This window comes from Python bivittatus, unplaced genomic scaffold (assembly GCF_059951505.1).
Source record: "Python bivittatus isolate LINGU-HERP-01145 unplaced genomic scaffold, Pbiv_v1 ctg000470_np1212, whole genome shotgun sequence".
In the NCBI taxonomy this organism is placed as follows: Eukaryota; Metazoa; Chordata; class Lepidosauria; order Squamata; family Pythonidae; genus Python; species Python bivittatus.
The window spans coordinates 2,473,312-2,544,778 of NW_028277065.1; the positions used below are offsets into that span (position 1 = coordinate 2,473,312).

A 71,467-nucleotide genomic window follows, 5' to 3' on the forward strand; every position below is an offset into this window, starting at 1 on the left:
CAGTTTGCAGGACATCTGTGATCATTTAAAGATCGTAAATTGCTCTTGGTATTTTTCTTGTTCTTATAGAAGGCCATTCAACATTTTTAAATTATGCATTTCTTTTGTAATAGCAGCTTAAGCTGCAGTCTTTGTGGGAATAATCATGGTGTTCAGCTGCTTGCAACTTTCTTCTCTTTATGTAATGCAGAATACTTAGTAAACATGTAGTAGTAGGATTATATTCTGCTTATACCTTGAATACTCAGGCATTTGTGACATCATGATTGACTGCTTCAATTTGTGGAATGCGTGACTATTTTGAAAAGTTTCCAAAACCTCTGGTTGGGGTAGTATGAGGCAGTACACAATACCAAGTTCACCATATGGACTTTTTGAAAGATCTGGACATCTGAAGACTGCTTGTCTCCAATTGTTTCTGCCTGCCCAGTGCATTCTGACAGAGTGGGTGAATTCTAGGTCCCCTCTATTAAACGTTGTCACCTTGTGGGACCGAGGAAGCATGCCTTCTTGAATGCAGCCCCAATCCTCTGGAAGAGCACACCCAACCACACCCCATAGCTAAGGGCAGCACTCTCTTTCCTAGGGGTCCAGAAAGCTCTTAAAACCTGGATTTGGTCCCAGGCCTGCGGTTCATGTATGAATGTATGATTCCCTTTTTGGGGCTCCTGTTTTCTTTGAAATCTGTTTTTTATAATAACATTTTCATCTGGGTTGTCTGCGTGGTGTGATGTTTTATCTGTGTAATGATATGTGGGAATAACCTTGGGAGAAAGGAGGAAGAGCAGCAGCCTGGTAAATGGTCTGATAGGCGAAATCTGAGGCTGAAGTAGCTGATGGAGAAAGTGTGTCACAAGTGATCCTCCGTAGTTCTGGGGAGAGTAAAAGTAAGAGTTGGAGAGCTACTTTTAAACTTGCAAGATTCTGTTACTATAACCTTACAATAAATGTAGTATTGGTTCTCATGGTAGGTGGTTCTGGTCTGGACTAACTCAAAGGGCTGACAATATGGTTTTATGGATTTGTTTGGTTTGGTATGCCACCCAGAGTCCATTGGAGCTGGGCAGCTTATATATTCAAATAAAGAAATGAATGACTCTGGACTGATGTTAAAACATTGATGTTAATACAGTATGTTTAAAGGTGGCTGTTTATATTGTGAACATCCTTTTATTTAATCATCCACAAGAGAGGTTCTTCTAAAGATTATTCTATCTTTTGAAGTTCATTGGGCACTCATCATCATTTGGTATTCATTATGGTATCTATTTCATACTATAGGAACTTCTTTTCACCTCCAGTATCTTTGCCTTAAAAGGACGTGGTGGCGCAGCATCTTAATGACGGTGAAAGCTGCTGGCCAGAAATGGGCGACACTTCAGTGTTTCAAGCCGAGCTCCACGCAGCAGAGTTATCTCCTGTCTCATCCCCAGCTTCTGCCAACCCAGCAGCTCGAAAGCATCCATGAGTAGATAAAGGGGTCCTGTCACCCCGGTGGGAGGAAAAATGCTGGCGGCGCCTTGCATGGGAGACGGGACCAGTTGCCGATAACGCGGAAGCCGAGAAAGGAGGGAAGAAATGCAAACCTATCCTCCTGCGTTCGCCAGCTGGGCTCCGCTCTAGCAAGGAGGCAATTGCAAACCACTTCCGAAACACTTTGCCATGAAAACTGCAGGGACTCATCCAGGCAGTCGCCGCAGAATCAGCCATTTTTTATTTTCAGGATAAAAAAAAAAAACTTTGCCTTTGCCTTTAGAAGATCACTTAAGTCATACATCTTTAGCTAGAACTTAAAGGAGAACACTTTCTCCATTTGTAATTAACCTTCCTTCCTTCCTTCCTTCCTTCCTTCCTTCCTTCCTTCCTTCCTTCCTTCCTTCCTTCCTTCCTTCCTTCCTTCCTTCCTTCCTTCCTTCCTTCCTTCCTTCCCACAAACACACAGTTTCTTTTACCTTGAAAACCAGATTAAGTGTGCTTTTTCAATAGGAAGATAGAATGTGAATTGAGTAAATAAATGCATTCCATTCAAAGAAATAATTTATTTGTGCATACACTGAAGAATCTCTGATCATCTGGCAAGAGCAACAATGTATAATGAATGCCACATAAATACAATACAGTGATTAATAGGATGAAGGGACAAAATACAGTAACAACGACACAAAACGTGATACATTTAGACTTTTTTGCAAACACAGTAAATATCTGAGCCTAATGCAATGTTGAGATATACTGTAACACACATTATGGGGACACCAGGTCAGTATCTTGCATTCAGCTGCCATGACTCAAATTACATCTTCTGGTTTGCATTTGTATAATCAGCACAATTCTGAGTAGGACCAAAAAACAACAACAACAAAAACCCAGCACCCTAAGCAGATATGTTTATACATGTGTTGGATTCAGTGTGAGTCAGGACCCTGGCCTGAGTGACATCATTTGTCGTTGGGAGTAAGATGATCCAGAGTGCCCATGTTTTAAATGATGGAGACTTATTAACAAATGAAAGAAATACAACATAAAAGGAGGAGGAGGAGGAAGAGGAAAGTTTACATCTAAAATGAATGTCTCATACAGGTAGTCCTCACTTAACAACCACAACTGGAACCAGCAACTCTGTTGCTAAGCAACATTCTTGTTAAGCAGAACATCATGTGACCAAGCTGGACTTATGACATCAGTTCTGCTGCAGTTGTTAAGTGAATCACCTATGGTTATTAAGTATGATTTCATGTGACTGCAACTTGCAACTTACTGCCAGCTCCTACATGAACTTTGCTTGTCAGAAGCTGGCTGAGAATCTCACAAATGGCAATCACATGACCACAGGACACTGCAACCATTGTAAATATGCGCCAGTTGCAAAGCGTCCAAAATGCCATCATGTGTCTGTGGAGACACGGGAATAGTTGTAAGTTTGAGAACTGATTTGTAAAACTACTTGTTCACCACTGTTGTAAGTTCAGTCACTAAACACAGCAGTCATTAACTGAGGACTACTGTATATATTTTTTCTAATTTGGAACAATTGACCAAAGGCAGGAGATGAAATTTTTTGAACTGACATGTAGTGAAATTTGGAGCTTTATTCTTTTTTGTTCTTTTACCTAATTCTTTTTTGTTCTGGATAGCTGTCTTGTCCTTCTTAAGTTTTTTGTTTTATTTGCTTTTCCTGTAGTGGCACTGCCTGCAAATGCAAAGCTTCAGGTTGGTTACTGTACGAAAGTTACATGTGTATAAAATTTGGAGTCCTGAAGAGGCCTTTCCAGCTTTTAAAACTGCAGTGTCTGTGCAGCTGAACATGTGTAGCCTGAAGGAGAGTAAATAATTAACCAGTGCAGATTAGTCATCTAAGATAGGGTAAGGAGATATTTATTTCTCTGGACTTTTATCCCTAGTACCAATTTAGTTCATGCTCAAAGTGACTACAGTTTTCATTTCCAAAAGCTGAATGTTTAAAAAATTATTTTATTTATTTTCGCAATAATCACTGGCTTATGTTTTACTGGGGCATTACAGTGAACGACTTCAGCCTTCCTACTTTCAATCTTAAAGTTACAAATTGAATTCCTTGCACTAACACTGCTTTTTTTTTTTTAAGAAAGCAACTTTTTTTTTTAATATGTACATTTATATTTTGGCCCCAAATTGATTTTCAGATTTAGTTTGCGGTATTGATAAATGGTTCATGCGCTCCGTCTGAACGGGATGTTTAAAAATGTGTAAGAGGTACAGAGTTGTAGAAATTAGCTCTGCTTCTAATAGCCCCCTATTTGCTAGTGCCTATACTGAATGGAAAAATCCAAAGAGAAAGTCTATGCGTATCTCGCTTAAATTTAGGGAAAAAAACAAATTTTGGACCAGCTGGGAACTCTGCAAAGTTCTCTAATTCATTAAACTCGGTGCAGAGAATTATCTGTGGGTACAGGGACTCTTAAACCCAATTAAATGTCTCCTTTATACATAGTAAATTTATGTGTTGAACACTGTAAAACTACAAAATAAAATAATAAACACAGCATTATAACTACGAAATAAAATAGTGAATATAGAATTACTGTATGAAATTCATTATAACAAGATGAGATGAAAGCCACAACCTTTAGCTTAAAAAGATGGGCATAATATAAAGTTGGAGGATAGGCCCATCAGAGTTTTTCAGATTCACCAGTTAACTTCAACATTCAGAGGCCATATACTATTGAAAGAACAGTTCAGGACAATATTGAATTTATGCTTCACTTATGGAACCCCTTGAAACCACTGAGTGGTCTCAATGTGCTAATGATGCTGTTTGAATGGCCTTTGGTTTGAACAAGCAGATCAGATAGTCCATTGCATTATTTTAGTTAGACCTGAGAATTTGTAACTGGAAAAAAAAATGTATACTTTACTCACCTGCCTCCATTTCTGTTCTCCTTCATCTGATGTCCTTCTTCAGTTTATATTTTGATTCTAAAAGTCTTTTAGGTGGCAAACTCTTATTCTTTGTAAAGTATTATTTGCATAAATGGCAGTAATTAAATTATGATCCATATCATAACTATCATCAGTAGTTTATCAGTATGACTGCTCCAATGAATTGCTGGACCTTTTCACAATGTGGACCAGGAAGAATAAAATATTATAGACTAGTCTTAATGGACAAAGAAGGAACGATAAGAGAAAATTTGGAGGAATGGGAAGGAACGTAGGAACATCCAGAACTGTCACCTTGGGAAAAATGTGGTTTCTTGGTAAGGTTCTTTGGTTTTTGTTAGTCACAGTAGTACAATTTATATGAGGTGCAAGCAAGGTCTCTTTGGATTCTTCAACAAACGACAGTTAACAGTCATCATTTTGCAACCGTTCAGTGACGTTGAACATCTGACATTAAGTTTTAGAAACTTAATAAATGCATTCGATATACATACATGAATAAAGAAGACCATTTTGCAGCTGTGGGGGTGGGGGGTGGGGGGTAGGGGAAACTCTAGAGGCACACGTTAGGTTTTAAGATTCCACAGCACACTCTTCAAGTTTATTTGATTTATGTGTAGTTAGAATTAAGACTTGCTTTCAAAGTGTATTTGGTTTATTCAAACAGCTAGATAGATAGTTCCTCTCACAGTCTATTATGTAGGCTTGCTTGTACCAATATCTACAAGGAGTTAATTTCTCAATTCCTATGATTTTCTTTGGACCATTATTAAAATTATGATACATGGCTGCATCATAACTCATATCATTGTTACTATTCTTGTTCTTATTTTAATATAAGACACACTCTCCAGAACTGACCACCACATGACATACATACTGCAACTGTTCTCACAAATGTTCAAATGTACGCTTGTTCCTGCCAAATATTTTTCAATCAATCTTCCCTCTCCACCCACCAAACTGTAATTTAAGAGATTTATAGATATCAGTGTTGAACTCTTGGGAACATTCTACTTCCTCCAATAAAGTCCTTGAGAGCTTCTTTTACTTCTTTGTTTCTTAGTGAATATATGACTGGATTAATAACTGGGGTTACCACTGAATAAAGGAGAGAAATGTATTTGTCTCTGTTCAAAGATAAGACTGAAGTGGGCCTGATATATGTGTAGATGACTGAGGAAAAGTAAAAACTAACCACAATAAGATGGGAGGAACATGTGGAGAATGCTTTCTTCTTCCCTTCGGAGGAACGGATCCTGAAGATGGCCCTTATAATAAATCCGTATGATGTTAGAATCAGTCCACAACTGAAAACAGCAAAATATATATCTGACACAGAAATCATAGTTACATTCAAGCTGGTGTCTGAGCATGAGAGCTTTAAAAGTGGAGGCAGATCACAGAAGAAATGATTGATAATATTGGATTCACAGAAGGATAGTTTTAGGACAAGTCCGGAGTTAACTGAAGAATTGATCAGTCCTGAAGCCCATGCTCCAACAGCTATAGCAGCACACATTTCCTTTCTCATGATAACAGTATACTGCAGAGGGTAACAGATAGCAATGTAACGGTCAAAAGCCATGCTTGTCAGCAGCAGAAGTTCTGTTGCCAGGAAAAATAAAAAAAAAAAGACCTGCGTGATGCAGCCATAAAATGAGATGGCCTTTTTAAATGACAAAAGAGTCTGCAGCAATTTGGGAGTTGTGGTTGAGATGGAGAGCACATTCACCAAGGACAGATTGACAAGGAGGAAATACATTGGAGTGTGAAGTTTCTTAGAAGTACATATGATAAAAATAAGAAGTAAGTTACCCACTAGAGCTATAACATAGCTAAATATGAAGGACCAGAATAGAAGTGTCTGTATTTCAGGAGAACTTGTTAAGCCTAACAACACGAATTCCCTGATAGATGAATGGTTCTTTCTCTCAAAGTCTCTGATGTTGAAACCCTACACAAACAAATTGTATTTCGTGAATCACTTATCATGTTACCCGTCCAGGCTCTCTCCACCCTCCTCCACTACAATAAATAAATAAAAAGTGGTTGCCAATGAACTTTGAACTTTTCTTAGACATTGGGAAACAATGAGACATTACACAATATTCTCATAAATGTAAAAGTGAACCTAAGAACTGTGGTCCCTCCCAGTTTCAGCCACATTTCCATCATTACAAGAAGAAGAACTGGGTAAGGATAAAGGGAAGGAAACATTACTATTTGAGCTATGGATTAAATCTGTCTCCAAACTGATTTTATCTGACTTCAAGCTTGCCAAGAACCAGTAACAAGAAAGGTAGAAACTTTGCTCAATATTCGACCCATAAGAAAAAAAAAATATTTTTAAAGATTTTAAAAGAGAACAGGAGCCTTTGTTTTCCTAAGCTATATTTTCTATTGGAGAAAGTTCTTTTGTCAGGAAAGGACAGTCCCTTTGAATCGAAGCCAGAAATGTATCAAATAATAACAGGATATTCCCCATATTCTCTCTCTCTCTTACATTGTAACAAAAAGCAAATTCCTCTACTCTATTATCTGTTACACTTAATTCTGAATAGACTAACCCTAACCCTAACCCTAACCCTTACTGGGTTTGTACAATATTTAAAAGAGGTACTTCAATCTCCTACACTATGGGGCAAACTGTTGCTTTCAACCTGCTGATTACTTCTAAATACAAAGGGAAGTGTCTGTAATGATTTTTTTCATTATTCATTTCAAAGGCCACCCCTGTAGCTTTAACCAGCACTGCCACCAGAAGGACTGGAAGAGAAGTGTTCATCAAACCATCTTCAACTTTTTCCAAGTGCTGACTGAGCCTGCACAGTTACACCAAATTCCATGAAAAGGCAAATCAGTCTTCATACTCACCCAAGTGCTTAGATTAATCAGCTGGATACAAATGCTAAATGTAGCTTGATAACATGATCATGAGGATGAGGATGTGGATGATAGGACTACAGTTAGTTATAAAGCTAAGTATTACCAACAGATCACACTGACTACAACTGTATAATTTAAGTAGACTAATTCTAGACCGAAGCTTAGACTCAGATGACATATTTCTATCCACCAATATGGTAACCCTCATTAAGACCTCAAAACTATTTGATGGTTCAGGTAAATATAGGAAGAAAATGATTATATGGCATACTTGCCTTCATAGCTGTTATTTTGGAAATTTCTGATTTTTCCCCTCTTGAACTTTGGAATTATTCTTCGGTTCTATATGTGACAAGGATCACTTCCTATTCCTTTCTACCATCATAATGGTCGCTGACAATTAGTTTGCTCCAGTTATAAACATGCCTTGGGAACCAAGCCAGGGCTATTGGGAGATTTCTTGGTATGAAATGAAGGGACAATTAAGAAAGATACCTTTGGGGCATTGTCATTATTACTCCAAGCTTGCTTTCGAAATATTCCTGGCAGAAGCTAGATTTTTGGAATAAAATCCAAATCAATCAATCAATCAATCAATCAGTCATGACAAGAGGGAACAGAAAAGAAAATCTACCTCATTTTTGTATACAACGACACTGTTCACTCTATTTCTCATCCTGGTTATGACCATGTTTACACACTGCTTCATACTTTGCCTTATGGTCTTTGAACATCAGACCTCACTCTTTCTGAGGATCTCAGTCCAGCCATAACTTTCTCAGTTCGATTATTTAGTTCCTCTTTTTTTTTCTTTTAAGAGCAAGATTACAGTGTAGTCATTTTCTGATTGCTCAGGCCTAATTTACATCATGACTTGATGATCATGACAGAACATGATTTCAAAATTCAGCACAAAACCTCAGAATGCTGTTGGGTACAAGTCTGACCACTACACTTTCCTGGAAAACTGGGGATTGCATAGAGAGATTGGTGATATTCTCATGAGATGTAGTTATGCATCTAATATTCCAATTATAGGAATGTTAGTTTTTAGAATTCAATCAGTTTGCAGGACATCTGTGATCATTTAAACAACTCAAATTTGTCTTGGTATTTTTCTTGTTCTTATACAAAGCCATGCAACTTTTTCAAATTATGCATTTCTTTTGTAATAGCAGCTTATACTGCAATCATTGTGGGAACATTCATGGTGTTCAGGTGGTTGTATCTTTCTTCCCTTTATGTAATGCAGAATACTTAGTAAACATGTAAAAGTAGGATTATATTCTGCTTATAACATGAATACTCAGGCATTTGTGACATCATGATTGACTGCTACAATTTGTGGAATGTGTCACTATTTTGAAAAGTTTTCAAAACCTCTAGTTGTGGTAGTATGAGGCAGTACAGAATACCAAGTTCACCGTATGGACTTTTTGAAAGATCTGGGCATCTGAAGACTGCTTGTCTCCAATTATTTCTGCCTGCCCAGTGCATTTTGACATAGTCATTCTAGGAACCCTCTATTAAACCTTGTCACCTTATAGGACCACAGAATCATGTCTTCTCGATTGCAGCCTCTATGCATTATATACAGTAACTGTTCCCACAAATGTTCAAATGTATGTTTGTTCCTGCCAAATATTTTTCAATCAATCTTCCCTCCCCACCCATGAAACTGTAATTTAAGAGATTTTAGATATTAATGTTGAACTCTTGGAAATCTTCTACTTCCTCCAATAAAGTCCTTGAGAGCTTCCTTTACTTCTTTGTTTCTTAGTGAATATATGACTGGATTAACAACTGGGGTTACCACTGAATAAAGGAGAGAAATGTATTTGTCTCTGTTCAAAGAATAGACTGAAGTGGGCCTGATATATGTGTAGATGACTGAGGAAAAGTAAAAACTAACCACAATAAGATGGGAGGAACATGTGGAGAATGCTTTCTTCTTCCCTTCAGTGGAACGGATCCTGAAGATGGTCCTTATAATAAATCCATATGACGTTAGAGTCAGTCCACAACTGAAAACAGCAAAAATTATATCTGCCACAGAAGCCATAGTTTCATTCAAGCTGGTGTCTGAGCATGAGAGCTTTAAAAGTGGAGGCAGATCACAGAAGAAATGATTGATAATATTGGATTCACAGAAGGATAGTTGTAGGACAAGTCCAGAGTTAACTGAAGAATTGATCAGTCCTGAAGCCCATGCTCCAGCAGCTATAGCAGCACACATTTCCTTTCTCATGATAAGAGTATACTGCAGAGGGTAACAGATAGCAACATAGCGGTCAAAAGCCATGCTTGTCAGCAGCAGAAGTTCTGTCACTAGGAATAATATGAAAAAGTAGACCTGCGTGATGCAGCCATAAAATGAGATGGTGCTTTTGTATGACAAAAGAGTCTGCAGCAATTTGGGAGTTGTGGTTGAGATGGAGAGCACATTCACCAAGGACAGATTGACAAGGAGGAAATACATTGGAGTGTGAAGTTTCTTCGAAGTACATATGATAAAAATAAGAAGGAAGTTACCCACTAGAGCTATAACGTAGCTAAATATGAAGGACCAGAATAGAAGTGTCTGTATTTCAGGAGAACTTGTTAAGCCTAACAACACGAATTCCCTGATAGATGAATGGTTCTTTCTCTCAAAGTCTCTGATGTTGAAACCCTACACAAACAAATTGTATTTCGTGAATCAGTTATCATGATCCCTGTCCAGGCTCTCTCCACCCTCCTCCACTACAATTAATAAATAAAAAGAGGTTGCCAATGAACTTTGAACTTTTCGTAGACATTGGGAAACAATGAGACAGTACAAATATTCTCATAATTGTAAAAGTGGACCAAAGAACTGTGGCATCTCCCAGTTTCAACCACCTTTTCATCCTTAGAAGAAGAAGAATTGGGTAAGGATAAAGGGAAGGAAACATTACTATTTGATCTGTGGATTAAATCTGTCTCCAAACTGATTTTATCTGACTTCAAGCTTGCCAAGAAACAGTAACATGAAAGGTAGAAACTTTGCTGAATATTTGACTAATAATAATAATAATAATAATTTTTTAAGATTTGAAAAGAGAGAACTGGGGACCTTTGACATTTCTTTTCCTAAGTAGAACTTTCTATTGCAAAAAGTTATTTTGTCAGGAAAGGGAAGTTCCTTTGAATCAAAGCCAGAAATGTATAAAATAATAAAAGAATACTTTCCTTCCTTCTCTCTGTCTCTCTCTCTTACACTGAATAAAAAGCAAATTCCTCCACCCTCTTATTCATTAAACTTAATTCTGAGTAGGCTGTCACAAAACCACTTGGCAAGTCTTTCTGGGTCTCTATGACGTTTCAAAGGGGTACTTCAGTCTCCTACACTATGGAGCAAAGTGTTGCTTTCAACGTGCTGCGGACTTCTAAATCTAAAGAGAAGTGTCTGCAATGCTTTTCTTTTTCTTTTTTTCTTTTGCTTCATTTCAGAAGCCACTCCTGTAGCTTTAACCAGCACTCCGAGCAGAAAGACTGGAAGAGAAGAGTTCATCAAACCATCTTCCACTTATTCCAAGTGCTGACTGAGCCTGCACAGTTACACCAAATTCCATGAAAAAGCCAAATCAGTCTTCATACCCACCCAATACTTGGAGTTATCGGCTGGATGCAGATGCTAAATGCAGCTTGATAACATGATTGTGAGGGTGAGGATGATAGGACTACAGTTAGTTATAAAGCTAAGTATTACCAACAAATCACACTGACTACAATTGTATACTTTAAGTAGACTAATTCTAGACCAAATCTTGGACTCAGATGACATATTGCTATCCACCGATATGGTAACCCTCATTAAGACCGCAAAACTATTTGATGGTTCAGGTAAATATAGGAAGAAAATGATTATATGAAATACTTGCCTTCATAGCTATTATTCTGGAAATTTCTGATCTTTCCCCCTTCTTTGAACTTTGGAATTATGCTTTGGTTTCGCATCTGGCAGGGATCAGTTCCCATTTCTTTCTACTATCACAGTGGGCGCTGAGAACTGGTTTGCTCCAATTATAAACATGCCTTGGGAACCAAGCCAGGACTATTGGGAGATTTCTTGGTATGAAGTAATGGGACAATTAAGAAAGATACCTTTGGGGCATTGTCATTATTACTCCAAGCTTGCTTTCAAAATATACCTGGCAGAAGCTAGATTTTTGGAATAAAATCAAAATCAAAATCAATCAATCAATCAATCAATCAATCAATCAATCAGTAATGACAAGAGGGAACAGAAAAGAAAATCTACCTCATTCTAGTATACAAAACATTGTTCACTCTACTTCTCATCCTGGTTTACATCATCTTGACACACTGCTTCATACTTTGGCTTATGGTCTTTGAACATCAGACCTCACTCTTTCTGAGGATCTCAGTCCAGCCATAACTTTCTCAGTTCGATTATTTAGTTCCTCTTTTTTTTTTAAAAAAAGCAAGATTACAGTGTAGTCATTTTCTGATTGCTCAGGCCTAATTTACATCATGACTTGATGATCATGACAGAACTTGATTCATAATTCAGCCATAAAATCTCAGAATGCTGCTGGGTACAAATCTGGCCATTGCACTTTCCTGGAAAACTGGGGTTTGCATAGAGAGATTGGTGATATTCTGATGAGATGTAGTTATGCATCTAATATTCCAAATATAGGAATGTTAGATTTTAGAATTCAATCAGTTTGCAGGACATCTGTGATCATTTAAACAACTCAAATTTGTCTTGGTATTTTCCTTCTGCATGTAAGCCCATGCAGAACTTTTTAAATTACATATTTCTTTTCTAATAGCAGTTTATCCTGTAGTCTTTGTGGGAATATTCATGGTGTTCAGCCACTTGTATTTTTCTTCTCTTTATGTAATGCAGAATACTTAGTAGTTATGTAATAGTAGTATTCCCCTTCATGGATCACTGCCTTGTCGTGGCGAAGGGGCTTGCGTAACTCAGTGAAGCCATGAGCTATACCGTGCAGGGCCACCCAAGACGGACAGGTCATGACAGAGAGTTCTGACAAAATGTGGTCCACTGGAGAAGGAAATGGCAACCCACTCCAGTATCCTTGCCAAGAAAACCCCATGGACAATGTTAAAAGGCTAAAAGATATGACGCCGGAAGATGAGCCCCTCAGGTCGGAAGGTGTCCAATATGCTACTGGGGAAGAGCGGAGGGCAATTCCGAGTAGCTCCAGAAAGAGTGAAGCGGCTGGGCCAAAGCCGAAAGGACGTTCAGCTGTGGATGTATCTGGAACTGAAAAGAAGGTCCGATGCTGTAAAGAACAATATTGTATAGATACCTGGAATGTAAGATCTATGAACCAAGGCAAGCTGGATGTGGTCAAACATGAAATGACAAGATTGAATGTCAACATCTTGGGAATCAGCGAATTGAAATGGATGGGAATGGGTGAATTTAATTCAGGTGACCATTATATCTACTACTGTGGGCAAGAAACCCTTAGAAGAAATGGAGTTGCACTCATAGTCAATAAGAGAGTAGGAAAGGCAGTAATGGGGTACAACCTCAAAAACGACAGAATGATCTCAGTGCGTATCCAAGGCAAACCATTCAAGATCACATTAATCCAAGTCTATGCCCCAACCATTGATGCCGAAGAAGCTGAAGTTGACCGGTTCTATGAAGACCTACAACACCTTCTAGAACTAGCACCAAAAAAAGATGTCCTTTTCATCATAGGGGATTGCAATGTTAAAGTAGGAAGTCAAGGAGTAATCGGAATAACAGGCAAGGTTGGCCTTGGAGTACAAAATGAAGCAGGGCAAAGGCTAATAGAGTTCTGTCAAGAGAAGAAGCTAGTTATAGCAAACACTCTTTTCCAACAACACAAGAGACGACTCTACACATGGACATCACCAGATGGTCAATACTGAAACCAGATTGATTACATACTTTGCAGCCAAAGATGGAGAAGCTCTATACAGACAGCAAAAACAAGACCAGGAGCTGACTGTGGCTCAGATCATGAGCTTCTTACTGCAAAATTTAGGCTTAAATTGAAGAATGTAGGGAAAACCACTAGACCACTCAGGTATGACTTAGATCATATTCCTTGTGAGAACACAGTGAAGGTGATGAATAGATTTAGAGGATTAGATTTGGTAGACAGAGTGCCTGAAGAACTATGGACGGAGGTCTGTAACATTGTACAGGAGGCAGCAACTAAAACCATCCCAAGGAAAAAGAAATGCAAGAAAGCAAAATGGCTGTCTGATGAGGCTTTACAAATAGCTGTGGAAAGAAGGAATGCGAAAAGCAAGGGTGAAAGGGAAAGAAATAAGCAACTGAATGCAGATTTCCAGAGAATAGCAAGGAGAGATAAGAAGGCCTTCTTAAATGAACAATGCAAAGAAATTGAGGAAAACAATAGAATGGGGAAGACTAGAGATCTCTTCAAAAAATTGGAGATATGAAAGGAACGTTTAGTGCAAAGCTGGGCATGATAAAGGACAAAAAAGGCAGGGATCTAACAGAAGCAGAAGAGATTAAGAAGAGGTGGCAAGAATACACAGAAGAACTATACAAGAAAGATCTTAATGTCCCTGATGTCCATGCTGGTGTGGTCACTGACCTTGACCCAGACATCCTTGAGAGTGAAGTCAAGTGGGCCTTAGGAAGCATTGCTAACAACAAAGCTAGTGGAGATGACAGTATTCCAGCTGAGTTATTTAAAATACTAAAAGACGATGGTGTTAAAGTGCTGCACTCAATATGCCAGCAAGTTTGGAAAATGCAACAGTGGCCACGGGATTGGAAAAGGTCAGTTTACGTTCCAATTCCAAAGAAGGGCAATGCCAAAGAATGCTCAAACTATCGCACAATTGCACTCATTTCACATGCTAGCAAGGTTATGCTCAAAATCCTACAAGCTAGGCTCCAGCAGTACGTGAACCAAGAACTACTGGATGTACAAGCTGGGTTTCGAAGAGGCAGAGGAACTAGAGATCAAATTGCCAACGTTCGCTGGATCATGGAGAAAGCACGAGAGTTCCAGAAAAACATCTACTTCTGCTTCATTGACTATGCAAAAGCCTTTGATTGTGTGGATCACAACAAACTGTGGCAAATTCTTAAAGAGATGGGGGTACCAGACCATCTTACCTGTCTCCCGAGAAATCTGTATGCGGGCCAAGACGCAACAGTTAGAACTGGTCATGGAACAACCGATTGGTTCAAAATAAGGAAAGGAGTATGACAAGGATGTATACTGTCACCCTGCTTATTTAACTTATATGCAGAATACATCATGAGAAATGCCAGGCTGGAAGAATCACAAGCCGGAATTAAGATTGCAGGGAGAAACATCAATAACCTCAGATATGCAGATGATACCACCCTAATGGCAGAAAGTGAAGAAGAACTAAAGAGCTTCTTGATGAGGAGAGTGCGAAAGCTGGCTTGAAACTCAACATTAAAAAAACTAAGATCATGGCATCTGGACCCATCAATTCCTGGCAAATAGAAGAGGTAGAAATGGAAGCAGTAATAGACTTCCTTTATTTGGGCTCCAAGATCACCGCAGATGGAGACTGCAGCCATGAAATCAAAAGACGCTTGCTCCTTGGGAGGAAAGCTATGACAAACCTAGATAGTATATTAAAAAGCAGAGACGTCACCTTGCCGACAAAGTTCCGCATAGTCAAAGCTATGGTTTTTCCAGTAGTAATGTATGGCTGTGAGAGCTGGACCATAAAGAAGGCTGAGCGCCGAAGAATTGATGCCTTTGAACTGTGGTGCTGGAGAAGACTCTTGAGAGTCCCCTGGACTGCTAGGAGGTCAAACCAGTCAATCTTAAAGGAAATCAACCCTGATTGCTCATTGGAAAGATTGATAATGAAGCTTAAGTTCAGATACTTTGGTCACCAATGTGAAGAGAGGACTCTTTGGAAAAGACCCTGATGCTGGGAAAGATTGATGGCAGAAGGAGAAGAGGACGGCAGAGGATGAGATGGTTAGAGAGTGTCACTGAAGCAATGAGCATGAAACTGAGCAAACTCAGGGAGGCAGTGAAGGACAGGAAGGCCTGGCGCAATATGGTTCATGGGGTCACGAAGAGTTAGACACGTCTTAATGACTGAACAACAACAACAATAGTAGGATTATATTCTGCTTATACCTTGAATAATCAGGCATTTGTTGCATCATGATTGACTGATACAATTTGTGGAATGCATGACTAATTTGAAAAGTTTTCAAAACCTCTAGTTGGGGTAGTATGAGGCAGTACACAATACCAAGATCACCTTATGGACTTTTTGAAAGATCTGGACATCTGAAGACTGCTTGTCTCCAATTGTTTCCGCCTGCCCAGTGCATTCTGACAGAGTGGGTGCATTCTAAGGTTCTCTCTATTAAACCTTCTCAACTTGTGGAAACAAGGAAGCATGTCTTCTTGATTGCAGCCCCAATCCTCTGGAAGAGCACACCCCACCCCACCCCCAGAGATAAGGGCTGCACTCTCTTTCCTAGGTTTCCAAAAAACTCTTAAAACCTGGATTTGCTAGCAGGCCTGCGCTCGATGTATGAATGTATTATTCTATTTCTGGGTCTCCTGTTTTCTTTGAAATCTGTTCTTTATAATAACATTTTTACCTGGACTATCTGTGTGGTTTGATGTTTTATCTGTGTAATAATATGTGGGAATGACCTTGGGAAAAGGAGAAAGAGCAGCAGCCTGGTAAATGGTCTGACAAGTGAAATGTGAGGCTGAAGTAGGGGATGGAGAAAGTGTGTCACAAGTGATCCTCCGTAGTTCTGGGGAGAGTAAAAGTAAGAGTTGAAGAGCTACTTTTAAATTTGCAAAATTCTGTTACTATAACCTTACAATAAATGTAGTATTGGTTCTCATGGTTGGTGCTTCTGGTCTGGACTAACTCAAAGGGCTGACAATATGTTTTTATGGATTTGTTTGGTTTGGTATGTCACCCAGAGTCCCTTGGATCTGGGCAGCTAATAAATTCAAATAAAGAAATGAATGAATCTGCATTGGTATTAACACACTGATGTTAATACAGTATGTTTAAGAGGTGGCTGATTGCATTGTGAACTTCCTTTTATATAACCATGCAGAGGAGAGATTCTTCTAAAGATTGTCTTTGCCTTGGCATTTAGAACATCACTTAAGACATACCTCTTTAGCCTGGCCTTGAATGAGGACACTTTCTACATTTGTAATTTATCTTCCTTCCTTCCTTCCTTCCTTCCTTCCTTCCTTCCTTCCTTCCTTCCTTCCTTCCTTCCTTCCTTCCTTCCTTCCCTCCCTCCCTCCTTCCCTCCCTCCCTCCCTCCCTCCCTTCCACAAAGTTTGTTTTACCTTGAAAACCAGATTAAGTTTGCTTTTTCAATAGGAAGATAGAATGTGAATTGAGTAAATAAATACATTCCATTCAAAGAAATAGATGTATTTGTTCATACACTGAAGAATCTCTCATCATCTGGCAACAACAACCATGTATAATGAATACCACAGAAATACAATATAGGGTTTCAAAGGATGAAGGGACAAAATACAGTAACAGCACAAAATATGATACATTTAGACTTATTTTGTATACATAGTAAATATCTGAACCTAAGGCAATGTTGAGATATGCTGTAACACACAATATGGGGACACCATGTAAGTATCTTTTATCCTGCTGCCGTGACCCAAATGACATCTTCTGGTTAGCCTTTGCATAATCAGCACAATTCTCATTAGGACCAAACAAAAAACAAAAAACAAAAACAAAATCAAAACAAAAAACAAAACCCGCCACCCTAGCCAGGTATGTTTATACATGTGTTGGTCTCAATGTGAGTCAGGACCTTGTCCTGAGTGGTATCATTCATAATTTAGACCAGGTTTATTCAGAGTGCCCATGTTTTAAATGCTGAAGTGTTATACACAAGTGAAGAAAGATAGATATAGATATAGATATAGATATAGATAGATATAGATATAGATATAGATATAGATATAGATATAGATATAGATATAGATATAGATATAGATATAGATATAGATATAGATATAGATATAGATATAGATATAGATATACAAACATTCATATACATACACATACATACACACACACAGAAACACAGATACAGTAGGTGTGTGTGTGTGTGTATGGATTTTTTATCTGCTCATGTGCTCACAGACTTCTGTACATTTAAATGTAATACAAAGCAAAATGTTAAGCATCCATTTTTTTCCCCATACATCATGTGTTCTGGCAGATACCTTAAATTCACATACAGACAATGAAAAAAAAATACCTGCACAGTATAGGAATCGTATTATTTTGTATAGTGAAAGTACAAATTGTACAGGGTTTTTTGTTCTCTTCTTTCTTTTTTCCAGACTGATGCTTTAGAAGAAAGCTCTGTTCTGAAGTCTACAGAACAGCCTGACTCTCCCTATGAGTGCGCTCATTCCATCTATAAAATCTTTGTTTCTCAATGAATATATCACTGGATTAAGAACAGGAGTTACCACTGAATAAAGGAGAGCAATTTTCTTATCTTGGTCTGGAGAGTAGACTGAAGTGGGTCTGATATAAGTGTAGATGACTGAGGAGTAGAAAATACTGACCACAATAAAATGTGAGGAACAGGTGGAGAATGCTTTCTTCTTCCCTTCAGTGGAACGGATTCTGCAGATAGCTCTTATGATTAAAAAATATGATGTTAGAGTCAACCCACAACAAACAATCCCAAATGTCACATCTGAGACAAATGCCATAGACTCATTTAGACTTGTATCTGAGCATGAGAGGTGCATTAATGGAGGTGCATCACAGAAGAAGTGATTGATAACATTGGAGTTACAAAAGGAGAGTTTCAACATAAGACAAGCATGAACTGCAGAATTCATCATTCCAGCAATCCATACAATACTTGCTATGCCAAAACAGACTTCCTTCCTCATGATCATGGTGTACTGCAAAGGGTGACAGATAGCAGCATAGCGATCAAAAGCCATAAAGGAAAGAAGCAGAAGTTCTGTGCCCAAAGCCCATATAAACAGATAGAGTTGTGCAATGCAACCATAAAATGAGATTGTCTTTCTTCCAGTCCAAAGACTCTGGAGCAATTTAGGTGTGGTAACTGAAATAGAGAATACATTCACTAAGGACAAATTGACAGTGAAGAAGTACATGGGAGAGTGGAGTTTCCTGAAAGTGCATATGGTAAGGATGAGAAGGATGTTGGCACATAGCGCCGTGGTGTAGATGATCATGAATACCCAGAAAAGAAGTGTCTGTATTCCAGTGATTGTAGATAGCCCAGTCAGGATAAACTCCATTATAGCAGTCTGGTTCTTTATATCAATATTGTTTATGCTGGTATCCTAGAAAGACACATATTTATTATCTTTACTATCAAACTAGTTGTTTAACTTAATAATAATTCTAAGTTATTTCTTTAAAAAAGGCTGGGGAATTGAAATGCATATTGTTTAAAGGCAACAGAAAGTTCTGATATGGTAAATCCTGCCATTCTGCCTTCAAACTCAGAGGAAACTACCTTCTTTTCTATCATTATCAGATCCATCTTACTTTTAAGAAAAACAAAGTCTTTCGATATTTAATGAAACTCAACATTTTGGGAGATCGGTATTCCTTGTCTTGGAGCTTTTTACAGAGCCCAAACCACTTGTAAATATGTGTTTTGGGCAAAACGTTTTGATATAGAATAGAATGTAAATATTTCTAAAATAACAGAGATTTAGCTACTACAGTGCTTCACAATATAAACTTTTTAGAATTTGTATTATAGAAAGTAGCTTCAATTCTAATAGATAAAAAGGGAATACATGAACCTTTTAGTAACTATTTCAACAGTAAAACTTTAGGCAATACATGAAACCTGACTATTCAGGAATCCCCCAGAACGCACCAGCTCCAGAGAGCAGAACCAGTGGTCATGGATAGTGTGAGTAATACTCCAAAAAGTATGGAGAGATACAGGTTTTCTATCCATTCAGAAGAGAAAGAAGAGGGTATTTGAAATATTATAGTGGAAATATATCTCCATAACAACAATTTCTAATACAGTAGCTACACTTTATGGTTTTGGTAATACCAAGGAAGATGAATGGATGTGAACTTCACTAAACGTTTTCCTGTACTATATGAAATTGTAAATTAGAAGCATCAATTTGTGTCCAATATTTTAGAAATGTGGAATAAATGACTAGTGAATCACATATGCATTCAAATACATTTGATCTGTACAAATATAATTTTATCTGTTCCATCACTGAAAATATATTTGCATATTAATGTTAATGTCCATCCTCCGCACCCCCAGCTGCAATTTATCTTGTCCACAAAGAAGATATGTATAGTTTCATGGAACTGGGATGATATTATTATTGTTGTTGTTGTTGTTGTTGTTGTTGTTGTTTTCTAATATATGAAAGTCCATTTTTAGTTAGTGAAAAATTGTATACGTTCTATGCATACAAAAAAGGAAAATGCAATGATATGATGCAATATGATATGACACAGATTGAAATGATTACCTTCATTCTTTTTTGTTCTTGTAAGCTCTTGTTGGATGCTCCTTTTTATGACTTAGAGGTATGTTTGGTTGTTTCTTTTCTCCTCTCCTGGTGTTTGGACGATAATTAAGCCAATTGCCTTTCACCAATATAAAGATGGATGATCATGATATGGGCACACAATCACTTTGAAATAAAGTGATGATACCAGTGGGAGAGAGACCTTGGAGGCATCATCAAAGTGATCTCTACTAATCATCTCCATTGCTGAAGAAAAAAGAAGAAGAAGAAGAAGTCCACCATATTGATATTTCACAAATGTCAAATGTAGAAGAAGAAATGTAGGCAATTGCTCAGCTTCATCTGGTGTGTCAGTTGAAAAGTCTCACGGAACAGATACAATGCCTGCTCTCTCTTTAGGAACATAATCACATCTAGAGTCAAAGATGGTATAGTCCTAGAATCAGTGAATTATAGCCACTCCATCATGGTTTGAATTGAAGGTTATATCTCACCATTCAGAACTTAATCCAGGCACCAGGTCAGAATATCTATGACATCTCACATTTGGTTTAGATGCAGATGTATGACTAGGTATGATCAGGTTGATAATACTTCTCCCCAAATTCCCAGATGATCTCTCATAGCAACTTCAGGATATAGAACAGGACCAAGCACTTTGAAATCCCATAATGAAGCATCCATTGGCCTGACTACTTTGGGCCTGACAATATCAATTGGATACACCTAGTTAGTTAGCAGTAGAATCACTGTGAAATAAGTGAGTCTGATTCCCAGCATTCACAGGCAGTTCAGAAAGATATTAGAACTAACAGTACTGAAGGCTGCTGAGGGATCCAAGGAGGCAAGGGTGTCTCCATTCCCTCCATCTAAATCCCTCAACAAGCCATTCATATGCATCACCAATGGGGTTTCTATCCCAGGCCCAGGCCCGAATCCACAAATTAAAATGGAAATTGATCCTGACCTTCCCCCTTCTGGCTAACATCATGCTTCCTCTTGTAACTTGGGAATATATGTAATACATAATTCCCAACCATGTAAGCTATTTATGTAACAATTTGTATGAAAAGAAAATAAAGTTTTGGTAGGTGGTCCTATTTAGTCAGGTAATCATTCATTGAAGTATGAATAGATGATATGCAAAGCCAAGGTAACCAAGACCACCTGACAGAGATGAGACTTGTTACTTTAAATATTTGACCAATATCTCCCATTGTTTGCCTGATATGGTGAGCAGCATGGTACAACCTGAACTTTAAGTCTTATTTCTCCCATCTTCAGCTTCCATGCATCACAATTACTTTTAAAATTCTTGAAATCCATGGAAGAGAGTTGCTTGTTTTACCTTAAAATTTATTGCTAGTTAATTTGATTTTTTTAAAAAATAGAGGAGTTCATATTGAAACCCTGTTAGTAATATAGTGCAACCAATATTATAGAACTTTACTTTGGAGAAAGGCAAATGAAATCTAGATAGGCAGATAGACATTCACCATCAATTCTTGGCAACCACATATATAAGCCTACAGGATCATCTGTCCCCAACTTGGCCCTTTAGGCCTCCCAACCATGCACCCATCACCACTGCAATTGAGTCAATCATCTTTGCTTGTGGTTATTCTCTTTTCTCTTTCCTTCCACCTTCCCCAGAATTATAGACTCCAGAGAGATAGATCTTTGAATAATATGTCCAAAATATGATAGTCTGAGCCTGCTTATCTGGGTCTCAGGTGAGAAATCTTCATTGAGTTGTTCTATGATCCATTTGGTTTTCTTGACAATCCATGGTATTCTCATGAATTTATCCATCACCAAAGTTCAAAATCTGCATTGGATGATCCTAAGGGTTAATTTGTGTAATGGCTTGTGGGAAAGACTTTGGGAGACAGGGAGAAGTGATGCTGCCTTGGAAATGATCAGATAAGAGAGGGCATAGGGCATAATGGGCAGAGAAAGAGACTCAGAAGGGACCCTCCCTAACTTCACAGACTGTAAAAGAGATGGCAGGATATTTGTACTTTCAGACTTGCAAAATTCCATTAAAGTAGCCTTACAAATAAAGTAGTATTAGCTCATCTGGTCATGTTTCCTGTCTGGTCTGCCTGGGAAGGCTGACAATTTGATAGCATATGAAATCAAAGGTATCGTTCAACAGTTTGCATTTCTTGGTAAGTTTCCTTTCTTTGATATTAGTATGTAGACTGAATTCTACCATTTTCTTGGCCACTGTGTCATTCTTCATATTTGCTGGCATAATTTGGTTAGAATCTTTACAGATTCTTCTTCTGTTGTTTGGCATATTTCTGTAGATATCCTATTAATTCCTGTAGCCTTCCAACTTGGTAAGGACCAGAGTGCTAACATAAGTTCATCTTGTAACAGGTTCTTGTAAGTAAGGAATATCTTCTAAGATAACCTGGATACAGATCCTATGCAGAATTTCAGTATAGTCCTTCCATCTTTGTTTGACCTTCTTTGAATGAATTATTATTTGCCCATTGGTGTCCTTAAGCATACCAGTTTGAGGTTGCAACCTTTTTCTGAGTTTAGATGTCATTGGGAAACCTTTCATTGTTTTTCCATGTCTATTTCCATCTTTGATGTCTTTACAGATGTCATTGTAATATTGCTTCTTGTCTCTCCCCCGGCTCTCTGAAATTCTTCATTGAGTTGCTTCCTGATGTCTTTCTTGCTTTTGGCATCTCTTTTCTTCTTGGCAATTTCCACCATCTCTGGATGAAGCTATCTAGATTGGCTTCTTCTGTTTGATGGTCTTCGGCACTCTATTTTCACATTGACCCTTAACAAGTGCTTTGTTTTCATTCCACAGTTCCTCTTGTTCCCTATTAATGAACTTCAGGACTTCAAAATAGTTCTTGATGTTCTCCTTTACAATGGTACCTAGATAATCAAGGTCTTATCATGTAAACTAGTTGGATTTGTTCCTCTGGTTTAGCTTGACTTGGAACGTGCACATAAAGAGTTTGTGGTCTGTTCAACAGTCAGCCCCTCGCTATGATGCAGCTCTTCCATCTCCTTATACCAGTATTCAATTCCATTTCTGTGTACCCCATGTGGTGACTTCCAAGCATGTAGATGTTTTAATTGTTTGAAGAGTGTCTTAGCAATGAAGAAATAATTGCACTGGCAGAAATTGATAATGCTATACTGCTTCATTTCTCTTTCCTATGCCATAAAGTCCTACAGCAATTTTCTTCATACTATTTCCAATTTTGGCATTCCCATCTCCAAACTCAAATAGTTCAACTGATTTCAGATTGAACTTCATCATAAAAGACCTCAACTTCTTTGCCATTGGTGGTTAGTTCCCCAGATTGGATAACTATCAAATTGAAGGATTTCCCATGAAATCTAATTAATATTATCTGATCATTGTGTGCACTGTACCTATGTACCATCTTTGCTACATTCTTTCTTCTATACTCTGTATACATACACACATACACACACATATATACACATATATACTCTTGGCATATACTCCCACCATTCTTCAGTCATCCCTGCCAGAAACATTCACAACCACTATGATGAGGAAGCATTGCAGGGCTTTGGGTGGGGGAGTGGGGTAAAGTTCAGAAAAAAAGAAAAAGGAAAAGGGGGAAAAAATCCATAGGTGAAAAGCAATCCCCCCTAACCCACTGAGAGAGAGGCTAACAAAATCTTCTCTACTTGCAGATTTCCTCTAAACTAAGCATTTTTGTATACTTTTTTTGTCATAAAAGAGAAACATTGTATCTAAAACTGTAGTTGCAGTCCACTCTACAGTATATTTTAAGAAGTCCCAATTAGGTCAATTTGCATTAAAATGTAAAACAGTCTAATTTCTTTTCCTTTCTTAGCTCTTTCTGAGTATGACCATCTGAACTTATTCAGGCTTTCATCTAATAAGAGAGACAACACTGTGCTGTAAATCTCCTCATGGGGGGGAAAAAGCATTTTAAACATCTTTTAAGCAACTGGAATTTACTTAATCAAAACTAAAGGGAAAGTTTAGAACATCAGGGGTGGATGGGGGAGTTAGACGGGAAAGTTGTCAGAGGAACAGATGGGGTTCTCAGGTCTGCCCTATGGTGTCTACAGAAGAGGAGGGTTGGTATATGTACAGTACTGTGCAAAAGTTTTAGGCAGATGTGAAAAAATGCTGCAAAGTAAGAATGCTTTCAAAAATATATATTGTAATTGTTCATGTTTATCAATTTACAAAAGGCAAAGTGAGTGAACAGAAAAAAAATCTAAATCAAATCAGTATTTGGTGTGACTACCCTTTGGCTTCAAACTAGCATCAATTCTAACACTTGCACACTTTGTACACTTGCACAAAGTCAGGATCTTGTAGGATTAGAGTCAGGTGTATGATTAGCCAATTATACCAAGCAGGTGCTAATGATCATCAAGTTCATATGTAGGTTGAAACACAGTCATTAAGTGAAACAGAAACAGCTGTGTAGGAGGTTTAAAACTGGGTGAGGAACAGCCAAACTCTGCTACTAAGGTGAGGTTGTGGAAGACAATTTCATGTCATAGGTTATACACCATGGCAAAACTGAGCACAGCAACAAGACACAAGGTAGTTATACTACATCAGCAAGGCCTGTTCCAGGCAAACATTTCAAAGCAGATTGGGGTTTCAAGATGTGCTGTTCAAGATCTTTTGAAGAAGCACAAAGAAATGGGCAACACTGAGGACTGTAGACACAGTGGTTGGCCAAGGAAACTTAATGCAGCAGATGAAAGACACATCATGCTTACTTCCCTTCAACATCGGAAGATGTCCATCAGCACAGAACTGGTGGAAGCCAGTGGGACCCAGGCACACCCATCTACTGTCTGGAGAAGTCTGGCCAGAAGTGGTTTTCATGGAAGAATTGCAGCCAAAAACCCATACCTCCGACATAGAAACAAGGCTAAGCAACTCAAGTATGCACAAAAACATAGGAACTGGGGTGCAGAAAAATGGCAGCAGGTGCTCTGGATTGGTGAGGGAAAATTTGAAATATGGCTGTAGCAGGAGGCAGTTTCTTTGCCGAAGGGCTGGAGAGTGGTATAAGAATGAGTGTCTGCAGGCAACAGGGAAGCATGGTGGAGGTTCCTTGCAAGTTTGGGGCTGCATTTCTGCAAATGGAGTTGGAGATTTGGTCAGGATCAATGGTGTCCTCAATGCTGAGAAATACAGGCAGATACTTATCCATCATGCCATACCATCAGAGAAATACAGTATGTGATTGGCCCCAAATTTATTCTGCAGCAGGACAACGACCCCAAACATACAGCCAATGTCATTAAGAACTATCTTCAGCATGAAAAAGAACAAGGAGTCCTGGAAGTGATGGTTTGGCCCCCACAGAGCCCTGGTCTCAACATCATCGAGTCTGTCTGGGATTACATGAAGAGACAGAAGGATTTGAGGCAGCCTACATCCACAGGAGATCTGTGGTTAGTTCTTCAAGATGTTTGGAACAACCTACCTGCCAAGTTCCTTCAAAAACTATGTTCAAGTGTACCTAGAAGAATTGATGCTGTTTTGAAGGCAAAGGGTGGTCACACCAAATATTGATTTGATTTGGATTTCTCTTCTGTTTGCTCAGTTTGCATTTAGTAAATTGATAAACATAAATAATTACAATATATATTTTTGAAAGCATTCTTACTTTATAGCATTTTTTCACACCTGCCTAAAACTTTTGCACAATACTGTATCTGTCCCATCAGTCAGGGAGGGAGCTGGTCTGACAGTAGGGACATGGGCCAGCTGGGACAGCAGTCCACTTGATTGTGTTAGATGGAAGAAGGGAGATGGAGAAAGGAGAACAAGGTTGCTTTTCCTGAGAGCTGGTTTCCCCTTCATCTCCTAAGGGGAGAGGCACCAGTTTTCTGCCCCTTCTGGCATCAGAGGAAGGTGAGGGTCCACCAGCAATCCCCAGATGGGGAGAGTGCTATTCCACCAGCCATAAAATGGGGACTGGGGAAAACACAGGTAGGGGTACAGAAACAGGGAGAGGGCAGTCTATCCAAGATCCACTAAAAAGAAAAGAAAAAGGAGGGGAGAGTGGAGTTTGTGGATGCCTTAAGGAGGTCTGGTCTTCCCAGGAATCACTGGGGAAAGAGAGAAGGGGAGGGAAAGGAGGGCAAAGTGGAAGAAGGTGCTGGTCTACCCACCTCTTTGAGACTAACAGGATGTGGTCTACCCAAGTTGGGGGGGGGTAGATCAAAGAAGCAGGGTGTCTGAGCAGAGGGTCATTTTATTGAGGGCCAGCCCACCTAACAAAGGATGTGCCATAGGGGAGCCAGTGTGCCTGCCTAGAGTTTGGGAATGCATGTAAGAGGAGACTGCATGCATGGAGACTGGAGACAGAGAGGGGCCCTTTCTGTAGACCTGTCTCCTGTGGGGAGGAGCGCCAGGCTGGAGTGGTGGAAATGTGCTACCTGCAAAGGGAAGGGAAGGGAGAAAGACCCAGAGCTCAGGGAGGCAGTCAACCTGATGCAGCACAGGGTCAGGGAGTTTCCTGATGCAGCACAGGGTCAGGGAGTTTTCTCTTCTCTCTCTGGTTTTGGAGAAATATTGCTTCAGGACTGGAAGAAGTCTCATTCTCTTGATGTCTCCAAGGCCCTTTTCCCTGGTGCATTATCAGTTTATTAGAAGAAAGATTTCCTACCGGGAGGCTGGGTTATTCTGGAAATGTGTGCCTACCACAGACTCAACCCTCCCTATCAGACTGATGAAATGTGATTGGCTTCAGTGTTTTGCAGCTGATAGATGCCAAACCAAAATATATTTCCATCCAACAGAAAAACAAGTCCAGTAAGAGCAAAGATGAAATAAGAATGAAGGTGTGTGTGTAATTTTCTCATCCCTCCCTCCTATTGTTAAGGAATTAAAATAGATTTTTATAGGTTTGTCATTGAAATTTATATAATTTTTATGCAAATATATATACAAGACTATATTTCATACATAACAGACATGCATTCTTCTGACTTTTTTACTTTTAGTGTTGTTGGATTTTTTTCCCCCTAGTTTCTTAAGGCTGTATGTTGTTTGATTTAGGAAGAAACTAAATTATATTTCCCAGATGAGTAGCCATGTGGTCTTTTGCAATAAAATAAGGTTTTCTGGCAACTTAGGACTACCAAATATATGACTGTATAAATCATGGCCAATTTAAATTATCTGCTCATTGAACACTTTCTCCAAAGAACTGTGTCATATATAGTGTGTTGTCTGAAATGGGAATAGCTTATGAAAAAATAAATATCAGGAATAATTGGTTAAATTTCAAGAACATCAAGTAATAGTTTCCTTCCTTCCTTCCTTCCTTCCTTCCTTCCTTCCTTCCTTCCTTCCTTCCTTCCTTCCTTCCTTCCTTCCTTCCTTCCTTCCTTCCTTCCTTCCTTCCTTCCTTCCTTCCTTCCTGTTTTACATGTGAAACTAGATTCTAATGCATACAGCATTTTATTTGAAAGTGGATAAATATCATGATTACTTCAGGATCCTGATGGGCATGAGTTTAGAAAGCCTTCAGATTGTTTTTGACTCCTGGAGACTATATAGAAATCCACGCAGTTTCCTTGAAAACATTTTTTCGGAAGTGGTTTGCCATTGCCTTCTTCTAGGACTGAGAAAGAGTGACATACCCAAAGCCAAGCAACTAGCTCTGGGCCTAAGACAAGACTAGAACTCATGGTCTGCCATTTTCCAGCCCATGCCTTTCTTTACAACATCAAACTGGGTCTCTTGTCATCCATTACTTACCTTAAAAGTGATGGGCTGGTTAAATCAATAATAATTAATAATATAATGTATCTTTCTAGGTCATTGGAGTCAGAGTTGTTGAAATAAAAAACCATTCTGCCATTACAGAATTTATCCTACTGGGTCTCACCGATTCCCCTGAACTGCAGGTACTTCTCTTCTGGGTGCTTACATTCATCTATGCTGTAGCTCTAGCTGCCAACTTCCTCCTCATGTCTACTATATGCACATTCAAGAAACTCCACACACCCATGTACTTCCTCATATTCAATTTGTCCTTAGTGAATATGTTGTCCATCTCAGTTACAATTCCTAGGTTACTCCACAGCCTTTTGACCCATAGAAAAACAATTTCATTCTATGGATGCATTGCACAAGTATTTTTCATTATATGGGCCTTGGGGTCAGAGTTGGTCCTTCTCTCGTTTATGGCTTTTGACCGCTATGCTGCCATCTGCCACCCTTTGCATTACACTGTTATCATGAGGAAAGAAGTATGTATCGGCATAGCAACCACTGTATGGATTGCTGGAATGATAAACTCTGCTGTACAAGCTGGACTTATGCTGCCCCTTTCTTTTTGTGATTCCAATGTCATCAACCATTTCTTCTGTGATATACCTCCAGTGTTAGATCTTGCATGTTCAGACACCAGTAGAAATCATTTTACAACAATGATTGCAGATGTGGTATATGGAATGGGTAGTTGTGTGTTGACTCTAGCATCCTATTTTTTTATACTGAGAACTATCATCAGGATCCGTTCTGCTGAAGGAAAGAAGAAAGCATTCTCCACATGTTCCTCACATCTCTTTGTAGTCAGTTTTTACTTTTCTGCAATCATCTACATGTATATCAGGCCCTCTTCAGCCTATTCCCTAGACAAGGACAAGCTTGTGTCTCTCCTTTATTTGATGGTAACTCCAGTTGTCAATCCACTCATATACTCTTTGAGAAACAGAGAAGTTAAAGAAGCACTGAAAATGCTCACTGGAAATCTCAGGTTGCTTCCAACTTCATAAGATTTATGTACAAAATACTCCTACAATTGTGATGTGCAAAAAACAAAGTTTCTTTATAATTTATATTTTGCCTTGGGAGTCTTATGAAATGCATGCATCCATAGCCACACAAAATTGGATTTCAAACATTTTATTTTCATCCTTAGTATATATATTTTGGGGAAAAGATCATATATGTATATGTATGCACACATACACACAAATGTTGCCGAATACCTTGATATAATTTTTCGAAAAGAAATTATTATTGTATTCTACCTTTCAGATATTCATGATCCAGTTTTTTTGTTTTTTGTTTTTTAATATAGCATCAGTTATCTTAGACAAGGGTATATAAACAATAGGTTTTCTCCATGTGTCCTGAATTTGTTCAGCATTACATGAATTTAATTAATAGGTATCTTTTAGCATGGAGGCAATCTGCTTAGGTGGGGTGGAAAACTATATTGGAGTTTTGGGCCATACTTAGACTTTAATTGGTATTCTGGGGATAATACTGTAAAAATGGATCATTCAGTGAAAAATGAAAATGACATGGGCAATTTTGTAAAACAAAGAAGAAACAGACCCTTCCTTCCTCAATACACATGTGCAAAACACATTTAAAAGTTAACATAAACAGAACCTAAAATTTTGAAAGAAAATATGAGCACAGCTTTCTGCCAAACTGAGTAATAAGCTGTACCACTACATGCCAATAGCAAATTAGGAGAAGGTTCAAGGGAATTCACAACAATAAATCATGCCCCCATATTTGGCCCACTGAAGTGGCAAATATTGATCTCATCAGTTCAGTGGTTCCTGGACTTGAAGTTTGGTTGGTTTGATTCCTCGGCTATTGTCCATATTTTATATCATGTTGTTTGTTCTGTTTTTAAATATTGTAAGCTATCCAGAGTTGCAATATGAAATGAATGAATGAATGAATGAATGAATGAATGAATGAATGAATATTCTCATGGTTAGTTTCTCAGTATGGAAAAGCTTCTGTCTCTAAATTGGCTAGCACATTTTCGCAGTAGGTGACCATGCATTTTATTCCCTTGTATTATACTTTGTTTTGGCAACTAAAGGCTACAATGGGTGGGGTCATTATCAAATGACACTACAGTGAATGGGCAGGGTTGGAGGTTTTGCATGATTTTTGTGATTGTTGTTACAGTTTGTTAAAATACCTGTACTGTTCCTACTGTATAATAAAAACACTAAAGTAGACTAAGTTTTGATTAAGTTTATTTAAAGTTTACATATTTTGGGGGGGGGGAGGACTGAATTTTGCAAAAAAGTAGAATATTCATTTAACATTTATTATATCACAATGTATAAGGATTTTTTTTTGGTTATATATACTTTATTTCTGAACTCCTTAAGATCTCCTCAGTCTAAATTCATGATTTTATTCATGTATTTATTTGTCAGATTTATATACATTCATAAGGTCAAGGTAAGATAAATAGTATTTTTCTCCCACTCTTCTGTACAACAACTCTGTGAGGTAGATTGGTCTGAGAGAGGGTGACTGGTCCAAAGTGGTTTTCTTTCTTTCTTTCTTTCTTTCTTTCTTTCTTTCTTTCTTTCTTTCTTTCTTTCTTCCTTCCTTCCTTCCTTCCTTCCTTCCTTCCTTTCTTTCTTTCTTTCTTTCTTTCTTTCTTTCTTTCTTTCTTTCTTTCTTTCTTTCTTTCTTTCTTTCTTTCTTTCTTTCTTTCTTTCTTTCGTCATTTTATTAAAGATTATAATTACAATAGTAAAAAGTAATACAAACTGAAAGAAAAAAAATGGAAGAATAGACGACTAGGGTGATTAGAACCTTGATATTGGAAAGTTATAAACGAACTAAGGGTCCAGATGGATTTGAAATAAGATTTGGGATTAATTATAAAGAATTGTTCCTGTCGGAAAAATGCTTTTTTTAAGTTTTTTTTTTTTTTTAAGAAATATAATAAGATAAGATTTTAAAAATTGGACACTAGAGGGAGCTAAAGATTACAATTAAAGGAGAAGAACACATAAATACATAAACTTGATTTACAATTACAGAATTTAAAACATTTAAGCAGCTGGATTTAACTTGAGCAACACTAAAGGAAAATTGTAGAATGGGGGTGGAATGAGAGGACTGGTCTATCGTTACACTGACACTGACAGAGAGATGGAGGGGAGTTCAGGGGGAGAAGGGCAGAGGAACAGGTGGGCTCTTCAGGTTTATCATCCAGCCTCCCAAAGTGGAGGGAGGGCAGTCAGGGGATGGTCTGGTCTGCCTGCAGGGCCCCAGGCTTATGGGGGGGCAATCTACCCAACCACGGCTAGTGGTTGAAGAGAGATGGAGATGATGGAAAGGAGGAAGAGAGCACAAGCATAAGCAGATGGATGGAAAGTGGGACAAGGTTGCTCATTTGGGGAGCTGGTCAGCCCTTTGTCCCTTAAGGTGAATGGTGCCAGCTCACTGCCCCTTCCGATCACTGGGATAATGCCTGTCTACATGGGATTGCCAGTGGTAGAAAGAGAAATGGTAGCCCATCAATTAACCCTGGACTGGGAGGGAGCTGGTGTAACTGCCATACAATGGGGGCCAGGAAAATGGAAGAAGTAGGGCGGGAACAGGCAGATAAAAATGGAGAGAGTATGTTCTTGGGGACCCTGTCTCCCATGGGAGAAGTTCCAGTCTATCTGCTTCCTCAGGCTGAGGTGGGATGGTGGTCATACATGCATACATACTTTTTTTCCAGAATACAATGATTAACAGTGGATGGAACAAAATAAAACAGTTCATGACTATATCACTGATGTGATCAAAGTACATGTCTGATTTTTCCAACAGTGTTGCAGATTTTTGGCTACATTCATAGAAATTGAATGAAACTAGTCTAGTAATAACAATTATACATAAAATAAATCAGAATTGCTTGGGCATTTTGTCAAATGGGAATGTTGTCTGCATACAGTAGGGTTGCGATATGCCTATTGGTTAACTAGGGTGGTGCTCTATCCTTTTGGCCACAAGTGAGTAAAAATAGAGATTTTAAAAAGGGAGACAAAATTACACCCTTGTCTCACTCCCCTCTCAGTTGGGAAATCTTTAGTGTAATGATGTTGTGTATTGTAACAAACCTTTATTCTGGAATTCTCATGAAGGTTATGCATACACAACAGGAGGTGTCTATCTATAGAATAATTTATGAGTTTATCCTACAGCCTTGTTCTGGGAATAAGATCCAGTGCACACATAAAGTTAATTAATTTGGTGTATAGTGTTTTGGATGTATATTTTTTCAGACAAATGTTGCAGCATTAGGGCACGATCAAGAATAGAATGTCCAGCTCTAAAGCCTGCTTGCTCATCTGCCAGTATAGGCTCTAAATTAATCCAATTGGTTAATCTGATGTGGAGATATTTGGCATAGATGTTTGGCTTATTATGCTTAGAAGGCTGATGGCTGATAGTTAGGAGGCAGTTTGGGACTGCCCTTTTTAAAAATGGACACTGCAATGGCTAGACTTCAGTCCTTTGGTATTTGTGTGATGTGATCCTTGCAAGAGAATAGGGAAGCAAGCACAGGAGTCCACCTTTCCAAATTACTGTATAAGGCTTTATCAGTAATCAGATAATGACCTAGCAATTTACCAGGCTTAAGCTGTTTTACAAGGCCTGTTTTTTTCAGAGCTTGTAACTGGGGTAGAATTAGGGAGTTGGTTAAAATTAAGTTATGATTTGGATTTGGGAAAGTCTTCTTCTGCATATAACACCCTAAATGGTCCTCCCATACTGTTGCTGATATAAGATAAGGAAATGAAAGGGCCTAGTAATTGAATGGGAAGCTATCAGGTGCCAAAATAAGCCTGGTTTGCTGGCTTGTGATGCTGCTATTAAGTGTAGCTAGGAAATCCTGATAAATTCATTTTTCTTGATTTGTAACAGGTGTGTATACTGTTTTTTCAACAATGAGCAGTTCTGGATAGAGTATAAAGCTGGATCCTCCTTATATAGTTTCAACTGCTCAATCAGTTTGTTCTTGCCTCTAAAGACACCCTATCAAAGCAGGGCTCAGAGGGTCAACCCTTGCTTGCAGAATTTTCTCACTTCTTTGGGGAAGCAGTCAATGCAAGGTCAAGGCCCCGGGGGCGGGGGGGGAGCGGAGAGGGTGAGCTGATCCTTAAAGGAGGGCTTGACTTCCTGGGGAATGCCAGGGAAACAGAAAGACAAAATGGAAAGCATTAAAGGGGAACAGAGAGGGAGTCTGTTTGCTGAGGGCAGGAGGGCTGGTCGTCCTACTTGCAGAGAAAGAGAGAGAAGGAAGGAGGGCCTTTTTTCAACCAGAGTATTGGTCTAAATGCTAAAGGCTAACAAAACAGGGAAGGAAATAGAGGAGGGGAGTTGGTATAGGGTACATGTGCATGGAGCTCATCTCCCAGGGAAAGGACTGCCAGTCTACTCATTGCCTTGAGACAAACAAGGTGCACCCTACCTAAGGTGTGGTACATGAAAGAAGGGGAGGCATCCATGGGGAGGATCTACCTGCCAACCATCATGGAAATAATGGAATGGGGCTGGGCGATGGAGAGAAACCCTTTCCAAAACACAACTTCAGTGGGGAGGAGTGCCAGTCTATCAGTTGGAGGGGTAACACCAGTCTACCCAGTGAAAGCAATGGAAGGGAGAAAGGATTGTGGCACAAGGGGCCAGCGTGAGGGAACACAGGGTGTGAGAACTTTCTCTTTTTTCTCTTCTGGTTTTGGACAAATATTGCTTCATAATTGGAAGAATCCAATTATGGATTCTCTTGAAATTCCCAAGATGCTTCTCCCAGATGTATCATCAGGTTATTAGAAGAAAGATTTCTAACCTGAAACCGGGAATATTGCGGAGATAAGGGTGCCTACTACAGATTCAGCCCTCCCTATCAGACTGATGAAAAGTGATTGGCTCCAATGTTTTGCAGCTGATAGGTATATAGGTACAAAATATATTTCCATCCAACAGAAAAACAAGTCCAATAAGAACAAAGAAGATATAAGAATGAAGGTAAATGTCTTCAACATTAAATGTAATCTAGACTGAATTTCACATTGGTCTTCTTATGAATTACTGTACATTTTTCTCCCAGATCTTTACCTACAGTTTTTACTAAAACACTCTTATTCTAACATTTTGGGACTTCTTGAAGTAATGATCCGCACTGCATTATATTCTCTCACAAACTGTCATACTTTCTAATAGAAATACTGTATAACATAGATTTAGATACATTGTATTGAAAGAGAATCATTCTGCAACTTTCTTTGTATGTTTCATTTCTGATGTTTCTCCACTAAAGTAAATAGGGAAAGAGTATTATTTTTTCCCCATTAAATTCTGGGGAGGGACAGAATGACATAAAGTTCAGGTAAGGCACTCACAGAAAGACGAGGTGAAACGTTTTTGAAATGTTAATAATATTTTCTGCCTGTGACATAAAGGTTGAAATAGAGCAATGTAAAGTTGGTCTAGAATTCAAACCCATTTTTATTTGAACTAATTCCAAATTCAGTGAGGTTTTAAGAAAGTTGAATAATATCTGAAATCATGTATCTTTTCCATGGGGAAGGACTTAGCAATGTTATTGCTAACCAGAGAAACACCATATGAAACTCTGTCGTAAACCTTTCCATAGAACCAAATACAACTTAGACTCAACCTGGGACGTCCACAGTTTCACCTCTTGAATGTGTGTCCAAAATGGGGTCAGTACGATACATGTTTCACATCTGGAGTTTGCAAAGACCACATTGGAAACACCAAGGGGCTCTGCATGGAGCATGTAGGCTTATAGCGCTGAACCCTCATCACTCTCTTTCCCTCTATCCCTCAGACACAACTCAGCACGAGGTGTAGTTTGAGTAGTAAAGGAGTACTTGCTGTGTACATGTGGCTAAGGGAGAGAAACCTCTAACTATAGGCCTGTATATCCTTTCTATGCCTATTCAATTTTTTCATATAGCATAGAAAGCATCTTGCGATCTTCACTTTCTCTATCTCTTGTTCATTGATGGCCATTCAACCATGGGCAGAAGAGTCTTTGCCAGTTGTGATCTCCTTCATTCTCACAATCCAACCCCTGGAAGGAAGCCAAGCAATCTCATCAGCTTTTTGCCTTTTTTGGTTCTGCTTTTTTCAAGGGAAAATAAAATAGAGCATCTGCTGCCCTCTTAACTCTTTTTATAATGAGATACAAAAAACTATGACAACAATATCATCATATAGAGGTTAAAATAAACTAAACATTACAAACTTCCTCCCTGCCTCTAAAAAGATGAAAAACAGAAAAAAGAAGGGGAAATAATCCATTCAGTATTGCTTAAAACTGATAGAGAAACATTCAAATCTTAAGCTTATCTTGAAATCTAAAACTTTTTTCCGCTCAAAAATAACTTCTGGACAAGTATTTCTTAACATACTCTTATCCATTTATTTTTCAGAAATAGTTTGCTAATATTTGTCTATAGACTACTTGTAATATGGCTGGTGTGGGTCTTCCGGGCTGTAATTGTACTTGTAATAGTTGACTGATTAATAATTTGGAATGATCCACAAATGATAATGAATTATTAAGAACCTGCAGCTTCAGGAACTATAAAAAATAGTCATTTTTTTTTCAACCAGGAGTATAAATCAACCATAGAAAGTAGATGTATAGCATAATGATGTTTGCTTTGTGGCTTAGGGTTATGGATGAACACAGTTCTTGTGGTTTGTACACATGGCTCATGACATTATATTCTGCAAAATCTGCCAGTTATGCATTCAAGATATCATGAGTAAACACACCATGACCACCTTACCCATCAAATTAATTGGTGTTTATTCCATGCAGTTTAGTAGGTGGGACTAGCATGATGTCAAGGGATGGGATGGATCCCCATACTTCATGTGAGAAGTAGCAAACTTTATTGGTAATATCTCAAAAGTAATGTGCTTTTTAATGTTTTTTTTTAAACTATTCTTAAAGAGTATACTAAACAAAAAATTGCTTCTTTAATGTTCTGTTTTAAGGTGCAGGATTTCATAAGCTTAATGGCACTGAGTACAGATAAGCAACTTAACTAACTGTGACTTCTGAACACTTGTAGATTTTGCTAAAAAAATAAATATGTTTATGATTAAAACCACTAATCAGAAAACTTCTGGGCCTTCTTATTAATAACACTTCATTAATAGAAAGAACTAAGTCAAGTCAGAAACTGTTTCCCAATTCATTATAACCTAAACAATTTACTTAGGCTTTTTTTTTTTAAAAAAAAAATCAAAATGACAAGAGTAAAATGAATTTGATTCTTTGTCTAAGCTTTCAAGAATTAGATCTAACTTAAAGAGGAAAATAATCTTGTATGGGGCAAATTAGAGCTTAAAAAGTAGTATTCAGTCCAGATTTCATCATACTTTGAATAGTCACATTAAAGACACTGGGACTAAGTATTTAAAGTTAATTTAAATATTACTTGTATTGAATAACTAAACTGTGATCCAAATGAAATGGTGCAAATACACAATATGCTGCAAGGATAATTTTGCCCTTCAGTTCATAAATCTTCCCAAAACTGGAAATTCAGAGAGGATGAAAAGTCAATTCAATTAAGAAAGCTAAGTTGTCTCAGTTCAACCTTTACATTATCTCATATCACTGTATCAATTCAATTAAAAGAAAATAAAAAACTCTTCTGAACCATCACATTGACTTGTGATACTTCCATCCAACAGTTCCATCCAAAATGTAAATCCATTTCAGCAAGTCAGTTCAATTTGGAGAATTGATCAAATTTCCCTTGAATCAATTTTCTGAAGCAAAATTTGCCAAGTCTTAGGAAATTTAAGTTGTTGTTTTTAAAAGTACACACTGAAGATGTAGGACTTCAATTTGTACAGGATCACAGAAAATGCTGAGGTGATGGTTTTCAAATATGTACTATGGGCCCAATACAGAGTAGAAAATTGATAATGATAATTTGCATTCGAAACTATCATTATAAATATCAATTAATGGCAAAAATGCAATTAGAATATGTGCTGTTTCACTTAGGAACAAACTCAATTATATCTATCAGATGAATAGCCATGTGGTCTTTTGCAGTAAAATAACAAAATTCCACTGGAGAAGGAAATGGCAACCCACTCCAGTATCCTTGCCAAGAAAACCCCATGGACAATGTTAAAAAGCTAAAAGATATGACGCCAGAAGATGAGCCCCTCAGGTCGGAAGGTGTCCAATATGCTACTGGGGAAGAGCGGAGGGCAATTCCAAGTAGCTCCAGAAAGAGTGAAGCGGCTGGGCCAAAGCCGAAAGGACGTTCAGCTGTGGATGTATCTGGAAGCGAAAAGAAGGTCCGATGCTGTAAAGAACAATATTGTATAGGTACCTGGAATGTAAGATCTATGAACCAAGGCAAGCTGGATGTGGTCAAACATGAGATGACAAGACTGACCATCGACATCTTGGGAATCAGCGAACTGAAATGGACGGGAATGGGTGAATTTAATTCGGGTGACCATTATATCTACTACTGTGGGCAAGAAACCCTTAGAAGAAATGGAGTTGCACTCATAGTCAATAAGAGAGTGGGAAAGGCAGTAATGGGGTACAACCTCAAAAACGACAGAATGATCTCAGTGCGTATCCAAGGCAAACCATTCAATATCACAGTCATCCAAGTCTATGCCCCAACCACTGATGCTGAAGAAGCTGAAGTTGACCGCTTCTATGAAGACCTACAACACCTTCTAGAACTAGCACCAAAAAAAGATGTCCTTTTCATCACAGGGGATTGGAATGCTAAAGTAGGAAGTCAAGGAGTAATCGGAATAACAGGCAAGTTTGGCCTTGGAGTACAAAATGAAGCAGGGCAAAGGCTAATAGAGTTCTGTCAAGAGAAGAAGCTAGTTATAGCAAACACTCTTTTCCAACAACACAAGAGATGACTCTACACATGGACATCACCAGATGGTCAATACCAAAACCAGATTGATTATATACTTTGCAGCCAAAGATGGAGAAGCTCTATACAGACAGCAAAAACAAGACCAGGAGTTGACTGTGGCTCAGATCATGAGCTTCTTACTACAAAATTTAGGCTTAAATTGAAGAATGTAGGGAAAACCACTAGACCACTCAGGTATGACTTAGATCATATTCCTTGTGAGCACACAGTGAAGGTGATGAATAGATTTAGAGGATTAGATTTGGTAGACAGAGTGCCTGAAGAACTATGGACGGAGGTCCGTAACATTGTACAGGAGGCAGCAACTAAAACCATCCCAAAGAAAAAGAAATGCAAGAAAGCAAAATGGCTGTCTGATGAGGCTTTACAAATAGCTGTGGAAAGAAGGAATGCGAAAAGCAAGGGTGAAAGGGAAAGATATAAGCAACTGAATGCAGATTTCCAGAGAATAGCAAGGAGAGATAAGAAGGCCTTCTTAAATGAACAATGAAAAGAAATTGAGGAAAACAATAGAATGGGGAAGACTAGAGATCTCTACAAGAAAATTGGAGATATGAAAGGAACGTTTAGTGCAAAGATGGGCATGATAAAGGACAAAAAGGCAGGGACCTAACAGAAGCAGAAGAGATTAAGAAGAGGTGGCAAGAATACACAGAAGACCTATACAAGAAAGATCTTAATGTCCCTGATGTCCACGCTGGTGTGATCACTGACCTTGAGCCAGACATCCTAGAGAGTGAAGTCAAGTGGGCCTTAGGAAGCATTGCTAACAACAAAGCTAGTGGAGATGACAGTATTCCAGCTGAGTTATTTAAAATACTAAAAGATGATGCTGTTAAAGTGCTGCACTCAATATGCCAGCAAGTTTGGAAAACGGAACAGTGGCCACGGGATTGGAAAAGGTCAGTTTATGTTCCAATTCCAAAGAAGGGCAATGCCAAAGAATGCTCAAACTATCGCACAATTGCACTCATTTCACATGCTAGCAAGGTTATGCTCAAAATCCTACAAGCTAGGCTTCAGCAATACATGAACCGAGAACTACCGGATGTACAAGCTGGGTTTCGAAGAGGCAGAGGAACTAGAGATCAAATTGCCAACGTTCGCTGGATCATGGAGAAAGCACGAGAGTTCCAGAAAAATATCTACTTCTGTTTCATTGACTATGCAAAAGCCTTTGATTGTGTGGATCACAACAAACTGTGGCAAATTCTTAAAGAGATGGGAGTACCAGACCACCTTACCTGTCTCCTGAGAAATCTGTATGCGGGCCAAGAAGCAACAGTTAGAACCGGTCATGGAACAACCGATTGGTTCAAAATAGGGAAAGGTGTACGACAAGGCTGTATACTGTCACCCTGCTTATTTAACCTATATGCAGAGTACATCATGAGAAATGCCAGGCTGGAAGAATCACAAGCTGGAATGAAGATTGCAGGGAGAATCATCAACAACCTCAGATATGCGGACGATACCACCCTAATGGCAGAAAGTGAAGAAGAACTAAAGAGCCTCTTGATGAGGGTGAAAGAGGAGAGTGCAAAAGCTGGCTTGAAACTCAACATTAAAAAAACTAAGATCATGGCATCTGGACCCATCAATTCCTGGCAAATAGAAGGGGTAGAAATGGAAGCAGTAACAGTCTTCATTTATTTGGGCTCCAAGATCACCTCAGACGGAGACTGCAGCCATGAAATTAAAAGACGCTTGCTCCTTGGGAGGAAAGCTATGGCAAGCCTAGATAGCATATTAAAAAGCAGAGACGTCACCTTGCCGACAAAGATCCACATAGTCAAAGCTATGGTTTTTCCAGTAGTAGTGTATGGCTCTGAGAGCTGGACCATAAAGAAGGCTGAGCGCCGAAGAATTGATGCCTTTGAACTGTGGTGCTGGAGAAGACTCTTGAGAGTCCCCTGGACTGCTAGGAGGTCAAACCAGTCAATCTTAAAGGAAATCAACCCTGATTGCTCATTGGAAGGATCGATAATGAAGCTCAAGCTCAGATATTTTGGTCACCTAATGCGAAGAGAGATCTCTTTGGAGAAGACCCTGATGCTGGGAAAGATTGAAGGCAAAAGGAGAAGAGGACGGCAGAGGATGAGATGGTTAGATAGCATCACTGAAGCAATAAGCATGAAACTGAGCAAACTCAGGGAGGCAGTGAAGGACAGGAAGGCCTGGCGCAATATGGTTCATGGGGTCACGAAGAGTCGGACACGACTTAACGACTAAACAACTACAACAACAAAATTCATTTGGCAACATAAAACTTCAAGCTACTACATTTATGATTGAAAAAATTTTGGATCATAGGCCAATTTAAGTTTTCTGCTTATTGAATACCTTCTTCAAACAATTGTGTCACACCCAGTGTGTCATCTGAAATGGGAAGAACTTATCAAAAAACAAATATCAAGTATGATTGGTTGAATGTCAAGAAGATCAAGTGTTTTTGACATGTGAAACCAAATTGTAATGCATATAACAATTTTGAAAGTATATGAATATAATAATTAGCTAAGTTTCTTGATTGGCCATCAGTTTAGAATGCAAAATATTTCTTGTGTGTCTGTGTCTGTGTGTGTGTGTGCACACACTCACATGCACAAAAATGCGCCTTTGATTACATGAAGTTTTCTTGGCAACATTTTTTGGGAAGTAGTTTGCCACCACTTCTACAACTGAGAAAGAGTGACTGGCCCAAAGTCACCCAAATGTATGATTAGAACTCATACTCTACCAATTTCCAGCTCAGTGCCTTTCTTCTCAACATTAATCTGGTTCACCCATCAATTACCTTTAGTATTAAAAGGGACAGACTGATTTGGTCAATAAAGAATTAATAAGATAATGTATCTTTCTAGGTCACAGGAATCAGAGTTGTTGAAATAAAAAACCATTCTGCTATTACAGAATTTATCCTAGTGGGTCTCACCGATTCCCCTGAACTGCAGCTACTTCTCTTCTGGGTGTTTGCATTCATCTATGCTACAGGTCTAGCTGCCAACCTCCTCCTTCTCATTACCATATCTACTTTCAAGAAACTCCACACACCCATGTACTTCCTCATATTCAATTTGTCCTTAGTGAATATATTTTCTATCTCTATTACAACTCCTAGGTTACTCCAAAGTCTTTTGACTCATAGAAATATGGTTTCATTTTATGGCTGCATCACACAGGTATTTTTCATTATATGGGCCTTGGGGTCAGAAATGCTTCTTCTCTCATTTATGGCTTTTGATCGCTATGCTGCCATCTGCCACCCTTTGCATTACAATATTATCATGAGGAAAGAAGTATGTGTTGGCATAGCAACCACTGTATGGATTGCTGGAATGATAGACTCTGCTATACATGCTGGACTTATGCTGCCCCTTTCTTTTTGTGATTCCAATGTCATCAACCATTTCTACTGTGATATACCTCCAGTGTTATATCTTGCATGTTCAGACACCTTTATAAATGAGTTTATGACCATGATTGCAAATGTAGTGTTTGGGATTTGTAGTTGTGGGTTAACTCTAACATCCTATTTTTTTATACTGAGGACCATCTTCAGGATCCGTTCCACTGAAGGAAAGAAGAAAGCATTCTCCACATGTTCCTCACACCTCTTTGTAATCAGTTTTTACTTTTCTGCACTTATCTATACATACATCAGACCCTCTTCGGTCTATTCCCTAGACAAGGACAAGCTTGTGTCTCTCATTTATTCAGTGGTAACTCCAGTTGTTAATCCACTCATATACTCTCTGAGAAATAAAGATTTTAAAGAAGGAATGAAAATGCTCATTGGAAATCTCAGGTTGCTTCCAAGATCTTGAGGTTCATCAACAAAAGGCTGCTACAATGTTGATGTGCAGAAAACCATGTTACTTTATAAGTTACTATTGTGTTTAAGAATATTTTATGCAATATAAAATGCATGCATCCACAGCCATAGCCATACAAACCTGGATTTATTAATACATTTTTTGAAGAAAATAATACCATTTAATGCAAATAGGTCTTGTTCTTAATTTTTGCTATACACTTGGATGTACTTATCCAAAATAATTATCTAATTATCATATTCTACTTTTGAGATATTTATTTACCATTTTTTAAAATGTAACATTGTACATAATAGGGAGGGATATGTAAAAAATAAGTTTCCTGTATGTGTCTTGAATTAGTTCAGCATCATATGAATTTAATTAAGAACTACCTATTACCTGCTAAGATGGGTTTGGAAACTGTACTGATGTACATACTTAGACTGTAATGGAATTTCTGAGATTATATTCTGAAAAAAAAAGGTTATTCAGGCAAGACATGTACATAACATGGGGAAATTTGTCCAACAAAGAAATAAAAAACACTAAGAAATAAAGAGGTACTTCCTTTCACAATATATAAATCACAATGAAAACATTAAACATTGGAAAAAAAATGATGAAAACAGGTTTCTGCTAAATTGGTAAACTGCACCACCGGATGCTAATAGCAAATAAGCAATGAGGAGAAAGTTCTGGAGAATTCACAAATGTTTCTGCAAACCGAGAGATGAGTTGGGGTGGGGGTGATATAGGAGGGACATCCATTTTCATAGGGTTGGTGTAGCAGGGAAGCCACCCCTGAGCAGCAAGGTGCTGGTCTTACCATCAAAGTGTAAGGAAAGAAGGGATTAAACAGAGGAGGGTGTTCGAAGTAGGGTCCTCTTGAATGGAGTTGTCTCCCAGGTGCTGATCTACCCATGGGATGGAAAACAAGAGAAGAGGGGGGCATCTGTGCAGAGGATCACTTTATGGAAGGCCAGCCCACCAAACATGAGGAAAACATGAAAGGGGCACCACAATGGGCAATGGAGAAGGACATGTTCCAAAGACCCCTCTCTGGCAGGGAGAAAATCCAGTATTCCCTGGCACTGGTCTACCAGGGAAGGGAAGGGAAGGGAAGGGAAGGGAAGGGAAGGGAAGGGAAGGGAAGGGAAGGGAAGGGAAGGGAAGGGAAGGGAAGGGAAGGGAAGGGAAGGGAAGGGAAGGGAAGGGAAGGGTCAGTCCCAGCCCAAGAACAATGATGAAACAGTCCAGTTGAGTAAAGTTCCTTTATTTGCTTACACCATATAGACAGAATCTTGCCAAACTAAATCTATATTACAGCAACTAATGGACATACCCTGGGAGATTCTAGGGAGTGGCTGTCCTGAACCTCTTTTGCTTCCCACACTCCCCTTGAGGGATGTATTGTCTTTTACCTCCTTTCCCCTCCTGGAATGAACCCCCTCCTTCCTGATAGCCTTGATCTCCCACATTACCCTTCTCCTCATAGATACTGTAATGATCTGTCACTTCCAATTCCCAACGAAAGAAGATCCACTCGAAACCGATATGGGTTCAAAGAAAAGCTCAGTTATTGAGAAGTAGTGTACAGATCCAAAGCATTGCTAAGACTAAGCCCGCACATGCCACAAAGTTACTTTTGCCCATTTCTTAGTGCACCCCCTCCCCACCTCCTAGCCCCAGCTTTCACAGTCCTCTCTCTGTCACGCGTTGGTAGGACCTTGAGCATTCTTGAGAATCCAATAACAGCCCATCTGTTTCTAAGGGCTCCTTCCTGGCATGCCCCCCCCCCCTTTCTATCTGCAATGGCAGAAACAAAGCAAGCAAGCTAGCAAGGATTGCAAGGATTCTGACAGATACATTCCATCATGGGAAGGAAAGGAAAGGAAAGGAAAGGAAAGGAAAGGAAAGGAAAGGAAAGGAAAGGAAAGGAAAGGAAAGGAAAGGAAAGGAAAGGAAAGGAAAGGAAAGGAAAGGAAAGGAAAGGAAAGGAAAGGAAAGGAAAGGAAAGGAAAGGAAAGGAAAGGAAAGGAAGAACTAGGGCCTGGGGATCAGGGCAGTAAGCCTGTGGGAGTACAGGGTTGGGAGAGATTTCTATTCTATCTCTTTTGGGTTTTGGAGAAATGTTGCTTCATAATTGGAAGCATCCAATTATGGATTCTCTTGGAAGTCTTCAAGGTGTTTCTCCCAGGTGTAACATCAGCTTATTAGAAGAAAGATTTCTAACCTGGAATCTGGGTTATTGCAGAGATAAGGGTGCCTACTACAGACTCAGCCCTCCCTATCAGACTGATGAAAAGAGATTGGCTCCAATGTTTTGCAGCTGATAGAGGCCAAACCAAAATATATTTCCATCCAACAGAAAAACAAGTCCAATAAGGACAAAGGAGATATAAGAATGAAGGTAAATATCTTCAATATTAGATGTAATCTAGACTGAATTTCACATTGGTGTTCTTATGAATTACTGTACATTTTTCTCCCAAATCTTTATCTACATTTTTTACTGAAACACTCTTATTCTAATGTTTTGGGACTTCTTGAAATAATGATCCACACTGCACTATATTCTCTCACAAACTGTCATTCTTTCTAATAGAAATATGCAAACATTAGATACATTGTATTAAAAGAGAATCATTCTGCAACTTTCTTTGTATGTTTCATTTCTGACCTTTATCCACTAAAGTAAATAGGGAGAGAGAATTATTCCCCCCCCCCCTAAATTCTGGGGAGGGGCAGAATGGCGTAAAGTTCAAGTAAGGAGCTCACAGAAAGACTAGGTGAAAAGTTGTTAAAATATTAATAATAATTTCTGTCTGTGACTAAATAAGTAAGGATCAAATGGAGCAAAGTAAAGCTGTGTCTAGAATTCAAACCCATTTTTATTTGACCTAATTCCAGATTCAGTGAGGTTTTAAGAAAGTTGAATAATATCTGAAATCATGTATCTTTTCCATGGGGAAGGACTTAGCAATGTTATTGCTAACCAGAGAAACACCATATGAAACTCTGTCATAAACCTTTCCATGGAACCAAATACAACTTAGACTCAACCTGGGATGTCCACAGTTTTACCTCATTGAATGTGTGTCCAAAATACAATACATGTTTCATATCTGGAGTTTGCAAAGACCACATTGGAAACACAAAGGGGCTCTGCATGGAGCATGGAGGCTTATAGCACTGAACTCCCATCACTCTCTTTCTCTCTATCCCTCAGATACAAAAGCTTTTTTAGTATTCTGTTTTAAGTTGCAAGATTTCGTAACTGAAAATGCATGGAGTATAGATTAGCAACTTAAATAGCTGTGACCTCTTAACTTTCCTAGATTTTACTAAAATTTTAATTGTGTGTATGGTTAAATACACAGAGCCAGTTTGGTGTAGTGGTTAAGACATCAGGCTGGCAACAGTGAGTTCTAGTCCTGCTTTAGGGACAAAGCCAGCTGGGTGACCTTGGAGCAGTCACTCTCTCTCAGGCCTAGGAAGGAGGCAATGGCAAACCACTTCTAAAATAGTGCCAAGAAAACTGCATGGACTTGCCCAAGCAGTCTCCAGGATTCAACCCTGACTTGAGGGAGTGTACATTTACATGCACACACACACACACACACAGACACAGTTAAATAAACTAATCAGGGTACTGCTGACTTTTTTTTAGTAATAGCACTTTATTAATAGAACTAGGTAAAGTCAGAAACAGTTTTCCAATTCATTATAACCTAAAGAAGTTGTGTACGCTTTTTTTTTAAATAGAAATTAAAGAATATGAATAAAGTTAATTTGATCCTTCCTCTAGGCTTTCAGAATTAAGCCTGTAGGGAGAGGATAATAGTGTTGCAATTACAAATTACAGGTTAAAAATTCATATTCAGTCCAGGTTTTATTATACTTTGAACAGTCAGATTAAAATCACTGGAACTAAGTATTTAATGTTAGTCTAAACACCACTAAGTAACAAATTTCCTTCAAATCAATTTTCTGAAGCAAAATTTTGCTCTGTCCTAGGAAATTCATTATTTTTCCTTTTTTATATACTTAGTAAAGATGCAAAAACCTTAGTCTGTACAGAACCACATCAAATGCCTATAGCCATGTCGTCATTTAAAGTATAAAAACCAGGTTCTTTTGACAATTTAGGACTACTAATCTTATGATTGTCTGTCTGTCTGTCTGTCTATCAATCATCTATCATCTATCATCTACCTACCTACCTACCTACCTACCTACATACCTACCTACAGATCACAGTCCAAGTTATTTGCTCACTAAACACTTTCTACAAAATATTGTGCCATATATCATGTGTCTTCTGAAATGAAAATAACTGATGAGGAAATAAATACCAGTTATAACTGGTTAAATGTCAAGTATTTTTTGACATGTGCAGCCAGATTATAATACATACAGCATTTTATTGGAAATTGGATAAATATGATCATTACCTAGGGTTCTTCACTGACTATGAGTTTGGAAAGTAAAATATCTTTGTGTGTATGTTTGTGTGTCCGGACGTGCACACCCCTTTGAATCCATGCAATTATCTTGGAAACTTTTTTTTTTTTTTTTGGAAAGGGTTTGCCATTACCTTTCCCTAAGGGTAAGAAAGAGAAAGTAATCCAAATGGCTTTGTGTGTAAGGCAAGTCTGGAAATCACAATCTCCCAATTTCCAGTCCAGCGGCTTTCTCCATAACATCAATCTGGCTCTTTATTCTCCATTATTTACCTTTAATATTAAAAGTGATGGGCTGATTAAATCAATAAAGACTTAATAATATAATGTATCTTTCTAGGTCACTGGAGTCAGAGTTGTTGAAATAAAAAACCATTCTGCCATTACAGAATTTATCCTACTGGGTCTTACTGATTCCCCTGAACTGCAGATACCTCTCTTTGGGGTGTTTACATTCATCTATGCTGCAGCTGTAGATGCCAACTTCCTCCTCATGTCTACTATATGCACATTCAAGAAACTCCACACACCCATGTACTTCCTCATATTCAATTTGTCCTTAGTGAATATATTGTCTATCTCAGTTATAACTCCCAGGTTACTCAAAAGTCTTTTGACCCATACAAAAATGGTTTCACTTTATGGCTGTATTGCACAAATATATTTCTTTATATGGACCTTGGGGTCAGAATTGTTCCTTCTGTCATTTATGGCCTTTGACCGCTATGCTGCCATCTGCCAGCCTTTGCATTACACTGTTATCATGAGGAAAGAAGTATGTGTCGCCATAGCAACCACTGTATGGATTGCTGGAATGCTAAACACTTCGGTACAAACTGTATTCATGCTCCAGCTTTCTTTTTGTGATTCCAATGTCATCGATCATTTCTTCTGTGATATACCTCAAATATTAGATCTTGCGTGTTCAGACACCAGTATAATCCATGTTAGTACAATCATTTCAGATGTGTTTTTTGGGATTGTTACTTGTGGGTTGACTCTAACATCCTATTTTTTTATACTGAGGACCATCTTCAGGATCCGTTTCACTGAAGGAAAAAAGAAAGCATTCTCCACATGTTCCTCACATCTCTTTGTAATCAGTTTTTACTTTTCTTCAGTCATCTACACATATATCAGGCCTCCTTTTTCTTCTGTAGAGAAGGACAAGTTCATTGCTCTCCTTTATACAGTGGTAACTCCAGTTGTTAATCCACTCATATATTCTTTGAGAAACAAAGATGTTAAAGAAGCAATGAAAATGCTCACTAGAGAACTCAAATAGCTTCCAAGACCTTAAGGTTCATCTACAAAATTCTCCTAGGATTCTGAAGGGCAGAAAACAATATTTCTTAATGTTACATATTGTGCTTGGGAATCTGTCATGCAATATAAAATGCATAAACGTTGTGGAAATCCTGAAAATTGTATTCAGAATACATCTTGAAGACCATAAATTTGGAAATCCAACACACAGATACATGTGAATCAATTAGAATTGGAAGAGAATTCAAAAACAATTGGAACAAGAGAAAGACATGGAATGGCCACCTATGATGCCTCTTTTCAACGTGTCACCTGTTACTCAGCATAATGCCTGCATGTCATTTTCATGTGTGTTCAAGTCAATGGTTCCTGGACTTGAAGTTTCGTTGCCTTGGTTCCTTGGCTACTGTCTATGTTTTATATCATGTTGTTTGTACTCTTTTAAAATATGGTAAACCATCCAGACTTGTGATATGAATGAATGAATGAATGAATGAATGAATGAATGAATGAATGAATGAATCCTTTCATGAAGTAATTTTCTCAGCATGGAAAGGCTATCAAGGGCTGTGGTGGGTAAGATCAGTACGAAGTGACACTACAGTAAATGGGCAGGGCTGGCATTTTTGTATTTGTATTTATTGCTATTTAATAAAAACACTTCAAAGGTCTATTTACTGGGTTAGGTTCATCTGAAGTTTATAGTGTCCTTCCTTCCTTCCTTCCTTCCTTCCTTCCTTCCTTCCTTCCTTCCTTCCTTCCTTCCTTCTCTTCTTATCCTTCCTCATCCCCCTTCTCCTTCTTCCTGTATTTCCTTGGAACATTCATTTGATGTAGACATTTTGATTCACATTTTTAAAGAACTATATATAGTTTATTCCTCATACATCATGGCATTTTATCTTTAAATTATTTTGTACTCAAGTACTGTACATTGTATGAACAAAAAAAAGTTTTCCTTAAATGTGTCACCAACATAACAATTTTCCAGTGAAGAATCTATCAGAGAGGCAAATTGACATTTGAATATATGTTATGATCACTGAAATAAATCACAAAGTAGGAAAGTGCTGGAGGCAGCATTCAGTACTAGGCAAAAACACAAACCAGGCTGCACCAAATATCCTGCCATAGAACCTGAACATAGAGCTTTTTAAAGCTTTCCAAAAAGACAACAGAGTGTGGGCTGTCCAGACCTCAGGGGGAGCCTGTTCCAAAGGGCAGCGTCCATAGCAGACAGTAGAAAGGACTGAGAGCATGTCCATGCTGCCAGACCTGACGGGATGGGCAGAAACCATTGGAGATAGGTTGAGGACTGAATTCTGACACTGTGTCATGTAGGGCTTTACTGGCTGAAACTAGCACTTTGAATTACAACTAGAAATCTGTTGGGAAACAGTACAGTTCAAAAGGTTGTCAGCTTTTTTGAGGAAGGAGGTAGTGTTTGGGATGGTGGGTCCCCTCCTCAAGAGGCCATGAGTCCAAAAAGACCCCCAGATTGTTCATCAATTCAGTCTGAGGGAGAGGTATCCCAACCAAAGTTAATGATGGAAATTCTGATGATCCAAGTTCTTCCCATGGTTTGGTCATCAGCTTTTACCATTCCACACTTATTTAAACATTCCGTCAATCTGCTTCAATGTATTCTCTAAAGCAGTGTTTCTTAAAATGTGGTTCTAGGATCCCTGGGGGTCCCCTGAGACCCTCTGAGGGGTCCACAAAATCAAAACTGTTTGCCATCCTATGTTGAAAAATAATATAATATTTAAATCTCATCAAAGTGGTAGCAGCAGTGAATGCATCAATCTTAATTTTTAATGCGGTAAATATTGATAAATATAACCCATACAAGCAAAAGCTCTTTTGGAGTCCTCCATAATTTTTAAAAGTAGGAAGTGGTTCTGAGAGAAAAAAGGTTTAAGAAACACTGCTCTAGAAGAAAACAATATTATTGCTACTCTTTAGTCTGTAGTAACCCCAGTCTTGAATATGGAAATTAACATGGAAGAAATACATGATAGCATACAATGTTTTATGCATGAATTTGTGGTATGAAATACAGAAGTGTTTGTTTACATGTTCTATTAATTTCAGATTGAGCATAACCACAAAAGACTTTCTTCTCCATCAGTGGTTGAAGCAGGCACTTGGATAATCATGATACTAAAGGGCTGTATGTGACATCTAATTAATATTAGTTGGTCTGCATTGTATCCATGTACCACCTTTGCTGTATTCTTTGATAGTATGAAAGCAGTGCCAATTCTTCTTTTTATTCATGTCATGAGTAGTAAACAGTTGATATTCTGATTGAAAGTGTCCAATTCCGATCCATTTCAATTTGCTGATGCCTCATATCAATGTGTAGTTGATGGATTTCATCTTTCACTGTGTTGCACTTTCCCATATTCATGCTTTTGATGATCTGTGTTCCCACTGCAATACTGTCTTTGCAGCTTCAGACTTTCTTTTCCTGCATTGATGAACATGAAAAGCAATCAAGTTCTAAGACATTATTTGAAGGGACTAAAGATCAAACACTGTTAAAAGTAAAAAGAAGGAATATAAAGTTGGTTTATTTGATCAAGGTTAAAGGTTATCTCTGGTAACCTTTAATGGACTTTTGCTGATATAAGGACTGCAACAATGAGTCTTTAAGGATTTCTTTATAAATAAGAGATGGGATATGGGAAGAAGAGAATGTTTGTTTTATTTTAAGAGAAGGCGATATGTTACTAAAATTATTTATACTTGTGATGAAAGGGGAAGTCATTTATATATTTCATTTCTTTTTCTTTACTATATTCTTTTATTTTTAATTGTCTTATTGTCTTATCGTGGCTTATTGTCTTCTCCTTTGCAGTGTAAATTATGCCTTTATTGTTGCCACTAAAATGAGAATTCACTTCCAGCATTTGCCTGTATCACTGCTGACCAATACAAGTGCCTCCCTGCCTTAAATGGGCAGCTGGGATTAACTTCACGCCTTGGGTGACCCTGTTGGGGCATATGTATATACTCTTGTTTCACAGTCCTGTCATTATTCATTAGTCCCTCCCAATAACAACCCACCACCACAATGAAGAAACATTGTAGGACTTGGGGGGGCGGGTGTTATAAATAAAATATACATTCTGGAAAATATATACAAAATTCATTGAACAAGTGAAAAGTATATTTTAAAGAATCCATATACAGTATTTAAATGACCTTCTTAATTCATCCAGGCTTACATCTATTAGAGAGGCAACACTGTGTTGTAAATCTCCCCATTGAAACAACTACATTTAAAAGAGCTTCTAAACAAGTGGATTTTATTTGATCCAAACTAAAAGGAAAGTTGGACTCATGTGAACATCCCAAATGTAGAGACAATTCCCAAAAATTGTTTCAGAATTGGAAAAAATCATTCCTCTCTTCATGTCTTCAAGGTCCTTCTCCCAGGTGCATCATCAGTTCATTAGAAGAAAGATTTCTAACCTGGATCCTGGGTTATTCTGGAGATAAGGGTGCCTATCACAGATTTACCCCCCCCCCCCCCCGCCAACAGACTGATAAAAGTGACTGGCTTCAGTGTTTTGGAGCTAATAGATTCCAAACCAAATTTATTTCCATCCACAGAAAAGCAAAGACCAGCACGAACAAAGAAGAAATAAGAATGAAGGTAACTGTTTCCATTTCTCCATCCTTTTTACTTTTCCTACCACTTCTGGCTATCTATGAGGGAGGGATTTAGTTCCAGACTAAACATGGTACATTACAATTCCACTACTTTTAATAACTAGGATATTGGATAGCATATAGACTGATTTTAACTTTTGCTGTTCTTGTTAAGTACATTTTTGTCTCAGATTGTTACTTATGCTTTTATACTATAACTTTATTACAGTTCTTTCACGCATCTCATATTAATTAGTGGATATATAACATCGTCAGATTAATTCCATTAAAATAGAATCATTCTGCTTTTAGCAAATGAATTCACTTGGTTTCACCCATGCCATGAACCTTTGTATTTTTCCTTACTCACCATCAGCTATTGTTGTTAACCTAAAATAAATAGGATGAGAAGTTTCTACCACCCCCACTAAATTCTGAGTGGGGACAGGATAACATAAGGTTCAGATAAGGCATGCGAAGGAAGGCTAGAAATTACACAATGTCTAAAGCACCTCTCTTCAGTCCCACTTTATTATTATTTATTACTTCCAAAACCATTCCAGAAGCTTTTGGAGAAGTCAGAAGTATGAATTCTAGCTAATTATTTTAGAAGGGAAACTTAGATGAATACTCTTATTTAAATATCTGATTGAAAGATGCCCTTGTTTTTCTATTAAGAGGTATATCAGTATGTGTTCCTATCACTTGCAAGTTCTGCTCATATAATTAAATCTAGGGATTGGCCTGCATTTACTTTGCTCCTCACTCTATAATGGTTCTCCAACCATCTGTGTTTTCCAACTTGTGCAATTCACAAAGGAAAGAAGATGCTTGTAATGTTCTACAGTGGCCAGCCTTGATCAGAATCAATCCAACTTTGTCATAAGCCTCATAGTGTTAGAAAAGTGAAATGATGCAAGTGTAGTTCCTGAGAATTAATGTTAGAGAGTAAGAAGGAGTGAGGAATAAATAATTGTATTTCACTATTTACTCATGTTATTTGTAAAGTTTCTATCAGAAAATAACTGTTTTGTTTCATCTTAATCAAATCAAGTTCATGTCATTGCTTTCTTACCTAGCTTCACATTCATTCATTCAGTCCCTCTTGTAGTGAAAATAGAATGCCATTCAAGCATGCTACATTCTGAATGCTACATGCTACAAAGCTGAAAAAAAGTTTTATGACAGAAAAAAAAAGCTGTGTATGCACACATGAAAGGTGACAATTAGGAGGAGCTTTCAAAGCAGTCACACAGCTCTTTTCATGCTTAAAAAAGAAGGGTTTTTACATGTTCCTGTACATTTCAAGGAACACTTTTTCAAAGTTCCATTCAACTCTATAATGAAATGTCCAGAATATAAATGTTACACACACACAAATATATTCTTACAGGCAAATGTACAATGGTCTTCCTTTTTCTGAACAAGAATTCTATGGCCAGGAGTCTCTTTTGGAGGATTATTCCAAAATGTATATTGTGTGTATTAGTTTATAATTTTTCTCATTTTCATCTATGGTTAGTGAAATGACTGTAACTGGTTAAGAACTGAATTTTATATCATCATATGAATATATAAAACTAATCATATTTTCTACATGAGAAATCTTTTGATTTCCTCCCCCCCCCCTCATATAATAAAAATAAAGTATGATTTCAGGGTATGGGCCTAATCTCCATATTTCATATGGTAAATAACAGCCTTTTAAAAAAATCAAATATAATATTTCTTTAAAAAATATTTTCTTTCAAAATATTTTTATTGTGCTATGTTAAGGCAATTGAGATTTCATAAGCTTAAAAGCACTGAGTGTGGATGATCAATTCAACTGTGTTTGCTGAACACTGCTCATTCTTGCTAAACTATGTTTATGGTTAACACACTATTCAGAAAACTGATTGCCTTATTCATAACACCTTATGAACAGAGAGAATTAGGTAATGCCATAAATAGTCTGGCAACTCATTATCACCAAAAAGGTTACTTAGGCTTAGAAAATATATAGAAATGAAGAAAATATGAATAAAGTTAATTAGATTCTTTTTCCAACCTTTGAAAAAATTAAATCCTATAGAAAGAAGATAATAATGATGTAAGGAAGACATAATAGCTATTAAAAGCAAGCATTCAATCTCAATTTCGTAATACTTTGAACAGAAACATAAAAGTAACTGGACCTAAGTATTTATAATTAATTGAAGTACTACTGATACTGAATAACTAAACAGTGTTCCAAATCATAAGGTGCAGATACACAATATCCTGCCAACAAAGCTTTGCTCTTCAATTCCTACCTACACATTAAGGAGCATAAAAAGTCTGTTCAATTAAGAAAGCTAAGAAGCATCAATTTAGATTTCAAATTGTCTCAGCACATTGAGTCATTTCAGTTTAAGGGGGGGGGGGGGAATAATAAATCATCACAATTATTTGGAGGCATCTAGTTCCATTCAACAGTTTCATCCAAACTGTTAATCCTGTTTAGCAATGCAGTTCAATTTTGAAGAATTGATCAAGTTTCCTTGAATCAATTCTCTGGAGCAAAACTTTGCGTAGTCCTAGGAAAATTGTTTTTCTGTTCTGATTCACAGTGAAGACAGAAGGATCCCAGTCTCTACGGGCCACAGCAAGTGGCCAGAAAATAAGCTCCTCAAAAATATTCTATGGTCCCAGTATGAAGTAAAAATTCCATAATAAAATTTGCATTGGTAATAATCTCTATTTAATGCCAGAAATGCACAGATGACATGTGTTATTTAATGTCTGTTACTGTCTGTTGTAATTTAGAACAAACTAAATTACATTTTCTAGATAAGTAGCTATATGACCTATTGCAGTAAGGTAAGAAGTTTCTTCAGGCAGATTACTAATTTTCACCTTTAGGTTAACTGGTCATTTAACACTATCCAAAAATAACTGTTCAGTACCTCGTATGTCATCTGAAATGGGAACAATTTATGAATAAATAAATAAATAAATAACAGGTGTGATTGTTAAGTATTAAGAAAATCAAGTTTTTTTACATATGCAAACAGATTGGAATATATAAAGTGTTTTATTTCAAACTGGATGGATCTGATCATTACCTAAGGTTCTTGACTGACCATGAGTTTTGAGAGAAAAGATCTGGGTTTTTCTGTTTTTTTGTTTGTTTATTTTGCTTTATTTTGCTTTATATTTTGTATTGAACCATTAATTACCTTTAATATTACAAATGATGAGCTGGTTACATCAATAAAGAATTAATAATATAATATACTTTCTAGGGCACTGGAATCAGAGTTGTTGAAATAAAAAACCATTCTGCTATTACAGAATTTATCCTAGTGGGTCTCACCAATTCCCCTGAACTGCAGATACTTCTCTTCTGGGTGTTTGCATTCATCTATGCTATAGCCCTAGCTGCCAACTTCCTTCTCCTCGTTACCATATCTACTTTCAAGAAACTCCATACACCCATGTACTTCCTCATATTCAATTTGTCCTTAGTGAATATATTGTCCATCTCAGTTACAATTCCTAGGTTACTCCAGAGCCTTTTGACCCATAGAAAAACAATTTCATTCTATGGCTGCATCGCACAAGTATATTTCATTATATGGGCCTTGGGATCAGAACTGCTCCTTCTCTCGTTTATGGCCTTTGACCGCTATGCTGCCATCTGCCACCCTTTGCATTACACTGTTATCATGAGGAAAGAAGTATGTATCGGCATAGCAACCACTGTATGGATTGCTGGAATGATGAATTCTGCCACACATGCTGGACTTATGCTGCAGCTTTCTTTTTGTGATTCCAATGTCATCAACCATTTCTTCTGTGATATACCTCCAGTGTTAGATCTTGCATGTTCAGACACCAGTAGAAATGAATCTATGACAATGGTCTCAGATGTGGTGTTTGGGATTGGTAGTTGTGGACTGACTCTAACTTCCTATTTTTTTATACTGAGGACCATCTTCAGGATCCGTTCCACTGAAGGGAAGAAAAAAGCATTCTCCACATGTTCCTCACACCTCTTTGTAGTCAGTTTTTACTTTTTTGCAATCATCTACACATATATCAGACCCTCTTCAGTCTATTCCCTAGACAAGGACAAGTTTGTGTCTCTCCTTTATTCCGTGGTAACTCCAGTCGTTAATCCACTCATATACTCTTTGAGAAACAAAGATTTTGAAGAAGGAATGAAAATGCTCACTGGAAATCTCAGGTTGCTTCCAAGACCTTAAGGTTCATCCACAAAATGCTTCTACAGTTCTGATATGCAGAAAACCTTATTTCATTATAAGTAACATTTTATGCTTTGGAGTCTCTTATACAATATAAAATGCATGCATAGACAGATAGATAATACAGATTTTGAAATTTTTGCTTTCATCATTTGTAAATAATTGAAGAAAAATATGACTTAATAGACATAGGTGTCATTGTTAAATGTTGCTATATATCTTGATGTAATCTAAAATAATTAATGTATTAGTTAACATATTTCTTATATAACTAATAATTATTATAATTATTATTGCTCTACAACCTAATGTAATTGTCTAAAGAATTATTTGATGATTGTGCTAAGCACATTAAAAAAATAGAAATTAAAATTAAAGCACTGGAGATGTTCCCTAGCTGGGTAATGAAATGTTTGCAAGAAAAGAACCAACCTCAGAGAACCCCAAGGACTCCACAGTTTTTTAAAAATATAATAGCAGACAACTTAGAGAAGGATCTATAAATGATAAGTTTCCTATATGTATCTTGAATTGATTCTATATCACATGAATATAATATATGAATTGATTCTGTATTATATGAATTTAATTAATTTTTATCTGTTACTTGAGATACAACCTGCTAGGATAGGGTGGGAAACTATTTTGGATTTCAGGGCAATACTTAATATTTAAGTATATTTTGGAGATTATACTCTGAAAAAGCTCATTTGGGTGGAAAAATGAACATAACATGGGGATATTTGTAAAAGAAACAAACAGACAACACTTCCTTAATACCAAGAGACATCACAAACACCATAATTAAAACTTAACGTTTAGGAAGAGAAGGCTCTGGTCACAAAAAAAGGGTCATGAATCCATTTTGGCCCACTGATGTGGTAAATAAACATTATCCCATCTTCTTTCTTCTTTTCAAATATTCACCTTAAGCCTTTTGTTCCAGAACAAGGCAAAAACACAAGCCAGACTACACTAACTTTTCAAAAGGATAACAGAAAGTGGACTGTCCGAACCTCAGGGGGAGGATGTTCCAAAGAGGATGGACTGAAACAGATAAGAAGCATCTCCAAGGTCCCATAAGATGCCACTGTTTCACAGAAGGGACCTGGAACATGCCCATCCTGCCTGATCTGGTAGGATTGGCAGGAATCACCAGAACAGGAGGCCCTCAAATATATTGACCCTGTGCCATGTAGGGGTTTATAGATGATAACCAGCACTTTAAATTGCACCTAGAAACCTATGGGAAACCCATGCAATTCAAAGAGGTAATGGCCTCTTTGAGAGAGGGGGTGGTACCTTCAGTCATGAAGGAGGCAGTGGTGCATCCCCTCCTCAAAAGGCCACCCCACCAACTATCTTAGAAAACTACCATCCTGTCTGCATTCTGCTGTTGAAAAGGTGGTCAGGCTGCAGTTGCAGAAGGCCCTGGAAGAAGCAGATTATCTAAATCCATCTCAGCCTTGGTCATGCTTGTGATGACCTAGGCAGAATCAGTATGGAAGTGGTATATCCATCCATCTGCTCCTTGAGTTCTCAGCAGCTTTCAGTACTGTTGATCACAGTATCCTCTTAGACCAGCTCCTGGGGTTAGGAATTGGAGGCACCATATTATGGTAATTCTTCCCCCCCCCCCTTTTTTTTGGTGGGGGGTTGGTTCCAGTCAGTATTGGTGGGTGGATGGGGAGAGGTTGTACCAAAGGCTCCACTTCTATCAGGTGCCACAGGGCTCAACACTGTATCCCCTTTGTTCAACATCTACAGTATATGAAATTGTTGGGTGAGGTCATTCACCAGTTTGGGGTCCAATAGCATCAGTACATTAGTTATGTGTAAACATTTGAGCACTAACTGCTTGTTTTCCCCACCTTTCTCCCCACCCTGGAGTTTTAGCCATCTTGAGTGGTAAAGAAAACTTACTGGAAAACTAGAAATTTTCAACTATTTTATAAATCTGTCTCAATAGAGATTTCTTTCCAGATCGTCACTTATTTTTAACAATGTACCGTATCATGGAGATGCTTGTTTTTAGAGATAATCTATATCCCAAGAAAGTGGATGTCTATACAAAGTGATATCTTATTTCATTTTGATGTATCACAATTTGAAAATGAAGAACTCTTCCATTGTTAAAGAGTTCATCTTAATAAGTTTTTCCAGTTCTCTTGAATATCAATTTCTCATCTTTTGGACTTTCTTCTTCATCTGTGCAGTGGCTCTGGTAGGAAACTTCCTAATCATGCTCGCCTTCAGTGTCTGCAGGAACCTTTGCACACCTAGGTACTTTTTGCACATCAATTTGACAATGGCTGGGGTATGGTTGATAGGTATACTAAATTCCTCAGTTCAAAAAGGACTTGTACTACAGCTTTCCTTCTGTGATTCGAACATCATCAATCATTTCTTCTGTTATGTACCACCAGTGTTCAAGATCTCCTGCTCAGACATAAGCCTGAATGAAATCATGGTTTCTGCAGCTTCCATTGCCATTTTCATAGGCAGCTGTGCTCTGACATTCTTATCATATTGGTTTATATTAAGAACCATCTTCAGAATCTCTTCCATATATTCAGAAATGGAGGACTAAAAAAAAAAGAAAAGTAAACAGTAAAACAGAGTGAATAAATAAAATTTCCAAGAATCATAAAATTAAATGAGAGTGATTTTGTTAGGCAAATGTGTTCATCTTTTTTAGTTATAAATAAATGTATGTATGATGGCAAGACCTCCATCCTTTGGTATTTGTGTGATGCAATTCTTGCAAGAGAACTGGCTTTACCAGGCTTAAGCTGCTTTACAAGGCCTGTTTTTTCAGAGCTTGTAACTGGGGTAGAATTAGGGAGTTGGTTAAAATTAAATTGATGATTTTTATTTGGGAAAGTCTTTTTCTGCATATATCACCTAAAATGGTCCTCCCATACTGTTGCCGATATAAGGTAAGGAAATGAAAGGGCCTAGTAATTGAATGGGAAGCTATCAGGTGCCAAAATAAGCCTGGGTTCCTGGCTTGTGATGCTGCTATTAAATGTAGCCAGGAAGCCCTGGTAAATTCACTTTTCTTGATTTGTAACAGATGTGTATAATGTTTTTTCAGCAATGAGTGGTCCTGGATAGAATAAAAAGCTGGATCCTCCTTATATAGTTCAAACTGCCCAATCAGTTTGCTCTTGACACTAAAGACACCCTATCAAGCCAGGGCTCAGAAGATCAACCCTTGCTGGCAGAATTTTCTCTCTTCTTTGAGGAGTCAGTTCATCCAAGGTCAGGGTCCACTAGGGGCAAAGAAAAGGGGGGGAGAGGGTGGGATGATGCTTAAAGGAGGGCTTGACTTCCTGGGGAATGCTGGGGAAACAGAAAGAAAAAATGGAAAATAGTAAAGAGGGACAGGGAGGGAGTCTGTTTGCTGAGGGCAAGAGGGCTGATCTTCCTACTTGCAGAGGGGGAGAGAGAGAGAGAGAGAGAGAGAGAGAGAGAGAGAAGGAAGGAGGGCCCTTTTTCAAGTAGAGTGCTGGTCTAAATGCCAAAGTCTAAGGAAAGAGGGAAGGAAATAGAAAAGCGGGGTTGGTATAGGGTACATTTGCATGGAGCCCATCTCCCAGGGAAAGGAGTGCAACTTTCTGGCAAGGTCTACCAGAAGAAAAAGAAAGGGGGGAGGGGTCTTAAGGAGGGCTGGCCTTCCTGGGAAATGCCAAGGAAAGAGAGAGGAGAGGGAAAGAAGGGCAAAGTGGAAGAGGGAGAGGGTTCCTCTGTAGAGACCCAGTTTTCTGAGGGCAGTAGGGGTGGTTTTCCCACCCGCAGAGAGCCAGGTGATAGTGGAAGAAGAAGGGAGGGACATTTTTCAGTCTGAAGTTGGGGCAAACCCTCTCCAGACCAGCAGAGTGCAGTTGAAATGGAAGAGTGGAGTTGGAGCAGGGTTCAGGGAAAGAAGTGCTGATCTATTCACTTCCCTGAGCCAAATGGGTATAGTCTACCCAAGGTCCACAAAAGAGGAGAGGGGCATCCAAGTGGAGGATCTACCTGCTAACCATCATGGGAAGCATGTAGTGGGGAAGGGCAAAGGAAAATGGTTGTTTCCAGAATCCTATCTTCAGTGGGGAGGAGTGCCAGTCTATCAGCTGGAAGGATGGCACCAGTCTACCCAGTGAAAACGGAAGGGAGAAAGGTTTGTGGCACAAGGTGCCAGCCTGAGGGAACACAGGGTGTGGGGACTTTTTCTTTTCTCTCTTCTGGTTTTGGACAAATACAGTATTGCTTCATAATTGGAAGCATCCAATTATGGATTCTCTTGAAGTCCCCAGGGTGTTTCTCCCAGGTATAATATCAGCTTATTAGAAGAAAGATTTGTAACCTGGAATCTGGGTTATTGTGGAGATAAGGGTGCCTACCACAAACTCAAACCTCCCAGTCAGACTGATAAAAAGTGATTGGCTCCAATGTTTTGCAGATGATAGATGCCAAACCAAAATATATTTCCATCCAACAGAAAAACAAGTCCAATAAGAACAAAGAAGATATAAGAATGAAGGTAAATATCTTCAACATTAGATGTAATCTTGACTGAATTTCATATTGGTGTTATTATTAACTACATTTTTCTCCCAGATCTTTATCTACAGTTTTTACTAAAATACTCTTATTCTATAACTTCGGGACTTCTTGAAGTAATGTTCCTGACTGCACTACAGGGTATATCCTCTCACAAATGTCATATTTCTTAATAAGATACAGTTAAGATACAGTTAGACTCTATTAAAAAAGAATAATTCTTCAGCTTCCTTTGTTTCATTTCTGACCTTCATCTACTAAAGTAAATAGGGTGATTGGTTTCCCTGCCCCTTAAATTCTGAGGAGGGACAGAATCACATAAAGTTCAGATAAGGCACTCAGAGGAAGGCTAGCTAAAGCATTTTTTAAATGTTAATAATGTTTTCTGCCTGTGACCTAAATAAGGATGAAATGGAACAATGTAAATTGTGACTAGAATTCAAACTCACTTTGATCTGAATTAATTCCAAATTCAGTGGAGTTTTAAGAAAGTTGAATAATATCTCAAATCACATGTCTTCTTTTCGTAGGGGAAGACTTCTCTGGTTACTGTTAACCAGAGAAACAGCATATAAAACTCTGTCATAATCCTTCTCATATAACCTGATTCAGCTTAGACTCAACCTGGGATGCCCACAGCTTCACCTCATTGACTGTGTCTCCCCAAATGGGGTTATCATGATACATGTTTCATATTTGGAGTTTGCAAGGACCACATCAGAAAGTGCAAGGGGTTGTGCATGGAGCATGGAGGCTTGTGCCATTGAACTCCCATCTCTCTCTCTCTTTCCCTCTATCCCAGTGTTGTCCAAACCTGGCTACTTTAAGATGAGTGGACTTCAACTCCCAGAATTCCCCACCCAGCCATGGTTGGCTGGGGAATTCTGGGAGTTGAAGTCCACTCATCTTAAAGTGGCCAAGTTTGGACAACACTGCTCTACCTCTCAGATACAATTCAGCAGCAGGCACAGTGTGAGGGATGAAGGAGGACTTGCTGTGCACATGTGGGTAAGGGAGAGGAACATGTAGCTGTAGGCCTGCATATCCTTTCCATGCCCATTCTATCGTGGCATGTAGTATAGGATATTTCCTTCAATTTTCACCTACGTTTCGTCAATCGCTTTTTCACTGATGGCCATTCAGCCATGGGTGGATGAACCCTTGCCTCTTGTGATCTTGATTCTCACAATCCAGCCCCTGAAAGGTAGCCAAGTAGGCCCAGAAACAACTTTTCTGCCTTCTTCAAGGGAAACCACTAGAAAATCTGATGCCCCCTTCTATTCTTAATTGATTTTTCATAGTGAGATACAAACAGTCACAGCAGAAACAAAAAAGAGCAATATATAGTGATAATGCAAAGAAAAGGAAATTATAGTGGTTAAAATAATCTAAAAATTATAAACCTCCCCTACCCATCCCCAAAAAAGTAATGAAAAATGTCCATATAATATCCATTAAAATTGATACATAATGAATTCAATGCTAAACTTATCCTGAAATCTAAAACTTTTTGCCAGTCAAAAATAATTTCTGGAACTCTCAAGTCTTACATACTTTGTCCATTTATTTTCTAGCATATATTACTACTGTCTATCTATAGACCATTTGTAAGCAGTTGACAGATCAATAGATTAGAATGGTCCCCAAATGAGACTATATGTTTAAGAACTTCCGGGTTTAGAAACTATGAAAAATAGCATCTGTCAACCAAGAGCAGAAATCAACCAGAGAAAGTGAATTGTCAGCAAGCCATAATGTTGTTTGCTTTTTGGTTTAGTGTTGTGGATAAACACAATTCTTGTGGTTTGTAAACATGGTTCATGGCATTGTATTGTGCAAAATTTGCCAACTATACATATTTAGGATATCATGAGTAAACACACCATGACTACCTTACCTGTCAAATTAATTGTTGTTGGGGGTTTTTTGGCATGCTGTTGGGTATGTGGGGCTAGCATTATGTCAAGGTTGGGATGAATCCCCATTCTTCACATGGTAAGGTTGGGAAGAATCCCCATTCTTCACATGGTAAGTAGCAACCATATTTTGTAATACCTCAAAAATAACATTTTTTAAAATGTTCTCCTTCAAAATATTATTTTTTAATGTTCTGTTTTTTACAGGATTACATAATCTTATAATAAGGTACTGTGAGCAACATAAAATAAGTGTGATTTCTAAACATTCCTAGTTTTTGCTAAACCTGTTACTATGGGTATGGCTAAATATACTAATCAGGATACTGTTGACTTTTTTTTTTTTTTTTAGTAATAAAACTTTGTTAAAAGAAATAACTAGGTAAAATTAAAAACATTTTTCCAATTCACTATAAACTAAACAAGTTAGTGAGGCTTAAAAAACCCAGAAATGAATAGAATATGAATAAAGTTTTAATTTCATCTAAACTTTGCAAAAATAAATTCTATAGAAAAAAGAATAACAATATAAGGAACAAATTACAGCTTAAAATTAGGTATTCAGTCCAGATTTCATCATACTTTGAACAGTCATATTAAAATCACTGGAATGAAGTAGGTGTAATTAATTTAAGTACTGCTGACACTGAATAACTAAACATCATTTCAGGTGAAATGGTGCCAATACACAATACCCTGCCAACATAGTTTTATCCTTCAGTTCATAAATCACATCAAAACTGCAAATTCAAGGAGCACAAAAATCTGTTCAATCAAGACAGCTATGTTGCAACAGTTTAGCCTTTAAAATGTCTCATCACATTGTGTCAATTCAATTTAAGGAAAAGAAAATCTCCTCCAAACTATCATATTAACTTGAAGGAATGTACTGCCATTCAACACTTCTATCCATATTTTTAATCCAGTTCAGCAACTCAGTTCAGTTTGGAGAATCAATCAAGTGACCTCTAAATCAATTTCCTGAAGGAAAACTTTGCATATTGCATACTCTTAGGAAATACACTTTTAAAAAAAAACAAACACACACACTAAAGATGTAATGACTCCAGTCTATAGAGGTCCACAACAAATGTCCAGGGATTAAAGTCCAATACAGAAATTTCTTAATGATCATTTCCCTTGGAAATAATCTCAATTTAATGCCAAAACTGCATAGTTAAAGTTGTGTAGCATTTGACTTAGAAACAAACTAAATTGTGTTTTTCAGATGAGTAGCCATGTGGTCTTTTACAGTAAGATACCAAGGTTCTCTTAGCAGATTAAGACTAGCAACTTTATGATTGCATAAGTCTTTGGATCGCACTCCAATTTATCTCCTCATTAAACACTTTGTATACAGAATTGTGTTCTATATTTTGTGTCATCTGAACTGGGAATAAGTTATGAAAAAATAATTATTAGGTATGATTGGTTCAAAGTCAAGATGAAGTCCTTTTGACATATGGAATCAGATTATAATACATATAGCATTTTATGTGAAAGTGGATAAATCCACTCAATACCTAAGGTTCTTGACTGGCCATGAGAGTGGAAAGCAATTTTGTCTGTGTATGTACCTTTGAGTCAGTCTGGACTCCTGGAAGCCACACGGACAAGACCATGCATTTCCTCGGCAACATAGGTTGGGAAGTGGTACGCCATCACTTTTTTCCAAGGGCTGAGAAAAGTGACATGGCCATAATCACTGAACTGGCTTTGGGCCTAAAGCAAGACTACAACTTATGGTCTCCCAATTTTTAGTTCAGTGCCTTTCTTCAGAGCATCAAACTGGCTCTCTATTCACCCTTTAATTACCTTTAATATTAAAAGTGATAAGCTGGTTAAGTCATTAAATAATTAACAATATGATGTATCTTTTTAGGGCACTGGAATCAGAGTTGTTGAAATAAAAAACCATTCTGCTATTACAGAATTTATCCTAGTGGGTCTCGCCGATTCCCCTGAACTGCAGTTACTTCTCTTCTGGGTGTTTGCATTCATCTATCTTACAGCCCTAGCTGCCAACCTCCTCCTCCTCATTACCATATCTACTTTCAAGAAACTCCACACACCCATGTACTTCCTCATATTCAATTTGTCCTTAGTGAATATATTGTCCATCTCAGTTACAATTCCTAGGTTACTCCAGAGCCTTTTGACCCATAGAAAAACAATTTCATTCTATGGCTGCATCACACAAGTATTTTTCATTATATGGGCCTTGGGGTCAGAGTTGGTCCTTCTCTCGTTTATGGCCTTTGACCGCTATGCTGCCATCTGCCACCCTTTGCATTACACTGTTATCATGAGGAAAGAAGTATGTGTCGCCATAGCAACCACTGTATGGATTGCTGGAATGATAAACTCTGCCGTACATGCTGGACTTATGCTGCCCCTTTCTTTTTGTGATTCCAATGTCATCAACCATTTCTTCTGTGATATACCTCCAGTGTTAGATCTTGCATGTTCAGACACCAGTAGAAATGAGTCTATGACAAAGGTTGCAAATGTGGTGTATGGGATGGGTAGTTGTGGGTTGACTCTAACATCCTATTTTTTTATAATGAGGACTATTTTCAGGATCCGTTCCACTGAAGGGAAGAAGAAAGCATTCTCCACATGCTCCTCACATCTCTTGGTAGTCAGTTTTTACTTTTCTGCAATCATCTACATGTATATCAGGCCCTCTTCAGCCTATTCCCTAGACAAGGACAAGCTTGTGTCTCTCATTTATTCAATGGCAACTCCAGTTGTCAATCAACAAATATACTCTTTGAGAAACAAAGATTTTAAAGAAGGAATGAAAATGTTCACTGGAAATCTCAGGTTGCTTCCAAGACCTTAATGTTCATCAACAAAATTTTCCTACAATTCTGATGTGCAGAAAACAATATTTCCTGATATGTTACATATTGAACTTAGGAGTCTCTTACTGGGTATAAAATACATGCATCCATAGCCATATACTGTACACAAATTTGAATTTCAAAGGTTTTGTTTTCATGCTTAGTACATATTTTGAAGAAAAGAAATCATATCATTTAATCGAGTTGGGTCTCATTCTTAAATGTCGATATTTACAGTATCATGATCTAATTGTCTAAAATAATTATTTGATTATGAAATTCTACCTTTGATATATTTATCATCCATTTTTTTAAAAGTAACATCACACATGATAGAGAAGGATATGTAAAAATATGTTTCTTGTATGTATCATGAATTAGTTAAGCCTCATATGAATTTAATTAATAGGCATCTGTTATCTTGGAATGCAAGTTTCTAAATTGGGTGGGAAACTATATTGGTATTTGTGGCCATACTTAGACTTTAACTGATATTCTGGGGATTATACTCTGAAAAATGGGTCTTTCAGGCAAGAAATATACATAAAATGGAGAAGTTTGTAAAACCAACCAACCAACCATAAAGAAGGAAAGAGAGAGAGAAGGAGAAAGAAGAAAGAAAGAAAGAAAGAAAGAAAGAAAGAAAGAAAGAAAGAAAGAAAGAAAGAAAGAAAGAAAGAAAGAAAGAAAACACAAATTACAAATAAAATATAACATAGTCAAACATTAAACTCAGAAGGAAAACTTGAAAACAGGTTTCTGCGAATTTGAGTGATAAACTGCATGCCTGCATACAATGGCAAATAAGGACAAAGCTCTGAGGAATTCACAAAATGGGCTCATGCACCTGTAGTTGCCCTACTGATATGGTGGACAAACACTGATCTTATCTTCTTTCTTATTTTCAAAAACTCATCTTAAGCCTTTTCTTCCATGCAGCCTAGAAATCCAATGAAAACCTGCTTTGTATTATCATTAGCTATATGCAAATGTATCCTAGACAAGGGATCACTGATGAAGCATCCCTTTAAAACATTCTGGAAGTACTGGAAGTTGCATTCATAGTACATCTTGAAGAACCCTGATTTGGGAATCAGTACTTTAAAAAAACAAATGTGCATGTAAATAGGAAGTAGGAAAACCATCCTACCCTCAGCTATGTTTCTATGTATGATGCTCCTGATGCTCTGTCTTTAACCTGTGGCAGCTTAGCATAAAGCATGGAAGTAATTTCCATGTGTGTTCAAACCAATGGTTTCTGGCCCACAACTTTGATTGGTTTGGCTCCTCAATTGTGTATTTTATTTTGTTTGTGCTGTTTTTAAATATTGTAAGCCGTCCAGTGTTGCTATATACACTCAATATTATATCAATATTTTCATGAAGTAAGGTTTTCAATATGGAAAGCCTTCTATTTCCAAGAGAGCAAGCAATTTTCTTGCCATAGCAGATCATGCTTTTTTTTCCTTTGTACTTTGTTCTGGAAATCAGGGGCTGAAATGGGTGGGATCATTATGAAGTGACACCACAGTGAATGGGCAGGGTTGGAGAGTTGCATGATTTTTGTGATTGCTGTTACCATTTTATAACATATCTGTTTTGTTGCCTCCATTTAATAATCACAACAACAACAACTTAGAAAGACTTCTGAAGTAATTAGGTTTATTTGAAGTTTAAAGAGCTGGGGTAGGTGCCTATGTTTTGAATATTGGTATGGCTGTGAGAGCTGGACCATAAAGAAGGCTGAGCGCCGAAGAATTGATGCCTTTGAACTGTGGTGCTGGAGAAGACTCTTAAGAGTCCCCTGGACTGCTAGGAGGTCAAACCAGTGAATCTTAAAGGAAATCAACCCTGATTGCTCATTGGAAGGACTGATAATGAAGCTCAAGCTCAGATACTTTGGCCACCTAATGCAAAGAGAGGACTCCTTGGAAAAGACCCTGATGCTGGGAAAGATTGAAGGCAAAAGGAGAAGGGGACGGCAGAGGATGAGATGGTTAGATAGCATCAGGAGTGAAGGACAGAAAGGCCTGGCATGATATAGTTCACGGGGTCACGAAGAGTCGGACACTACTTAACAACTGAACAACAACAAAGAATATTTATTCAATATTCATTGTATAACTATGCATAAGGATTTTTTTTTAATGTTACATATAGTTTGTTCCTGAGTTCATCCAAGGTCTCTTCAATCTCCCTTCCACCACTCCTCTTCCAAAATTATTAATTTAATTAATTTAATTTTAAAACTCCATGGGTTTTTATAGTCAGGATTCCCTAGTCAAATTATTTTATTGACTTTATAATGAATAATTCATTTATATTTTAACATTCATTTTGGAATACCACTTATCCTAATGTGTGATTTATTTCCTACAATATACATTTTTCTATTATTATTATCTTCATCATCGTCATCATCATCATCATCCAAGAGTAATTTTTTAAAAAGTATAGCAATATAACAATATATGAAATGTAAAACAAAAATGAACAGGTACAGGAAAGCTTGAAAAAAGTAGTAGTTGGAAGGAGGCATCAGGAGACATCTAAGAGCCATACTTATTGTTACAAATTTGGCACACTTTTTGGGTACAGCTGTTGTTTGATCATCTAGGAGATAATTAAGATTTCTAACCATTGGTGTTTTAAATTCTGTCCCCCTTTAAGTAAGTAACAGACACTCTACCAATGCATGAGAAACAGACTTGACACCTGTCTCTCTCTCTCTCTCTCTCACACACACACACACCCCTATACCTATATGTGTGTGTGTGTATATGTGTGTGTGTGTGTGTGTGTGTGTGTATATATATATATATATATTCTTCTCTCACCCCTATGGGTAGTATGTGTCTTCCTCAATCTCGGGTCCTCTACCAGAGGCCTGGGAGTTTGAGGGTTCTGTGCAGTATCTTAGCTGTTCCCAGCACTGAACTCTTCTGGACAGAGAGCTCTGATGTTGTTCCTGGGATCTGTTGGAGCCACTCTGCCAGCTTAGGAGTCATAGCCCCCCCCGCCCTCCCCACACAAACATGCATTCACTTTTCATAGGGAATGCTACTGTATCTGCTACTTGTTGCCCTGATACATAATTGGCCAGTTTGGATCAAAGTCAAGTCTTCTATGTGAAGTACAGTATATAAAATAGATAGCAAGTCTATTGTATTCAAACTGTATGCTAAATTATATTTAGGGAAGATGATTGTGGTTTTAAAAGTGGAAAAAGAAATATTAATGACCTGTGCTATGTTGATATCACTATTCTGAGAGATGAAAATGCAAATGATCTGCAAGCTTTAATTACAAAATCAAGGAACCCAGTGGAAAAAATTGGACTATGATTAAATACAAACAGGGCAACATTTATGAAGAGATACAGCAGCACCCTTAGAATTGGCAATGAACCTATTGAAGTGCTGGGTAGTTGCTGTATCTGTAGGACTGACTTTGAACAGTAAGGACTAGAGTGGTGAAGAAACATACTGCAAACTGGTTCTTGGTACAGTAGCAATGAAGGCCTTGAAAAAGATATTCCGATGTCATGATGTATCTATACCTTCAAAGATACCTACAAAGGACTATGCAGCCAATGGTTTTCCCTGTGACACTCTATAGATGTGAAAGCTGGACTTTGAAGAAGCAGAATAGGAAGAATATTAACACTTTTGGAGAAGATTTTTGAGAATAACATGGATAGCCAATTAAAAAATTAATGTATCACAGAATTAATCAGTCCAGAGTTTTCACTCAAGACACATATGACCATACTCAAACTACTATATTTTTGAAAAATTATGCAAAACCCCAGCTCTCTTGGAAAGTCTAAAATACTGTGGGAAGTGGAAAGAAAGAAAAAAAAGGGGATGATCAGCAACAAGGTAGACAGACTCAAATGCAGCGATAATGGATTTAACACTCAGAGACCTGGAAGGCAGGTTGAGAACAGATCAACCTGAAGAAAATTTATGTGGTTGCTAAGAGTTGACACTGACTTGACCACACATAATCAATTAATATGCCACTGACAAAATTATTGTAGAAGACAGAGGGAATGGCCTTGAGAGGCAGGAAGAAGAGCAGTTGCCAAGGCAACGGTCAGATAAAAAAAACCTGAGACCAGGGCAGAGCTGTAACATACACAAATGTCTTAGGCAAGTCCCTCCCTAGTTCATATGAAGATAAGGTGAGGGAGCGGGAAGCCACATTCAGACTTGCAAGATTACAATAAAAGTAATAATGGTCTACATGACTTTGGTTTCCAAGTTTGGTTTACCTTAAAGGGCTGACATTGACACTGCAATTTATTCTTTGTACATTGTTAGGAATGTGATAATAAGCACAAAATAGCAGCAGAAAAAAAAAACAATTCCCATTTCAACCTATGTTGGAGAAACTTTAAAGATGAAACTTAAGCCACTACTCTAAAGATATTGAAGCAATACTGAAAATCCTAGGGGCCTCTAAACTTTATTTTCACTCATTGAAACATCCAGCCTCCATAGCATACCACTAGGGAGCTGTAGGGCAGTGCAAAAATAGTCTGATATGGGGATTAGCTATTCAGAGAAGATAAAAATAAACATGTCTCAGCTTATAAGCAAACCAGTTGAGTATCCTCCATAGAGTTTTAAGAGTTTTTAAGTTTGGAAGATTCCATTTATGTATCAGTTATGATGCAGTTTGGATGCCTGCAAGCCCTCCAAAAGCCTATTTAAGACTTACCAAGCGTAGATATCATTTCAACACTACTGCTTGTGTTGAATTTTATCCCCACCCCAGCAATTTAGCCACCTTAACTGGTAAGAAGCATTTGGAAACCTAGAGATTTTCAACTATTTTGTAAGACTTCATTGACTTTAAAAAGTGCTGTCTCCATATGGATTTCCTTCAATATACTCACATATTTTTATGGATGTACCAAATGATGGAGATGGTTATTAATAGACTGAAAAATATTCTACATGGCAAGACAGGGGATCTCTACACAACTGATGAGCTGTTTCATTCTCCTGCATCACAGTTTTGAAAATGAAGAACTCTTCTACTGTTAAAGAATTCATCTTAATAGGTTTTTCGAGTTCCCTTGAAAATCAAACACTCATAATTTGGACTTTCTTCCTCATCTACGGAGTGGCTCTCATAGGAAACTTTCTAATCATCCTTGCCATCAGTGTCTGCAGGAAACTGCACACACCCATGTACTTTTTGCTCATCAATTTGTCTATCATAAATGTATGTTCAATTTCTGTGATAGTTCCCAAATTACTGCAGATTCTTTTGTCCCAGAGAAAGACCATTGTGTTCCCAGGCTGCATTGTGCAGGTATTTTTCTTCACATTGACTTTAGGAACTGAACTCCTGCTTCTTGCATTTATGGCTTTTGACCGCTATGCTGCTATTTGTCACCCTCTCCAGTATGCAGTCATCATGAGGAAGGAGGTTTGCTTGGGGACAATGGCTGGCCTATGGCTGATAGGTATACTAAATTCCTCAGTTCAAACAGGACTTGTACTGCGGCTTTCCTTCTGTGATTCCAACATCATCAATCATTTCTTCTGTGAACTGCCACCAATGTTCAAGATCTCCTGCTCAGACACAAGCTTGAATGAAATCATGGTTTTTGCAGCTTCCATCGTCATTGCCATAGGCAGCTGTGCCCTGACATTCTCATCTTATTGGTTTATACTGAGAGCCATCTTCAGAATCCGTTCCAGGGAAGGAAAGAAGAAGGCCTTCTCCACATGCTCTTCCCATCTCTTGGTTGTCAGCTTTTACTATTCCACCATTATCTACACATTCCTTCGTCCTGCTTCAATGTACTCTCTCGAGGAAGACAAGGTGATTGCTCTTATTTATTCTGTGGTAACTCCAGTCCTCAATCCCCTTATATACTCTCTGCGAAACACTGATGTTAAAAAAGCTCTCAGAAAATTGATGGCCAGATAATTCTCCTGGCATGATTTGTTTGAATCAATTATTTTTAAGTCTTCATGTGAGTGGCAAAATATGTGAAGATAAATTGGTAACCTACATCCTCACCATACATATTATCCCTGGAAGGTGAAGGTCTTTTGATTTTTTTACTCCCTGTGTGTTTGTGTGTGTTTATTGCTATAACTGTGAAATTCAAAATTAAAAAAAAGTCTATGCTGAATTGTGATAGTATAGTGAAGGTGGGGGGGGGAAGAACATCCATTTTATAGTGCTTAAATGAACCTAAGATGGGAAAGGCATAAAAAAGGATCCACAATTGCATTTTAGGAAACACAGTTTCAAAGAGCAGAAAAGAAGTTTCCAGTTACACGGAGGACTGCAACTACATTAAGATACCTGCCATTCCCATCCCTCTTTTGCTTTTCTATATGAACACGCTGCAATGAAGTAGAGGAGCATACTTACTGTCCCCTTCCCCTATAGAGTTAAAAATATCTGAAAAGGGCTTGAATCATTTGTCTGTGTTAATATCCTATTCCTGTTAATATGATGAATCTCCTGGCTTGAAAGGTTGCTAAATTGAATATGGAAGAAATACATGATGGCATGCAATATTTTATGCATGCATATGTATGAAAGAAAGGTCACTCTTTGCTCTTGATAGAATTTAAGGAATATTTTGAGTAAGTGAATTTAATTTTGTTTCAAATTATTTGTATATGTGGTATGTGCAATTGGTGTTTTTTTTTTCTTTTGTTGGTTTATGTAATTTGTGGTTATTAGGCTAGAGACTAATACAAGATTCATTCATAAAAGCATTTACTCATATATGCCTATAGAGTTCATAAATGTATAGAGCCAATCTAGACATTAGACAAAATAAGACTTGGATAACTTCAGTTACCTGCTGCATTTTCCTACTTAAGTCCTAAACCTATAAATAAATAATATAAATTACATATTGACAAGGAGACTGTGCCATTTTTTTTTTAATCAGTGTTGGCTAGATGGTGAAGTATTTGATCTCTCTGTGTGTTCATACACTCACTTGCTTAATAGAGTTCAAAATCAGAAACTGGAAAGAGTTGCCCCCATGCTTAGAAAGTGTTGTAATTGGTCTCAAGGTTAGGATTACTACTTATTGACCCAT

General features: G+C 37.9%; 9 protein-coding genes across 9 annotated transcripts; 6 read left to right on the forward strand and 3 right to left on the reverse strand.

Moving 5' to 3' along the window:
* Positions 1–5,410: 5,410 nt before the first annotated feature.
* Positions 5,411–8,822, reverse strand: LOC148215599 (olfactory receptor 5F1-like). Its single transcript, XM_088143022.1, has 2 exons — positions 8,727–8,822; positions 5,411–6,379 (listed from the first exon to the last, which is right to left on the reverse strand). The coding sequence occupies exons 1-2, from the start codon at positions 8,820–8,822 to the stop codon at positions 5,411–5,413; spliced, it is 1,065 nt and encodes a 354-aa protein (XP_087999148.1).
* Positions 8,823–9,013: 191 nt separating this feature from the next.
* On the reverse strand, positions 9,014–11,219 carry LOC148215600 (olfactory receptor 5F1-like). The gene is made up of 2 exons (XM_088143023.1): positions 11,214–11,219; positions 9,014–9,982 (listed from the first exon to the last, which is right to left on the reverse strand). The coding sequence occupies exons 1-2, from the start codon at positions 11,217–11,219 to the stop codon at positions 9,014–9,016; spliced, it is 975 nt and encodes a 324-aa protein (XP_087999149.1).
* Positions 11,220–17,711: 6,492 nt separating this feature from the next.
* On the reverse strand, positions 17,712–20,768 carry LOC103053424 (olfactory receptor 13G1-like). Its single transcript, XM_088143024.1, has 2 exons — positions 20,682–20,768; positions 17,712–18,692 (listed from the first exon to the last, which is right to left on the reverse strand). Exons 1-2 carry the CDS (start codon positions 20,766–20,768, stop codon positions 17,712–17,714), a joined length of 1,068 nt encoding a protein of 355 aa, XP_087999150.1.
* Positions 20,769–24,429: 3,661 nt separating this feature from the next.
* On the forward strand, positions 24,430–28,667 carry LOC103053190 (olfactory receptor 13G1-like). The gene is made up of 2 exons (XM_088143025.1): positions 24,430–24,462; positions 27,705–28,667. Exons 1-2 carry the CDS (start codon positions 24,430–24,432, stop codon positions 28,665–28,667), a joined length of 996 nt encoding a protein of 331 aa, XP_087999151.1.
* Positions 28,668–31,229: 2,562 nt separating this feature from the next.
* On the forward strand, positions 31,230–41,461 carry LOC103053244 (olfactory receptor 13G1-like). Its single transcript, XM_088143026.1, has 2 exons — positions 31,230–31,352; positions 40,499–41,461. The coding sequence occupies exons 1-2, from the start codon at positions 31,230–31,232 to the stop codon at positions 41,459–41,461; spliced, it is 1,086 nt and encodes a 361-aa protein (XP_087999152.1).
* Positions 41,462–43,856: 2,395 nt separating this feature from the next.
* On the forward strand, positions 43,857–47,200 carry LOC103053009 (olfactory receptor 13A1-like). The gene is made up of 2 exons (XM_007438588.2): positions 43,857–43,862; positions 46,256–47,200. The coding sequence occupies exons 1-2, from the start codon at positions 43,857–43,859 to the stop codon at positions 47,198–47,200; spliced, it is 951 nt and encodes a 316-aa protein (XP_007438650.2).
* A 6,464-nt stretch (positions 47,201–53,664) lies between these two features.
* LOC103052781 (olfactory receptor 13G1-like) lies at positions 53,665–55,070 on the forward strand. Its single transcript, XM_088143027.1, has 2 exons — positions 53,665–53,682; positions 54,108–55,070. Exons 1-2 carry the CDS (start codon positions 53,665–53,667, stop codon positions 55,068–55,070), a joined length of 981 nt encoding a protein of 326 aa, XP_087999153.1.
* A 2,909-nt stretch (positions 55,071–57,979) lies between these two features.
* Positions 57,980–64,379, forward strand: LOC103052554 (olfactory receptor 13G1-like). Its single transcript, XM_088143028.1, has 3 exons — positions 57,980–58,009; positions 59,518–59,598; positions 63,417–64,379. Exons 1-3 carry the CDS (start codon positions 57,980–57,982, stop codon positions 64,377–64,379), a joined length of 1,074 nt encoding a protein of 357 aa, XP_087999154.1.
* A 5,032-nt stretch (positions 64,380–69,411) lies between these two features.
* Positions 69,412–70,329, forward strand: LOC103052316 (olfactory receptor 13G1-like). Its single transcript, XM_088143029.1, has one exon. The coding sequence runs from the start codon at positions 69,412–69,414 to the stop codon at positions 70,327–70,329; it is 918 nt and encodes a 305-aa protein (XP_087999155.1).
* Positions 70,330–71,467: the final 1,138 nt, after the last annotated feature.

Coding starts and splice junctions, on each gene's coding strand:
- LOC148215599 (XM_088143022.1), bottom strand. CDS start 8,822: ATGACTATGTCAAAATGCACTGGGCAGGCAGAAATAATTGGAGACAAG. Junction 6,380..8,726: donor AAGTCCATACGGTGAACTTG/GTATTCTGTACT, acceptor TTGTTTGTGTAG/GGTTTCAACATCAGAGACTT.
- LOC103053424 (XM_088143024.1), bottom strand. CDS start 20,768: ATGCATATGAATGGCTTGTTGAGGGATTTAGATGGAGGGAATGGAGAC. Junction 18,693..20,681: donor CCTCAGCAGCCTTCAGTACT/GTTAGTTCTAAT, acceptor GTGTCTTTCTAG/GATACCAGCATAAACAATAT.
- LOC103053190 (XM_088143025.1), top strand. CDS start 24,430: ATGGCAAAACTGAGCACAGCAACAAGACACAAG. Junction 24,463..27,704: donor GCACAGCAACAAGACACAAG/GTAGTTATACTA, acceptor GTATCTTTCTAG/GTCATTGGAGTCAGAGTTGT.
- LOC103053244 (XM_088143026.1), top strand. CDS start 31,230: ATGGGGGCCAGGAAAATGGAAGAAGTAGGGCGGGAACAGGCAGATAAA. Junction 31,353..40,498: donor ATCTGCTTCCTCAGGCTGAG/GTGGGATGGTGG, acceptor GTATCTTTCTAG/GTCACAGGAATCAGAGTTGT.
- LOC103052554 (XM_088143028.1), top strand. CDS start 57,980: ATGGTCCTCCCATACTGTTGCCGATATAAG. Junction 58,010..59,517: donor CATACTGTTGCCGATATAAG/GTAAGGAAATGA, acceptor AATGTTTTGCAG/ATGATAGATGCCAAACCAAA. Junction 59,599..63,416: donor AAGAAGATATAAGAATGAAG/GTAAATATCTTC, acceptor GTATCTTTTTAG/GGCACTGGAATCAGAGTTGT.
- LOC103052316 (XM_088143029.1), top strand. CDS start 69,412: ATGAAGAACTCTTCTACTGTTAAAGAATTCATCTTAATAGGTTTTTCG.